The 72,089-nt window shown below is 38.3% G+C and overlaps 1 protein-coding gene across 1 annotated transcript; it reads left to right on the top strand.

Moving 5' to 3' along the window:
• The first annotated feature begins 44,243 nt into the window (after positions 1 to 44,243).
• LOC128606794 (FERM domain-containing protein 5-like) lies at positions 44,244 to 56,935 on the top strand. The gene is made up of 2 exons (XM_053623215.1): positions 44,244 to 45,378; positions 55,650 to 56,935. Exons 1-2 carry the CDS (start codon positions 44,976 to 44,978, stop codon positions 56,228 to 56,230), a joined length of 984 nt encoding a protein of 327 aa, XP_053479190.1. The 5' UTR covers positions 44,244 to 44,975; the 3' UTR covers positions 56,231 to 56,935.
• Positions 56,936 to 72,089: the final 15,154 nt, after the last annotated feature.

The following is a 72,089-nucleotide window of genomic DNA, read 5'->3' as shown; positions in this document are numbered from 1 at the left end:
TTATGTGTTTCTAACAATGTTTTATTAGTAATTTTTGTAGGAGAGGGCAATTACTGCGTGTTAAGGCCAACAAGTCTTCATAGTCATGGAGCACTCAGAGGGGTGTCTACATCATGCTAACAGGAAAGGACATCAACCATGACCTCAAAGAAGCAATTGCTGCTGTTAATCATTTTGGGTTATAAAGACATCTCCAAACAATCTTATAAAGCCATCTCCAACCAATTTGAAAATTAAAAAGTTTAAATTGAGAAGAATTCAAATGGAGAGCTTTCAAGACTGTTGCTAATCTTCCCAGGAGGGGGTGTCCCAGCAAATTCAGACCAAGGTCAGTTTTGTCCTGAACATAGCTTTTATATTTTATGCAAAGGTATGTAGCATATCATGACTTACAGCCATTTGAGTAAATTAGGCTCCGCCTCACCTTGGCATGTGGTGGCCATTAAAAAAAAAAAATGAAATATGATTTGAATGCCTTTGAAGGAATTTTTGGTTGGTCTGACCATGTTGTGATCCAAATAGTGTGACAGAATTTCTAGAAGAAGAATCAACAAAAGTGTGGAAAAAAATGGCAGAAAATCTAATATGGTAGAAATTAACACCATGGTGTCCCATAACATTAGCAAAAGTAAAGTTGAATTGTGTTTCCCTGACATTGCATTAAGGAGTTACAGTGCCCTCCGTTTAAAAATTCACAAAAATACTCTGCTCTCATGGATATCAAACAACTGCAAACACAACACAGGTTTATCAAAAAAATCTTTGTTAAATATAGGTGTGCAACAATTATTGGCACTCTTTTAGTCAATACTTTGTGCTACTTCCCTTTGCCCAGATAACGGAGTCTTCTCCTTGCACTCACACAAAGTACATTGTCCTTAACCATTATGGGACAACAAGCATACCTAATAATCTCTCCCTCTCTTTCCCACTTTCCCTTTCTCTTTCTGCCGATAATCACGATAATCCTAAGATACGAGTGATCCTGAACCTTTATGCTCCCCGGACCTGCCTGGTCCATCCTGATACCCTATTTCTGGCTGGAGTTCTCATCAACTGGATGTCACATGCTGATGCTGAGGATGGTCCCACATGGTGCAGCCATTGTGATTACTGAGGATGGTACCAATTAAAAACCATAAAGTTGGCTTTGGACCTCAATTCATATGAACAGTTATGCTATGATGGCTAGGACTACAATTGCTATGATAGCTTTAGGACTGCAGTTGCCACAAACAGTTTTCAGTGGATAAGTTCAGTGGATAATCTCAACAAAACAGACTCCATGTAAAACCTTTAATGAATTATCCTGGTTACACAATTGCACTATTTGACCATAAAGTATTAGCACATTTGTAGAAGGGATTTATTTATTTACAATTGCACTATCCGGTGTCATCCAGATGGGGATGGGTTCCCTTTTGAGTCTGGTTCCTCTCAAGGTTTCTTTCTCATAGCATCTCAGGGAGTTTTTCCTTGTAACCATCGCCTCTGGCTTGCTTTGGGACAATGTCCATTGTTAAAAGTGCTATACAAATAAAACTTAATTGAATTGAATTGAATAATGCCTGAGGTTGGAGAAAACATGGCAAGGGATCTGAGACCATTCCTCCATACAGAATCTCTCCAGATCCTTCAAATTTCGAGGTCCACACTGGTGGCCTCTCCTCTTCAGTTCACCCCAGAGGTTTTCTGTGGGTCTCAAGTCAGGGGACTGGGATGGCCATGGCAGGTCCTTGATTTTATGGTCAGTAAACCATTTTTGTGTTGATTTTCCTGTATGTTTTGGATCATTGTCTTGCTGGAAAATCCAACCACGGCCCATTTTAAGCTTTCTGGCAGACGCAGTCAGGTTTTCATTTAATATCTGTTGATATTTGATATAGTTTATGATGCCATGTATCCTAACAAAATGTCCAGGTCCTCTGGCAGAAAATCAGCCCCAAAACATTAAAGAGTCACCACCATATTTAACCGTGGGCATGAGATACTTTTCCATATGGTTATCTCTCTGTGTGTGCCAAAACCACCTCTGGTGTTTATTGCCAAAAAGCTCTATTTTGGTTTCATCTGACCATAGAACCCAATCTCATTTGAAGTTCCAATAGTGTCTGGCAACCTGAAGATGCTTGAGTTTGCTTTTGGATGAGAGTAGAGGCTTTTTTCTTGAAATCGTTTCAAAAAATTTCTGGTCAAATTGTATTTTTGGAGAATTTCTGACCCCAAGATGAAGCTAACTTCTGTAGTTCTCCAGCTGTGATCCTTGGAGATTTTTTGGCCACTCAAACCATCCTCTTCACAGTGCGTTGAGACAATATAGACACACATCCTCTTCGAGGTTGATTCATAACATTTCTAGTTGACTGGACTTCTTAATTATTGCCCTGATGTTGGAAATGGGCATTTTCAATGCTTGTGCTATTTTCTTATTGCCACTTCCCATTTTGTGAAGCTCAACAACGTTTTGCCACACATCACAGCTATATTCCTTGGTCTTACCCTTTGTTATGAAGTGAATTTGGCTTATTTGTTACCTCATATTTATAACCCTGTGAAACAGGCAGTCATGGTTGAACAAGTTCCTGTTCCAAGTCACCCAGGTGTACTAAAAATGTAAAATATCATTGGGAATATACTTCAAATTTATTTTTCTCACATGAATTCATAGGGGTGCCAATAATTGCTGAACACCTATATTTAACAAAGATTTTTTTGATAAACCTGTGTTGTGTTTGCAATTGTTTGATATCCATGAGAGCAGAGTATTTTTGTGATTTTTTTAAACGAAAGATCAAAAGGCTAAACAATGAAGACAATTTTTCACAGCCTTCTTTGCTCATATTTACCAAGGGTGCCAATATTAGTGGAGGGCACTGTATGTATGTCTAAATTCATCCTCCTGAGACTGTCCTCAATCACTGCCAAATTTAATAAAAAGCATATGAACCATTCTCTGGGCTGTCATAGACTCCCATGTGGAAGATGGTAATTAAAATCCATTTACAGCTAAGCAGAATGATGCAATGCACCAAATTTAAGCCAAACTGCCCTTTTGGTTACTGAGAAATAGCAATTTCAACTTAACACTGTCCCCTCTAAATGGGTATGCCAAACTTTGCACACATCAAAGCATGTACTGAACAGTTAATTTAAGTGTGGTTTAAATTGATCTAACCAGTAATGAATTATAGCCATTTGAGTTAACCAGCTACACCTTCTTGATTGGCAAGGGGTGGCCATATTGCTAACAAATCTCAAAATGTTTTTGATAATTACTGAGTTTCACAATCGCTTGTCTATTTTGACACCAATTTTGTTGGACAAAATTTCTAATACTAGTTCGCAAAAATGTTTAGCATATTATGCAAATGATGTTATATTGTAGTAAGCAGGGCTAAATTTTTTATGTTTTCAGGAACTGAATCAGAAAAAAGCTACACCTTTCTCAAGAAGCTACACCTTATTTTGTATGCAAAAACATGAATAGTGGCCAATTTCAGTGAGATTGCATCAGTCCTTGATCAGTCCTGGGGACCATTGTCACTCACCAGCTGTTCTGGTACACCAGTGCTTGGAAAAGGTCTCTCAGAATGGTCACAGTTTGGGCAGTGGTTGTGGAGGTCATACTAAACAGTTCTGGCCACTTTGAACATGCATTAACAACAAGCAGAAATGTAGTGCCCATGAAAGGACCTGCAAATTCAACATGGATCCTTTGCCACAGTAATGCAGGCCACTCCCAAGGATGTAGCGGTGCAGTCTTTGCCATTTTTTGCACATGCTGACATCCTGAACAATGCATGGTGAGCTGCTTGATCTTCTGATCTATACTGGGATACCCTATTAAGCTTCTAGCAAGTGACTTCATCTTTACCACTCCAAGATGTCCGAAGTGAAGCTCCTCCAAGATTCCAGTTTGCAACTTAGGAGGTACAACAACTCTTAATCCCCACATGATGCAACCCCCATCATGTTCAACTCTAGATGAACTATCTAGAGTTAGTTCATCACGGCGCTGAAGGAATTGCATGAACTGAATCTTATACCAGGCTCAAAGCTTCCCTATCAATCTGTGCATAGTTCTTCTCTGCAGCACTGAGGGAGCGTGATGCGAAAACTACGGGGCACTCTGTCCCATCACCCATTACATAGTGGTTTGTGTGGGTCAAAATGAGTCAGAACTGTATCTGACATCACCAGTTTCTTCGCTTCCTGAAAAGATTGTGTGCATTGTTTTGTCCATGTCCATTTCTTAACTGCTTGTAACTGTGCATGTAGACGATGGAGAACAGTAGCTAGATTTGGCAAAAACCTGTTGTAGTAATTGACAAATCCAAGGAGGGACCTCAACTGTGAAACAGCTTCCGGTGGTGGAACCTCTGCAACAGCTCTTAGCTTGTCATGACACTAGTGCAGACCATTCAAATCAATTTTGAGTCCACAATATGTGATGGTGTCCTTCAAAAACTCACACTTGTCACGTCCATACTCTTCCAATCTCTCTAAGACATTAAACTAAAGCGCTTTGCATCTGACTGGTAAATGAACTCACCCAATCACATCCTATATGAGATTATTCAGATATATACACAATACACGCAGAGCAGTTCAAGAACTAACTCCAGCCTAGAACTATGACAGTGGAAATGTCTAATAGTGTAGCTTTAAATATATTTAAGAGGAGCAGACTTCAAAGATTTAACATTGAGGCTTATTGTATTTGTTTACAAGGTGGAAAAGGTTAATGGTTGTTGTTTGCATGCAGTCTAACTGAATTAACTGAAATTATAAAATTTAGTTTATCAGAAGGTAAATTAATTTGTCATGGCTCACTCAATGTTCATAAATTCTGTCATAATTGACAAGTTCAAGTTTTCCCATGCCTACTTGTGTCTTTTATTGTGGCACATTAACGTTACCATCTCTAAAAAAATTAATAAATAAACCCCTAAACTTCAACCGTGCTCCAAAATTTTTGACTGTGCTCCTAAATTCTTGTAAATACTAGCACAAGTGCTCCTAAAAGAAATTGTTACTGTAGAGCACTGCCATCTATTGAAAATAGTTTTGGTTATGATGATCATGTTTCAGGAGGATAATGCATCTTGTCACAGAGCAAAGAGTGCTAAAGCTTTTCTTCAGGAAAGGCATATCAACTCAATGACATGGCCAGCAAACAGTCTAACTCTCAATCCAAATCTATATTACCTGCACTTGCATCCGTCTCTATCTCTAAATCGTGACACCAATACTGCACTGCCACTTTAAATTCCATTTTAAGTTGCAGCTATGGATGTTGTATAAGAAAAAGACAAGAAATAAACATGAGGGAGACCAAGGATAAGTAGTAAGTAAATTTATTGGGAATTTACAGGGCTGACTTTATTGAGAATTCACTGGGCTGGTGGGTAGGTAATCCGAGAGCAGTAGGGAGAAAACGGATGGTAAAATGGGGTGCGCCCAGGGGATGTGGAATAGCCAGCTGAGGTGTACGGGGGAGAGTACTCAGGACTGGCAGGTGAGAAAGGGGGAGAGTGATCAGAGCCCGGGTCAGAGAAGGCCACATCATCATCAGTCTGATAGCTGGAGGGAGGGTCAGGCAGAGGGTCTGTCTGTGTAAAGGCGTCAATACACACATTCGCAGGGCGGATTCTGTATCTGAGAGGTGGGGGGAACCCCGCATTTCCAGAGGGGGTGCAAAGAACATCGAGTAGCCTAGTGATGTCAGCAGTGAGATGCGCGAGCTGATAGCGAGTGTTCAGATCCAAATCCAGCCCCTCCAGTAAAGAAGATAAGGAAAAGTGGGCACCTAGGACACATAGAAGCGAATAAACTGTATTAGGCGGATATTGATGAATTGGATTCACACTTTAAGATTAACATTATGATTTATTATTCACAGAGAAATATAGGAGCTGAGGAGGGCAGGCTGAGAAACACACACAGTTGCCGAGGCACACACACACATACACAGACAAGGTCAGGCATGTAGACACAACACACACACACACACACACACACACACACACACACACAGAGGCCTATATAGAAGCACACACACACAGAAGGAATGAAGAATATTATAAGGATAATAAAAGGAGTATAAGGATAATAAGGATTATAAGGATATTATAAGGATATTATGAGGTATGGAGTACAGTGAAGGAGGTAAAATACTCGCAAGCATTATAAAACAGAAATGTAGAACAAATATGAAAGAAACTTACCCATAATGCGCGTGAAGGTGTGGAGAGTCCTCTTCTCACGAGAAACAAGCCAGGGGTGACACAGACGAAGGCCTTAATTTTTAAGAGAGAACCAAGACGGCCCGTTTATAAGGGTAGTTGAGCCAGTTGCACCTGTGTGATAACCGTCTATGGGAATGGCAAGGGCCGTCATGGACCACAATAGTGTTTAGTATAATGTCAAGGTCTTTACTGTAATGTTAAATATTTTGTGAGTTGGAGTATTTATGCTCATACTTCCCCACTCTGCATACTCATTCCACTGTTTCCTTTTACCCCCCCCCCCCCCCCCCCCACTGCATTCTTTTGTCAGCAAATGTCCTGTCAGCACTGTATATTTCATGCATGTATGTTGTACCATGGGTCAAGAAGAAATTTTTCATCTCATTCTGTACTGCACATTTTGTGCATTTGAGATGACAATAAAGATCTACTTAACTTGACATAAATAAACATAAATGGCAATGTTTTACCCTTCCTACCCACCAGAGACAGTATGACCTGGAAAACCTACAGTATGAGAAACCCACCCCACCTTAATATTGACAGGGAAGGTGTTTGGAGTTGACCGCCACACACACAACTGGGACTGGCAATATTAACCCTGTAGAACCTGGAAGTGCAGGGTGATGCATAGGTAGTAGCAGCAATGGTCCTGGAGTGCCATTAAGTATAAGCAGCGCCCATGAAGAGGAGATTGTAAGGACCAGGAGCCCATCTTAAGACAGAGGGCAAGGTGTCAGATCTTTGGTCTCTCTTTAAAGATCAAGTATTTCTTTAGATAGGGGTGCTCCTTGTGTCTTCCCTCCATGGCAGATGAAGGTTATCTGACACCATCTGATACAAATAATGCTGTAGGTTTTGTCCTAGCCATGACAAGGAATGCTTAGCACTTCATGGAACACTGCAAGGTTAACCCTTAGAGGGTGAATATAACTCTTCAGTGTCTGATAAGCTTTGTCATTGTGCAAAATGTAAAACATTGTGCATCTTTATCATACACATATGACAAAATAATTGACAAACTTTAGTCTTGACTTGGTAATGCAACCGGTTACTAATAATAGGCCTCATTTTCAATCTTTTGTCATAATTGAATGATTAATTTTAATTTTCTTAATTTATGGGTTTGTGTTATTATATGCTTTAATTAATGTACTTAATATAAAATGACTGTTTTTTGTGCAAAGCTTTCTCAATAGAATTTGAATTAGAAAATAGAATTCCTAGTCCTTGGCTTTGTGATGCTTTTCCAGGTTTGTACTGCAGCTTCTTTCAATTGGTGTTTGTTTTGGGGTGTTTCTGCCTTCAGTCTCCTCTTGAGGAGGTGAAATGCTCAATTGGGTCTTAACCCAAGTCTGATTGACTTGGCCAGTCTAAAACATTTCTTTTTTTTTTTCACCCTGATGAGGTCCTCTGTTGTGTTGGCAATGTATTTTGGGTCATTGTCTTGCTGCATGATGAATTAGATTAGATGAGTTTCTCTGTTCTTCACTGCTCTCACAATCTTTGTGTTCAACTGCCATTGTTTTACTTGGTTAACCTACTTGATGTATGGTTGTTAGTACACCTGTGGTATCTTTCTTTTTCAGGACATTCTAAATTGTTGTATTGGCTATGTCCAATGTTTATTTAGTGGCTCTGATTGATTTTCCCTCTTTTTGCAGCTTCAGAATGGCTTGCTTTTCTCCTATAGACATTCTCTCTGTTCTTCACATTGATTTATCCTTCTTTACAACAAATGCAGTCTTCACAGGTGAAGATTCAATATTTAGCGCTATTAATTGTTTAAACAATCAGTCACTAATTTATACACACTCAGGAGTAGAATAGAAAAGTTTTTTTTAGATCTTCAAATGAAATATAACATAAAACAAAGGCAACCTGAGTAAACACTGTTGTGGATAAAATCAACCTTTTTAGCCTAAGTCAAAAACTTCAGAGACAGAGAGTTTAGTAGATGTCAAAAGTGAATAAACTTTATTGAAAACCAACAAAGTATGACTGTCTGCAGAGAGTCCGCATTGTACATACACAAGCATGTCTTTATATACCTCCCTGACGTAGTAAAATTATCCCTAGGTGTGGCATTCAACTTTTCTTTCTAGAACAGACCAATCACCATTGCCTTAACTAATTATTCACATCCATATGATACCTTATATTTGTGGCGCATGCGTAGTCAGTTGTATATTCTTTAAAAGTTTTACCAGACCTGGGTTTGTTTACCATGTCACGTATTTCATCCTATAGCCTCATCTTGGTACTTTTCCCTTATCTTTTCTTTTGTCACTGATTTACAAGCTTAGGAGGCTTTGTTTAGAAACCCAATTCTGGAATGTGTCTAATTGCTTTTTTATTGCCACAAAATGAAGCTGCTTTAAACAAACACAAAACACTTAATGTACACACTTAGAATATCACGTGTTAGAAAGTGTTTTATAGTTTTAGATTATGCTTGTTGTGCAGAGAGGCACAGACTGATACAGAATTCCTCCAACTCAATCCACACTTAGAACACAACCCGATCAAACATTGTTCTATTGATTTAGATGATGCTTTAAGTACTATTTCTAAATGTAGGTTACATATTGAGTACACTTCATTAACATATCCAAAAGTTAGTTATACATATTGATTACACTTCATAGATATTTTCTATATATTTTTTATAACACACAATACAGTTTTTATTATTAATTAATTATAATAACTGCAACCAAATGCTTCCGATAACTGGAGATCAGTCTTTTCGCTGTGGTGGAATTTTGGCTCACTATTCTTTGCTGAACTGCTTTAGTTCAGCCCCACTGGAGGGTTTTCGAGCATGAACAGCCCATTTAATGTCCTGCCACAGCATCTCAAATGGTTCAAGTCAGGACTTTGACTAAGCCACTCCAAAACTTTAATTTAGCTTTTTTTTAATCCATTCAGAGGTGGACTTTGGATCATTGTCTTGCTATAGCAACTCAAACGCAACTGGTTTATGTATAAACCAGTTGCGATTCAGTTGTAACTTATAGACTGAAGACAGATATTCACATTTAGGTATTTCTTTTAGAGAGGAGAATTCATGTTTCCTACAATTATTGAAAGTTGCCCAGGCCCTGAAGCAGCAATGCATCCCCACACCATCACACTACCACCAACATGCTTGACCGTAGGTATGATGTTCTTTTTGTGAAATTCAGTGTTTGGTTTATGCCAGATATAACAGGACCCCTGTCTTACAAACAGTTCTACTTTCAACTCATCAATCCACAGAACATTCTCCAAAAAGGTTTGAGGATCATCAAGGTGTGTTTTAGCGAAATTCAGATGAGCCTGTTCTTCTGGGTTAGCACTCTTCCATGGTTGCGATTTTTGCCCAGTGTCTTTCTGATAGTGGAGTCATGAACAGTGACTTTTATTGATGCAAGAGAGGCCTGTAGTTCCTTTGATGTTTTCCTTGGCTCTTTTGCGACTTGCTGGATGAGTAGTTGCTGTGCTCTTGGAGGAATCTTGGAAGGTCAGACACTTCTGCGAAGGTTCATTGCTGTGCCGTGTATACTTGAAATACTGATGTATTTCAGTCACCTTCTTCCTCATCATTTCTGGAATTTCTTTCAACTTTGGCATAGTGTCTTACTGGGTAAGATATTTTAACCAACTTCATGCTGTTGAAAATGTTCTATTTAAGTGTTGATTTGATTGAACAGGGTTTGCAGTAATCAGACCTGGCTGTGTCTAGTCCAACTGAACGCCATTATGAATGCAGTTTCATATATCTGGGGAATTTGTGTCACGTCTCGAGACGTGGTATATATACAAACATAATCAGCGTCTTAATTGCTGACGGCTGACAGCACTTCAGATACACGTCAAATAACAGCCAATGACAGAACAGGGAGGAGACATAACAGAAACATAACAAAAGCACATGTCCAAATGTCACGGTTGTCAACAAAGGAAAAGCAGGTGCTCACGCACCTTGCTTGTGCATATGTACCCACATGCTCCACAGCGCGCTGCTTAAAGGGGAAACCGTGACATAACCCCCCCGCCAAAGGCGCTCCTCCCGGAGCGCCATGAAACATACATCTCAATTGGCGGTCCCGGCCCCCTGGGCAAAATGTCCCAAGCTGAACCAGGAGACCGCACGGCATTCTTAACGCAACAAAAAAGCAGAGCGACATTCTCGGCAGAGCAGGAAAGCAGATCGACGTTCTCGGCAGAGCACGAAAACAGAGCAAAATTCTCAACAGAGCAGGAAAGCGGAGCGACGTTCTCAGCAAAACAGGAAAGCAGAGCGACGTCCTCGGCAGAAAAGGAGAGCGGAGCGATGTCCTCAGCTGAACATTAAAGCACAGCGAGGTCCTCGGCGGAACAGGAAATCGAAGCGACGTCCTCGGCGGAGCAGGAAGGCAGAGTGACGTCCTTGGTGGAGCAGGAAAGCGGAGCAACGTCCTCGGCAGAGCAGGAAGGCAGAGCGACGTCCTCGGCGGATTAGGGAAACAGAGCGACGTACTCGGCAGTGCAGGAAAGCAGAGGGATGTCCTCGGCGGAGCAGGAATGCAGAATGATGTCCACATCGGAACAAGAACACAGAGCGACGTTCTCAGTGGAGCCTGCTGGCTGAACTTGGTAGGCTGTGTCAGTGGATTCGGGCGTGAGCATAACTTGGTTGATCATGTCAGCAGACTTGGACATGTGCAAAGCTTAATTGTCCGTTTCAGCAAACTCGGGTGTGAGCAGAACTTGGTTAAATGTATTTACAGACTCGGGCGTGAGCATAACTTGGTTGGTCTGGTCAGCAGACATAGATGTGAGCAGAGCTTGGTTGTCTGTTTTAGCAAACTTGAGTGTGAGCAGCACTTGGTCAAACATATTTACTGACTCTGGCGTGAGCATAACTCAGTTGGTCAGGTCAGCAGACTCGGACGTGATCTGCTCACATCTGAGTCTGCTGACCTGACCAACCGAGTTATGCTTGGCTGTCCGTGTCAACAGACACCTGGGACAATAACTGGGCATTACAGTGGACCTCTGGAGCTGAGACCCCCTCATGGGTCTCAGGTTGGAGCTCGGAGGTCACCACGTGGACCTCTAGCTGGAGCTCGGTGGGTGAGCCCACCTCATGGGTCTCAGGCTGGGGCTCTGAGGTTGCCAGGTTAACCTCAGGCTGTAGCTCTGGTGCTGAGACGTCCTAGTAGGTGACGTTGATGACGTTGGAAAAAAAAACTTATCAGGACTGTTGGATGAGGAAAGGGACAAGGAAGTTCGAATTGACCCAGCCAAGAACAACCCAACTGAACAGTAAGTGGTGTTTTTGCCTTTTTACATTTTGTGTGATGTAATAGACAGGACATGTACAGAGGTAGTAGCCTACAGTTCATGTACATTATCATGACATATCCATCTTATGAAGATGTATCCTTTTCTTTACTGGTAAAGATATACACTCACAGAGCACTTTATTAGGTACATCTGTACGCCTACTTATTCATGAAATTATCTAATAAGCCAATCTTGTGGCAACAGTGCAATGATTAAATCATGCAGATACGGGACCACAGCTTCAGGTAATCTTCACATCAACCAATCAGAATGGGGAAAAATGTGATCTTGGTGATTTTGACTGTGGCATGATTGTTGGTTCCAGACAGGCTGGTATGATTATTTATATAACTGCTGATCTACCGGTATTTTCAGTCTCTACTCACTAGAGTTTACTTAACATTGTGCAATAAAGGAAAAACTTCCAGTGAGTGGCAGTTCTGCTTACAGAACAGCCATGTTGATGAGAGAGGTCAACAGAGAATTGTCAGACTGGTTAGAGTTGACAGAAAGCCTACAGTAACTTAGATAACCATTCTGTACAATTGTGGTGAGCAGAAAAGAATCTCAGAATGCACAACACATCAAACCCTGAGGCAGATGAGATGAAGCAGGTAGAGTCAGAATTTGGCACCAACAGCATGAAACTATGGCCCCACTCTACGTTGTGTCAACAGTCCAGGCTGGTGGAGGTGGTGTAATGGTTTGGGGAATGTTTTCTTGGTACACTTTGGGCCTTTTAATCAATTATCGCTTGAATGCCATAGCCTATTTGAGTATTGTTGCTCGCCATGCATCCCTTCATGGCCGCAATTTACCCATCTTACCCATCTGACTACTTCCAGAATGATAGTGCACAATGTCAGAAAGCAAAAGTCATCTCAAACCGGTTTCATGAGCATGACAATTCAGTTCATTGTTCTTCACAGTCCTTCCCAGGCACTGGCTCTGAATCCAGTAGAACACCTTTGGTGTGGTAGAATGTGAAATTTGCAGTATCAAAGTACACCTGAAAAATCTGCAAAAAAAATTTGCGTGATACAATCCTGCCAATATTTGCCTGAATCTCAAAGGAATGTTTCCAACATGTTGTGGAATCCATGCAGTGAAAAAATGAGGCTGTTTTGAAAGCAAAGGGAGGTCCTATGCAGTATTAGTATAGTGTTCCTAGTAAAGTGTTCAGTGAGTGTAATTGTATTAAAGTGATTACATATGTCCGAATATTTGGAAATTTTTCTGTTGTAAACTCTACCTAACATGTGGAAGTTTATATAAATATAACATGGCACCAACATCTCTCCTTTTTTGTTAGGACAGATTCACATATAGTTCCCTCTGAAAGTATTAGAACAGCAAAGCCAATACATTTATTTGCTATACGCTGAAGACATTTGGGTTTGAGATCAAAAGATGAACGAGGTGATGGATCATAATTTCAACTTTAATTTTCTCATGTTTACATCTAGACGTGTTAACTTAGAACAGAACTTTTGTGGCTCATCTCTGTGTTTCTTTGTGAATTCCTATGTGGCCTACCTATTCTTACTGCTGATGAGTTATTTGTCCTTGTGGTATGGGCTCTATATTTGGGCTCTCAAAGTTTTCTTAGAATGGTAGATTGTGACACCTTCACCCCTGACCTTTGGAGATGGTTGGTTATGTCACTGTATGTTGTTTTGGGGGTTTTCTTTACAGCTCTCACAATGTTTCTGTCATCAACTGCTGTTGTTTTGTTAGTACACTAGTGGTTTCTTTCTTTTTCATGACATGCCAAATTGCTGCATTGGCTATGCTCAAGGCTTGTGCAGTGGCTCTGATTTTCTCTCTTTTTTCAGCTTAAAAATGGCTTGATTTTCTCTCAGAGACAGCTCTCTGTTCTGCAAAAGGTTGTCCTTTTGAACAACAAATGCAGTCTTCACATGCAAAACCCAGGGCTCAAACCAAGAGTAAACATTCAGAGCTATTCATTGTTTAAACAATATATCTAACAGGGCACACCTGGGCAGCAAGAAAAACCTGTCAGTTACATGTTCCAATATGTTTTATTACTTGAAAAATAGGTCGGTTCAACAAAAGGTGCCAGCTTTCGTTATGTAACAAATCTAGATGTGAATGCTGAAATCCTGCTCTATTGTCTCATATGTATCTTTTGATCTCAAACCCAGGTGTCTTTAGTGTATAGCATAAACCGAAGAATTGGCCTTGCTGTTGTACTTTCAAATAGGGCTGTATTCATCTCACTTGGTAACATTTAGAAATGTGTGTGCTAGAATACTGATTTTTTCCCCCTTGTTGTGCCACCTCTTCTTACCTCTTTAGATATTGTTGGCAAACCATTTTCTTACATGTACAGGTATACAAAAGTTTTCAATAATTATTAGCTGATGTCCATGTGTGCATTGTTGGTGGCAACATTTTTATGAAAATGTAACTGAATGGTTTCTGATGTTTGTTATCTGAAGGCAACTGTAACACCCTAGTATGTTCAGAGGGGAACTACATAGGTAACATTTGTCACAACAAACTTTGATGTTGGCTTGACAAAGCCAGTCTGAAAGTTTAAGATAGTTGACAGTTTGAAATCTGAAGGTAATGTGCAGTTTTAAGTAAGAAAGAGCGACAGATTATGTAGGGTGCCAGTACTTGGAGTTAGATAAATAGGGTGCCAGTACCTCTAGACTTGGATAAATAAGGTGCCAATGCTTGTAGTGTTACATAGATAGATAGCTAGGGTGCCAATACTTTGAGTTAGAGAACTAGGGTACCAATACTTCTAGAGTTGGTTAGATAGGGTGCCAATGCTGGTAGCATTATATAAATAGATAGGGTTAGAATTGGCCGGATAGAGAGGGTGCCAATACTTTTAGAGTTAGATTATTAGGGTAACAATACTTTTAGAGTTGGTTAGATAGGGTGCCAATGCTTGTAGCATTAGACAAATAGATAGGGTTAGAATTGGGTGAATAGATAGGGTGACAATACTTGTAGAGTTGGACAGATTGGGCAATACTTGTGTAAGAGAGAGAGAGAGGGATGAAGTAAAAGTCACTGTTACAGGTACATTGACAGAGTGCAAGGGAGAGAAGAAGGGCTTCAGGCTGTGTGCACACAGGTGTGTATGAGTTTTCACAGTCAGAATTTGAAATTTTGAACATTCCGAGCCAGGCTCTGAACATTCTGTCAGTGTAAGTGAATGGGAGTTTTTGCGATTTCTGATTAATCGCTATGACAAAACCATAAATCTGATCTGATCTGAACAGCCTGAAGGACTGTGCTGAGTTTGGTGGAAGTAGCTTGAAAGTTCAAGGAGTTGTAACAGTCAGAAATTTTTAATGCAAGTCAATGGGAGTCAATGTTGGCCACATTGAGCTTCCGTAATGGGGATTCTGTAACTCCAATCACTTAGAAATGTCATAGCAACAAGCAACCACAGCAAGCCAAACACTTGACATGTCATTCATGTCTCCATCACTGATGGTGTGGTAGTTAGGGGGGGGTCAACATTTTCCTATTATTTTCGATGGAATAATGCAATTTTGAGGACATTTCTGAAAAAAATTCTGAAACGCGATGTCTACATGCTGGGTCTACTCCCTAAGACATACGAGAGGATATGTGATATGAGCATGTCAGCCGAACGAGGTCCAAGCTGTGTCACATGTTTTATTCCCCATTCATTCTCTATGGGTCAAAGAAGTGCGATTTCTTTTTGTCCGCGGTTCGAACATTGTAATTGAGCTTCTGCAACAGGAATTCCGTAATTCCAAAAACTTAGAAAAGTCATAGCAACTCGAGTCAGAACAGGATGAAGGCCGAGTTTGGTGTATGTAGCTTGAAAGCTCTGGGAGGAGTAGCATTCAGAAATTTGGGGTCTCATAATAATAATAATAATAATAATAATAATAATAATAATAATAATAGCTTATAAAGCAGAAAAGTATGTTGGCTTTATTTCTTTTTTTTGTGAGTCATTTTATGTGCTATGCAGCCTCAAATCTTAATTCATAAACACACACACACACACACACACACCTCAGCTTTTGCTGTTTGACTATTGACTCAGCACACTCATCACTTGTTCCTCTTCTACTTTATCCTCTTGCAACTGCTTAATGAAAAACAAAATACTTTTTCATTAATCACGCTTATTCCTTGCTCTCCCTGACTCATTGCACATTTCCCATGTAGCTGGACCAGACATTGTGGGACTCCTTGATTGCCTCCATATTGAGCATGGCCTGGAGCACCTCCCAAACCACCTTTTTGTGTTTGGGCAAATGACAGGGGCAGCTGCAAACAACAAGCTCCCAGAGAAGCCTTTGTAAGGAAAATTAGCTGTTTAGATTAAGTTGTTGCAATCTCCACCATTATATGTAATGAAAGTTTAAATATTTAGATTAAGTTAACTGTATTCTCCACGAAAACATAGGAAAGACTAGCAGATCAGCCCGGAAGGGAACATTTTGCTAATTTAATACTTCTGATCAACTATTCATCTAGCGATAAGTTGAAATTAGTGTATTTATTAATTATGCATTAGCTATTACTTCATGGCACGCTGTCCAAGGTATACCCCGCCTTGTGCCCCATGGTCCCTGGGGATAACTCTGTCCCACATTTGGTGTTCTGTTCTTCTTCTGTGAGATGTCTGACATCCCTTTGGTGTCATATGATTTTAACCCTTTCTGGCTAGTCCAACCCTAGAATGTTTCCTCTAATCAAATGTTGTCTTAGGGCAGGATGAAATCCATATTCTCTACCTATGACGCTAATCAGTCCATTGTCTCTGCGGACGGGTGGTTCCACACTTTTCATGATGTGTGAATTAAATTTCGTCCCAAACAGTAACAGTGGGGGAAATAAATATTGGAAGCGTCAACATGTTTTTCAGTAAAAATATTTGCAATGAGGCTATTCACATGAAATTTTCACCGGACATCAGTATTAACTCAAGAAATCCGGAAATGTAAAGAATTCACATTATTATAGCCTGAATCCACCAAGTCCTGATATGTCCACCTTGGATACATAGAGGCATGTTGTACATCTGTGTTTAATTAGAGGAGGTCTGCAGGGTTCCAGGGAACTGGTCCAATGCCATTACCTACATCATGGTACATTGGAAATGCCTGTTACTGAATATGCCCAGGCTCCTTATAAAGCCAGCACAACTGTTGGGGCCTTACTTCTGCACTCCTCCTTGTCTCTGGGGAACTGACCTGTGTGAGAGGAGGGACAGAAACAAGAGAGGGTTGAATAGAATGGAATTGGAAGATGGGTAAGGAGGAAACCAGGTCTGGAGGACAGGTTTCAGGGAAAACATTCCCATTTTCAAGAGCAGGGATAGAGAATGGTTAGAGATGTGGGGCTACCTGCCCCAGATATGGTGCCAAGTGGTCCTCCACTAGGACTCCATGATGATATATCTTTCTCACTCCTGGGTATCTTCTCGGCACTGTCTCCTCTCCTCCTTTATCCTTTCACAGCTGCTAACTAAAACATAAAGCATTTGTTCATTAGTCACACAGGTGACTCCTTCCTGCATTTTCTCAGACTCCACTCTCCAACTGGTACTTGACCACAGATCTGCCGCCACATCAACATTCAGTGGGAACTGAATAATATAAGGTATCACAAGTCAAAAAGTATTGACTAACAATATTTTTTTTCTTTGTCAATAGGTTTGGTGATGAACCACACACAAGCCATGCATGTGCTGCTGTTTACCATCTGCTGAAACAAATCAGCCTGCTCTGTCATGGAAGAAGGAGGACAATGCTGATGTGGCTCCACCACTGATGTGGTTCATGCCTGCATGCCCACCTGCGGTTCAGCTGAGTGCACTACACAGGTACAGTCCTAAAGGCCTGTTCAAGCTGTTCTTCCCCCCAGATGATTTTGACACACTGTACCATAAAACAAATGAGCAGAATGGCAGGAACAATGTTAGAGGGTGCAAGTAGAAATAGACATACATTGTATCTGAAGAGTTCTACAGAAACATCTGGCTCCCTTTTTTATTTGGTGTTGGTGAACCTGGACAACAACACAGATCACTGGTGACATAATTCATTGTACTCCTTTCAATTTCCAGCAAAAGTTAGGGCAAAGGACAGATACAGAACCGTTTTGGAACATTCAAGTCCTGCAAATAAAGATTGACAACAAGACATGGAACAAAAAACACAAGAAACTGTTCAGTCTGAGCCTCTCATATACACTGTTCATCATGCCTGCAAAGTTTTCCTTCAGCTATGGAGAAATCTAGCATTTGGATCAGGGAATGGGTGCAAACAATGTAAAAACAGGTGGTAGTTAAATTATTCATACTGGCAGAGTCATGGATTGGATGCTGTGGATTTGCAGTCTACACAGGAAAGAACTACTTTGTAAAAGAACATGTATTGACATGTGACGCCACTCATGGATCAATACCACTTATGATATGGAAAGCATGTACACATTGACAATTTGTATACCAGCCCAAAGCTTTTCAAGGACCTGTACATTCAAAACATTGGTGCTTGTGTAAAATACAGGGACTGTCCATCTGTTACAACAAATGCTCTGACTAGGAAGTCATGCAGAGGAACCGTCAGGTGGATTAGGGATGGTCTTCTGGTTGAAGTGGGTGAACACAGAAATTCTACTGTATTGTTTTGTATATGATTTTCAGTAGAAGTTGCCTATAACATGTTTGTGTTATTGTTTTTAATGTTCTACATAAGACTTCCAATAAATGTTACAAATATCTGTGTTTTTGCCTTGCATATTTTGTTTCTCTTTCACATTGTTTCAGAGGTACTATGCCATCAAAAGCCTTCGTTTTGGAAATGTGAAGGGGGTTGCCATCAAGTGATTACGTGCTTGGTGAAGACTTTGTGTGTATTCATTAAATGCATGCATTTGGTGATGATTGAAGGATGTTCACATTCTTTCACCTGCAAGTTTGGACATGAAGGGCGTACCTTGGGCAATCAGCAGGACTTTAGGGATTCCCATCTCTGGGTGGCATATTCCACAATCACTAGGATGTATTCATGTCCTCGGTCTGATTTCGGCACGACCCTAGCAGATCCATTCCAGTCCACTCTAAACTTTTTTCTAGGAGGTGAGACACAGAAAGTAGGTGGAAACCTCAAAAGGGTTGTGTTTATTGAAAAGATGTGTTAAAACAGTACCAGTTGCATGCAAGTAAAGGGTGGAGTGTTGAAGGAAGGTAGTTGCCTCAGCAGGAGTGTCGGGTTCAGACTGAAGTTGAGGGTGGAAGGTGATGGTGACAGAGTTATGAGTGCAGCACAGTATTGCAGCTGCGCCTGGGTTGTGGAGCACGATGATGGGTTGGTTAGCCCTGACAAATGCCAAGGTCCATGGCTCAGGAAGGTGGCGCTGGTAGCAGCTTGTCATTGCTGGATTATAGGACTGATACAGAGAAAAAAAGTGCATGCATGTTATGTTGAAATCTACTCCCCTCTCTGTGAGAATGCCATCAGCACCATCATGCTAATTTGCCATATGTGTAATATTGGGGATTGCTGAATGGTTGTAGCATTTTATTACATAGTTGTTGTTGTTTTTTTCAATGCAAACCGTGTATCTGATAATAAATGGAATATAAGTGAAGTATGAATGAACCAGCTGGCACAATTTACAATTATACTTTCAATAGATTAATTATTCCAGAAGCTGGGGAAAAACAACAAAACAGAATAAGAAGATTAAGCCTGTTGCATATCTTCTGATGTCACCGTTTGCTACTCTTTCAAGGTTGAGCAGAAACCCTACCTTCTCCCAAGATTCCTCCCATATGACTTATAAATACACAAGTTTACATACAGTGCATCCGGAAAGTATTCACAGCGCTTCACTTTTTCCACATTTTGTTATTTTACAGCCTTATTCCAAAATGGATTAAATTCATTATTTTCCTCAAAAGTCTACAAACAATACCCTATAATGACAACGTGAAAGAAGTTTGTTTGAAATCTTTGCAAATTTATTGAAAAAAAAAAAAGCACATGTACATAAGTATTCACAGCCTTTGCTCAATACTTTGTTGAAGCACCTTTGGCACCAATTACAGCCTCAAGTCTTTTTGAGTATGATGCTACAAGCTTGGCACACCTATTTTTGGGCAGTTTCTCCCATTATTCTTTGCAGGACCTCTCAAGCTCCATCAGGTTGGATGGGGAGTGTCGGTGCACAGCCATTTTCAGATCTCTCCAGTGATGTTCAATTGGTTTCAAGTCTGGGCTCTGGCTGGGCCACTCAAGGACATTCACAGAGTAGTCCTGTAGCCACTCCTTTGTTATCTTGGCTGTGTGCTTAGGGTCGTTGTCCTGTTGGAAGATGAACCTTCACCCCAGTCTGAGGTCCAGAGTGCTCTGGAGCAGGTTTTCATCAAGGATGTCTCTGTACATTGCTGCATTCATCTTTCCCTCGATCCTGACTAGTCTCCCAGTTCCTGCTGCTGAAAAACATCCCCACAGCATGATGCTGCCACCGCCATGCTTTGCTGTAGGGATGGTGTTGGCCAGGTGATGAGTGGTGCCTGGTTTCCTCCAGACATGACGCTTGCCATTCAGGCCAAAGAGTTCAATCTTTGTTCAATCGTTGGTCTGAGAGTCCTTCAGGTGCCTTTTGGCAAACTCAAGACGGGCTGTGACGTGCCTTTTACAGAGGAGTGGCTTCCGTCTGGCCACTCTACCATTCAGGCCTGATTGGTGGAGTGCTGCAGAGATGGTTGTTCTTCTGGAAGGTTCTCTTCTCTCCATAGAGACACGCTGGAGCTCTGTCAGAGTGACCATCGGGTTTTTGGTCACCTCCCTGACTAAGGCCCTTCTCCCCCGATCGCTCAGTTTGGCCGGGCGACCAGCTCTAGGAAGAGTCCTGGTGGTTCCAGACTTCTTCCATTTACGGATGATGGAGGCCACTGTGCTCATTGGGACCTTCAATGCTGCAGAAATGTTTCTATAACCTTCCCCAGATCTGTGCCTCGATACAGTCCTGTCTCTGAGGTTTACAGACAATTCCTTGGACTTCATGGCTTGGTTTGTGCTCTGACATGCATTGTTAACTGTGGGACCTTATATAGACAGGTGTTTGCCTTTCCAAATCATGTCCAATCAACTGAATTTACCACAGGTGGACTCCAATCAAGTTGTAGAAACATCTCAAGGATGATCAGTGGAAACAGGATGCACCTGAGCTCAATTTTGAGTGTCATGGCAAAGGCTGTGAATACTTATGTAAATGTGCTTTTTTTTTTTTTTTTTTTAAATAAATTTGCAAAGATTTCAAAAAAACTTCTTTCACGTTGTCATCATGGGGTATTGTTTGTAGAATTTTGAGGAAAATAATTAATTGAATCCATTTTGGAATAAGGCTGTAACATAACAAAATGTGGAAAAAGTGAAGCGCTGTGAATACTTTCCAGATGCACTGTACATACAGTGAGGGAAATAAGTATTGAACATGTCAATTTTTTTTTCACTAAATATATTTCCAATGAGGCTATTCACATGAAATTTTCACCAGACATCAGTATTAACTCAAGAAATCCGGAAATATAAAGTCCATAAATAAAGTAATGTGTAATAAATGAATGACAAATGAAAAAAGTATTGAACATGCTAAGAAAAAGCAGTTCTCCAAGGCAAGGTAAGGCAAGGAGCCAGCTGAAATCCATAAATAATTATACCTCCTATCTGTGCAAATTAATATCAGCTGGGTTAGTAAATTGATGGTCTATAAAAAGGCTTTTCATTACCAAGGTGTCACACAAGAAACATTTCATGATAGGTCAAAGCAAAGAGCTCTTCCAATACCTTCACAACCTTATTGTTACAAAACATATTGATGGAATCGGATACAGATGTATTTCAAAACTTCTGAATCCTCCAGTAAACACCATTGGGCACCATTATCCGCAAGTGGAAGCAACATCACTCAGTCATCAACCGGCCATGCACAGGAGCTCCTCATACGATTTCTGACCAGGGAGTCAGAAGAATAGTCAGAAGAGTAGCCCAAGAGCCAAGGACCACTCGGAAAGAGGCAGTTGCTGGCAGTTGGAGGCAGTAAGTGCCATCGTCACAGAAAACAATACGCAATGCACTCCACCGCCATGGCCTCTATGCACGCTCACCCTACAAGACTCCATTACTAAAGAAAAGGCGTGTCGAAGCTCGTTTAAAGTTTGCTACAACTCATTTGGACAAGCCTATGAAATACCTGGAGAGTATTCTGTAGTCTGGTCAGACGAGAGCAAAATTGAACTTTTTGGTGGTCATACTACACACCAAGTTTGGATAAGAAATGGCACTGCACATCACCCTTAAAACACTATACCAACAGTGAAGTTTGGAGGTGGAAGCATCATGGTGTGGGGTTGTTTTTCATCGCATGGTACTGGCAGACTTCATATAATTGAACGAACAATGAATGGAGCCCTTTACCAGGAGATTCTTGAGAAGAATCTGCTGCCATCCACCAGGATGATGAAGGTGAGACATGGGTGGACCTTCCACCAGGACAACGATCCAAAGCATACAGCAAAGGAAACTCTCAACTGGTTTCAGAGAGAAAAAAAAATCAAGCTGTCAGAATGGCCCAGTCACCTTTCTTGAATCCAATTAAACAAGATTTTGTTACAACCTGCTATCTCTGGAATAGGAAGTTGTTTCTGTGTGCTGTGCCATATTTTTGCGTGCAGGTCCGAACTCCCTCCCAGAGTTTCCAGCCTGCCCTAGCCTGCCTTGCTCCAGCCTCCCCGGATGAGATCGCTGAATGACGACCCTATTTAAAGAGGAAGAGGCATGCGAATGGTGTGAGATGTTGGAGGTGGTTATGCATGCTTTGGTGGTTAGAGATTGTGTTTGTTCCGTTGCTTGTATTCTGTTGTTTTCTCCTTGTAGGAGCTGAGTGTTTCCTGAGGTGGGGGGGTTCTTTGCTACACCTTTAGGCTTTACTTAATTAAGGGTTGTCATTATTGCTGTGTTTATTTGCAGTGAATTTGGTGGGTATGACTCTGAGTAGTGGGGTGCTTTTCCCTTTTTTATAGCTGGTGCTGTCGTACTAGCCTGCCCTTCATACAGGAAGCCTCAGTCCTCCTATGATTGTTAACTTTCACTTGTGACTATTTTATTTGACCAATGCCTGACTGCGTTGGCTGCTTCTTTTAAAATAGTTCTTGGCCAGTCTTTTTAACTTGGAAAAAAAAATGTATTTTTATATGGAAACCCATGCCTCTTACCTGTTTTAAGAGGAACATACTTGTGTGTCTTTATTTGGGTTATTTTCCCTGTTTTCTTGGGGTGGCGTAGTTGGTATATTAACAAAATGAATGAGCCACATTGCTACATGTGGCGTAGTTGGCAGGATTTCCACAGAATATTTGGCAGAGGTGGGGGGGACCATATTTTTTTTGTTGTTGTGTGTTGGTCTTTTCTTTCTTTTTGTAGGAGCCAAGCAGCAGCGTGTGCTCTGGAGATTGCAGTTGCTGGTCTGACTCCCTTATGTTCCATGGGTAGGTGTATTCCATCATAGATGGAGGGAGAATTACAGGAACTTAGAGAGCTGGTGGCTCAACTTAGGGCTGATAATGAGAGATTGTGACAGGAAAGAGCATCTGAAGCATCAGGGGCTAGTGTTGCTGAACCTAGTGCCTCTGTTCTAGTTGATGCCCCCATATTGCCACCAGTGACCGGCACTGCTACTCCAGTAACCGATGGGTTTGTACTTGTGCCTAGAGATAGGAGGTGCCCAAAATTTAGTGGCAGGTCAGGGATGAGTTTTAATGAATGAGTTGAGAAAACTACAGCATGTATGAGAACCTATTATTTATCCCCTACAGACCAGGCCTTCTTTCTTGTTGATCACTTTGAGGAAGAGGTGCAAGAGGAGATGTGATATCGTTCAGCTGAGGAGTGTGGGGACCCTGAGAAAATTACTGGAGCACTGCGTGAGTTGTGTGGGTGCACATTGTCATATGTGGCCTTGCAGGAAGTTTTCTTCTCCCAGAGGCAGCAAGAGGGGGAAATGCTCTTGGAGTATTCCCTCGTCTTGATGAGCCTCCTGGAGGAGGTTAAGCAACAGTCACCAAATGTAATGGTGAATGCTGAAACCATGCTTCTTGATTACTTTGTTGAAGACATGAATGATAGTAATTTGAGATGAGAGTTTAAACAGCTGGTGCATTGACTGCCTAATTCCCCTTTACTGGAGGTATGGGGTGAAGCCCTTCAATGGGAGCTGGAAGGTAGGACAGGGTGTGACGTTGGGCTATCGACTGTGTGCGTGGGTGGTGTGCTGTTCACTTTCAGTGCGGTGTGCCGTCAAGGCTCCCATCTGTGTAGCATGGCAGTTTAACGTAGCCCCGGGTCAGCCTAGAGATGGTGATGGAGCTGCGGGAAAAACGAGACGAGCCACAGCAGGACAATATTCTTATGTCCGCCATCTTCTATGGGCAGTGGAGAATGTAAGGGACTAATGCCAGTACTTTGTGGTCCATTGTCGGGGCGATGATGCAAAAGTAGGGGGTAGAATGTAGTGGGGTGTGTTGTGGTTAAAATGTCACCCTTATTAACTACATGGCCAATGGGATCTCTCCCTACCACAGTAATGGTCATTAAGGCCTCTCAGAATGCATCATGTTCGAAAACCCGCCCCTTCCTTTCGTTGCTACAGGCTACAGAGGTATGTGTTTTTAGCTTTGTTGCTTAGCTGTGTGATGCTAGCATTGTTTATTTACCATGCGCTTTATTTGTTTAGTGTGATGTTGGGCTACTGAGACTGTGTGTGGGTGTGATGTGCTGCTCACAATCAGTGCGCTGTGCCGTCAAGGCTCCCAACTGTGTAGCATGGTAATTTAATGTAGCTCCGGTCGGAGTGCCAGCTGTTGTCGTCACAACTATTAAAGACGCTATCATGACTTTCGTATGTACCATCGTGAGTATCATGTCATCGGATCACGGTAGGTAAATCATTTAGTTCTGTCGTTTGAGCTAAACTATCTTGCATGCTTTCCAAATTGAGGTTGTAACACCTGTTTGTTCTTAGGGTCCTCGATTTTGCATGTGTTAAGGCGGGCTGAGTGAGATGTGATCATTTCAGTATAGCACCTCCCCTTCACTCACGGAGCCACGTTGTTTCTTGGTTCTGCTGCTTTGTTGCTTGGTTGTTTTGATTTGTCTTTATTTTATGTTCTGTTGTTATTTTGCTTCGTGTTGGGTACGGTCACTGAGATTGGTTTTCTGTCATTCAACTGTGTTTTAGCAGTCTTTCAGTTAAGCTGATACTGCTATGTGCTAGTAGTGGTTTTGGTCAGCTTTGGTAAACTTGCTACTTGTAATCAGTTTGAGTGTGGGGTTATCTGTTTTTGTAACCGTAAGCTTGTCTTTGTTTTGTTTTATTCTTTTGTTTGTCTGTTTTGTGTATATTGTAATTGATTTCGTGTCTTGTTTTCTCCTTGTAGGAGCTGAGTGTTTCCTGAGGTTGGGGGGGGTTCTTTGCTGCACCTTTAGGCTTTACTTAATTAAGGGTCGTCATTATTGCTGTGTTTATTTGCAGTGAATTTGGTGGGTATGATTGAGTAGTGGGGTGCTTTTCCCTTTTTATAGCTGATGCTGTCATACTAGCCTGCCCTTCATACAGGAAGCCTCAGTCCTCCTATGATAACTTTCACTTGTGACTGTTTTATTTAACCAATGCTTGACTGCATTGGCTGCTTCTTTTAAAATAGTTCTCGGCCAGTCTTTTTAACTTTAAAATAAAATGTATTTTTATATGGAAACCCATGCCTCTTGTCTGTTCTAAGTGGAACATACTTGCGTGTCCTTATTTGGGTTATTTTCCCCGTCTTCTCGGGGTGGCGTAGTTGGAACGAAACAAAGATAAGAGCCACATTGCTACATTTACATACTCGTATGCAACAGATTATCTTTTATGCATGTTCAAACTTTTTAATGCAAATCTAGTCACAAGTTTACCCATGTACTAAATATGTTTTATAATTGATTGTTGTTTCTCATAGACTGCCTAAAAATGTGAACCCATCACATGTTATGGGTTTTCTGACATTGTAACAATAAAATGTATAAGGTACACCAGATTTTGGTCATTACTGTCCTTGTGCATAATGTTGACAAAATGCTTTATTGAAGAATATATATTATATGCCATCATACCCAGGGACTTGCAGAAGGATTGAGAGTTTGACAAATTCTTTTGTTGAGAAAATAGGTAAAACAGTTAATGATGCGGAAAAATAGAACTGGTTTGCAGCACAGGATGCACATACCTTAGAAAAAAGTATTTTTGATAAGGATTTGATTTAAGCGTACAGTCAGCATTATCATTCCTGTATCAAAATGAAGTTCATTGAGCTCAACAAATCCAATTTATTGTACTTTTGGTATTTAAAACTCTGTATAAGACTGTTTGCCCAAAAATTAATAAACCTTTACTTAAAATTTAAGTTGGTGAAATTGTTAGACGTTCATGTTTAAAAAAGACAGTTTGAGAAAGGCTATGAGCAAATATTTATGGATGAATATTTTACCATTTCCAAGCAGATACCTAGAAACCCCCAGTGTATATACAGTCCCTGAACACTTTACTAGGAACACTGTACTAATACTGGGTAGGGCCTCTCTTTGCTCTCAAAGCAAGCTCAATTCTTTGTAGCATAGATTCCACAAGATGTTGGAAACATTTCTTTGAGATTCTGGTCCATGTTGACATAATTTGCATCACACAATTCCTGTAGATTTCTCTGGTGCACTTTCATGCTGCTACATTCCGAAGATGTTCCATTGGATTCAGATCCGGTGATTTGGAAGGCCACTGAAGAGCACTGAACTGATCTTCATGTTCATGAAACCAGTTTGAGAACTTTTGCTTTGACATTATCATGCTGGAAGTAGCCATGAAGGGATGCACAAGGTCAGCAACACTATGCTCAAATTGGCTGTGGCACTCAAATGAGGATTGATTCGTAACCGGCCCAAAGTGTGCCAAAAAAAATTCCCCCACACCTCCACCAGCCTGGACTGTTGACAGAGGGCTGGTTGGGTCCATGGATTCATGCTGTTGGTATAAAATTTCTGACTTTACTATATGTTTGCCTCAGCAGATATTGAGATTCATCAGACCAGGATACATTTTTCTAGTGCTCAACTGTCCAGTTTTGGTGAGCCTGTGTCCACTGCAGCCTCAGCTTTCTGTTCTTGGCTGACAGAAGTGGAACCCGACATGGCTACTGTTGTAATTCATCCGCCTATGTTGTGCATTTTGAGATGTTTTTCTACTCATCACAATTGTACAGAGTGGTTATCTGAGTTACTCTTGCCTTTCTATCAGCTCAAAGCAGTCTCGCCATTCTCCATTCCCCTCTAACATCAAGAAGATATTTTCAACCACAAAACTGCCACTCACTGGATGTTTTTCGTTTATTGCACCATTTTGAGTAAACTTTAGAGACTGTCAGGAGATCAGCACTTATATCAATATACATACCAGCCTGTCTGGCACCAACAATCATGCCACAGTCAAAATCATTGAGCTCACATCATGAGTCCCCATTCTAGTGCTAGTTAAAGTAGTAAACGACCTACTACTGGCCTCTGACCAGGGTTGTCTCTCCTTGCTTGTGTCACTTAACCTTAGTGCAGCTTTTGATACTGTTGATCATATTCTCCTTGATAGACTAGAAATGTTGTTGGCACTAAGGGAATGGTCCTCTCCTGGTTCAGGTCTTATTTGACTGATCGTTATCAGTTTGTATATGTAAATGGCGACTTCTCCACACAGAGGCTAAATTTGGTGTTCCACAAGGCTCCATTTTAGGCCCACTGTTTTTTACTTTATATATGCTACCTCTAGGTCAAATTATTCATAAAGATGGAATTAACTTCCACTGTTATGCTGATGATACACGGCTATATGTTTCAGCAAAGCCAGATGACAGACAGCAGCTTAATAAAGTTGAGGAATGTGTAAAGGACATTAGAGAGTGGATGCTTATTAACTTCCTCTTACTTAATTCTGACAAGACAGAAGTACTTGTTCTAGGACCATGTGTAGCTAGAAGTAAGCTTTCTGATCACATAGTCACTCTGGATGGTCTTTCCATTTTGTCATGTGCAGCAGGAAAAGACCTTGGTGTGATTACTGACTCCAGTCTTTCATTTGATGCTCAAGTGTCATGTAACCAGAGAAGGAACTCTGAACTACAGTTCTCAGCAGCCACTGCATCACAGTCACATGACCACCTGCACCTGAATCACGTTCCTGGTAATTGAGCACTCATGAATATAGCCACAGTTTGCACTGCACTCTATGCAGAAAGACTGACTGCACGTTAGTTTTTCTTTGCCTTTGTCTCTGTAGCCGGGTTTTTGTTCTATATTTTATGTTTCATCTTTGCCACAGTGTTTTGCCTCTAAGTTATAGTGTCTTTTGTATGTTTGTTTCTTTATTAAAATTTAGAAATTCTGCACTTGCATCCGTCTCAACTTCCTATCGTGACATCATGTAGATAGTATTACTGAGATAGCCTTCTTTCATCTCAGAAATATTGCTAAGATAAGAAATATAATGTCACTATATGATGCAAAAATATTAGTTCATGCTTTCGTCACCTCTAGACTAGATTATTGTAATGCCTTACTGTATGGCTGTTCCAGTAGGAGCATAAACAAGCTCCAGTTAGTCCAGAATGCAGCTGCTAGAGTCCTTACTAGAACCAGAAGATATGACCACATCATCCCAATCTTATGAACACTGCATTGGCTCCCTGTGAAATCCTGTATTGATTGTAAAATATTATTATTGACCTATAAAGCACTAAATGGTCTCGCACCACAGTATCTAAGCGAAATTTTGGTTTTCAATGATCCGCCACCCCTACTCAGATCAAAAGGTGCAGGCTATTCGTCGGTACCTCGAATATCGAAGGCTACAGCAGGGGGAAGAACTTTCTCTTACAAAGCCCCACAGTTATGGAATAGCCTTCCAATTAGTGTTCGGGACTCAGACAAAGTCTCAGTGTTTAAGTCTAGGCTTAAAACGTATTTGTTTACTCAAGCTTACCATAAGTAGACTTTCTTTTATGCAAAATACAGTCTTACCTAACAATCTCTCCCTCTCTTTACCTCCCTCTCCCAATCTCCTTCAGTCAAGTGTTGATAGTCCAAAAAAGAATCATTGTCCTTATTAAGCAATGCAAGAATGGCAGTATCATCTGCATTGCTTCAGTATCAGTATCAGTATCAGTATTCAGTATCATCATCATGCATATTTAAAGTAATGAGTGGTGGTGACTGGACTCTGACAGTCATTTGTAAAGAGAATTTAAAGAAGTGTACTAAGTACACACCCCTGAGGGGCGCCAGTGTTGAGAACAATAATGGGCGATAATGCATCGTCCACCTTTACCACTTGTGGTCTCTTAGAAAGGAAATTATAAATCCAGTGTACTAGTGGTGATGGGACTTGCAGACACTGTAGTTTCTTGATTACCTGATGACGCTGAATTGAGTTAAAGGTGGAGCTAAAGTCAATGAAAAGAAGTCTGGCATAGTTTCCAGGAATATCCAGGTGTTGAAGTAGACAGTGCAAGAGACAAGCCACTGTACTCTGTACCTCTCTTCTGTTTATGTATATTGAACTTGAAAAGGTAGAAAGGGGGTCTATGAATTAGTTAATGGGTATTTCTCTCTCTTTATATCGCTATTAAAGTAGTGCATTTCCTCCTAATTTGTTTATTAACTTTTATTGTATGCCTAAATGCAATAAAAGTTATTTGCCAGATTCAGATGCTCCTAAACAAATTATTATAAAGTATGAGTTGGTAACTTATCAACAAAGACTGTACTATCATTTCTAATATAATGCATTTAATATGGAAAAATATTTTCACAGAAATATTTCAGATAATTTTTGTTTACACTAAATGTCTAATATTCTGTTCTTTGGAAATATGCCTTAACTGTTCTTTTTCCCCCCGAACCTTTTGTCAAACTAACATCTTGTTTTTTTTTTGTTTTTTTCTTGGAGTAAAAGTCAGGTCCTCTCTCATTTCATCAGGTCCTCTTGTTGGTGAAATACACAGTAATCTTCTAGGGGTATTAGGATTTCTCGGAGCAGACATTGTAACAGATAGTTGCAGAATTTCTTCTGTGTTTTAACTACAATGTCTTAACCATTATTTAAACACTGAGACACACGACTCCCCTTAATTCGTTAACATAATCACATTTGTAAGCATTCTGGTCAGCAAAACCCCAAAAGAACACCTGTCTCTCTCTCTCTCTTTCACACGCACACGCACACATACACCCACACCCACACACATGGTCACCAGAGGTCATAAATGTACACGACTTGACTGTCAGCCCATGGGGACATGGGATGTCAAAGCATAGACAACAGCTTATGTATTTAGCGACAGTTCTTGTAAGTATCCTCGTTGGCGAACCATTTTCCGAAATCTTGTTTATAGTTTAAACGAAATGCACAATTCTTTTAAAACACCATCTTTTAAAAAGGTTTTTTTTTCACCCTTAAAGTACCCTGTTTAGAAAGTAGGCTATGTAATACATAGTTTTAATTTTCTTCAGACATATTGTCATTTCAGTCTCCACAACGAACAACACAGATGGTTTTGGCCTTTATTTCAGTAAAAGATAACAACGACATCATACAGCCTTGAAGGACTGTAGAAATGTTTTACACATCACAGTGTTTTTCTCAACAACGTAGCCAATAAATATTTCAATTATTTCACAAACCTCAGTTTGTTCATTTCTTGACAGCAGGGTTACACATACAAATCCTACACATATGGAGCTACACATGCATAACATGTCCACAATTCTAATACATCTACCACATTCAGACACCAGGTCTAGTATTTTCTGGTAGATTAGTTACACAAACTGATAATTACCACAAAAGCAATTTCAGAAACAAAGATTCACTTAAACCACAAATGTACACATTGGTAGGGGTTGTAAAACACTGAAACACACGACTCGTCCCTTAATTCATTAACATAAACACGTTGTAAGCATTCTGGTCAGCAAACCCCAGGAAACACATGACTCTATCTCCCTCTCTGTCTAACACACCCACACACACGCACGCACGCACATCCATCCACACATACACGCACATCCATCCACACATACACACACACACACACACACATACACACACACACACACTTCAGACACTGTCACCAGAACTCATCAATTTAAAATTTACACTATCTACAGAACTGTCAGCCAGGGAAACACGTGTGTAGGGCGGTGTGTATAGGCCTACAAGACATCTCCCGAAAAAACTTGTCTTCCAGTTTAAACAAAACACTCGATTCTTTTAAGCAACACTTTAAACATTTTACATCCTAAAGGGTTATGTTTAGAAGGCATATAATACCCACGATTGTTTTAAAACACCGTCTTTAAAACGTTTACCCCCTAAAGGGACCTATTTAGAAGGTAAGTAAGGTATGTATGTAAGGTATGTATTTTTTTTTTTTTTTTTTTTTTACATTTCTTCAGGCATATCAATGTTCTTAGTGTATTTATTTCAGTAAATTTTTATTCAAAGTCATGCCATTTTCTCAAAAATGTAATCAATAAATCTTTCATTTATTTCACAAACTTACATTCTGCTCATTTATGTTAACATTCAACCATCATGTATTTTCTAACAGCGGAGTTACACAAAACGAACCCCCACAACTTAATTAAATGCGTGGATGCAAGATAAAAATTCTAATTTATTGATTTAAATATTTAAAGTTGTAAACATTATTTTGATGAGTTGTGTTGACATAATAATGTTGATATTTGCATCAACTTACTATTGTGTGTAATTTCTGCATTAATTGATTTAAAACAAAATTTACGTTGTAGTACATTTACATTTATTCTTTTAACAGACGCTTTTATCCAAAGTGACTTACAATGAGAGAACACAAGCAAAGCGATCTATCTAGCAGAAAACCATACAAGTAGTGCTACCATACAAGATTTATAATTGAGTTCTAGAAGAAAGTATTAACTTAATGAAATTGGCTTGATAACTTCAAGTCACTAATTTCAAATCCCATACCCATTTAACATGCCTGGACAAATTCACAGTTAAGACTCTGTTGGAGGACCTGTAGACTGAACAAATACTATACAAAGGACATTTCAATGTGAGTATCATTTCACTTACAATTAAATTCTACTAAAGCAATGAATTTGGGACATATTCTCAATTGTGATATGACCAATAGTGGACTCGTGTATAGACTACACCTGCTAATACATTTGATGGACCATTTTGCACTACTACACCTAGCTAATGCTAGTCATATTTAGCAGTGTAATTTGAAAATGTACTCTTTAGTTTACTGTAGCAGTGGAAAAGAATGAAAAAGTTTCATTTGACAAATCTGCTCATCTAGAGAGGGCTTTTCATTTGTGTTATAGGAAAGAAAAGCATGATTACATTTCTGCTTATTCGTGTAAACATCAACTACATTGTGTAATCTAATTTCATGTATTGACACATTTAAAGAAATAAAAACAAATCTTTAGTCATTCACACATATAGCCTTCTAGCTCCACTGTAGTCAGATTTCTCTTTGAGCAGAATTAGCAGCCTTTGGACTGTGGATAGTTCTATGAGAGGGATAAAAGTACTAGAAGCAGAGTGTTTCTTTTTTGTCTATATTGCTCATTTCATTCAGTGCTTTCATGTCTATAAAACCTGCAAAGATGTTAGGTATGATATTTGTATTGTAAACTACACTGGTTTTTAATACTATTGTTATACAACTCGAAGTTAGTAATTTCTCCTGGTTTAAAAGGCTGTATTCTACTGGAGAAAATCTAATTGGAGCAACGTAATTTTAAAAATGATTGTCAACTTAAAAACTTGTGTTCATAATTATGGTAATTAAGTACGTAACACTTAAATTCCTTTTAAATAATGTGAAAAAACTAGTTGGAACAACTTAATTTTTATGAGTAATCAACTTAAAAACGTGTTTATTATACAAATTATTAAGTGTTATTTGAAAATACATTTGATTGTAGAGGAAAAGGTAATTTCTCTAACTCAGTGTAGTTTGTTGGTTGAAATTAATTTCATTAAAAGTTGTCATAACTTCATTAGAAGTTGTCATGTTTTTTTGTTGAGCCTAAACATTTGTTTTTAGAGTGTGCATGTATGCACGTGTAGAATGCACTTGAATGTATTGATCTATGTGAAAGAACGTGTGTGATTGTGTCTGTGTCTGTGTGTATGTGTGTGTTTGTGGGAACGCAACAGATTACAACAAACCTTTATTATATAAACCATTATCCATTTTTAACAATGACTATTAAGAAAATAATGGTTGGTGATGACCTACATCTGTTAAGATAATGACGGCTGCTAATGACATAAGTGTAGACCATATGTAATATTATCTTTGGTGTGATTCTCTCAACATAATATGATTACTTGATCTAAGTGCTGTTATCTTTGGTGTACATATCTCAACATAATATGATTACTTGATCTAAGTGCAGTCCATATGTATAGAACAAGGTACGGATCAAAGTGCTGTCCATATGTGTACATGTCTCAACATAATATGATTACTTGATCTAAGTGCAGTTATCTTTGGTGTACATATCTCAACATAATATGATTTTTTGATCTAAGTGTAGTCCATATGCCTAGACCGTATGTAATCTTATCTTTGGTGTACATGTCTCAACATAATATGATTTTTTTTTTTTAATCTAAGTGCAGTCCATATATGTACATGTCTCAACATAATATGATTTTTTGATCTAAGTGTAGTCCATATGCCTAGACCGTATGTAATCTTATCTTTGGTGAACATGTCTCAACATAATATGATTTTTTATCTAAGTGCAGTCCATATGTGTATATGTCTCAACATAATATGATTACTTGATATAAGTGCAGACCATAAGTGCAAAATTTATGTAACATAATCTTTGATATATAACTCTCAACATAATTAGGATTGAAGATGATGACCGTTAACGACAGATGTTAAGAATATGACAGTTGGCGATGACAATTAACGACAGCTAATTCGAAAATGACTGTTGGTGATGGCCATTAACGACAGCTAATTAGATAATGACGGTTGCTAATGACATTTGACCTGTCAACATAATTAGATTTGATGATGACCTTTGACCTGTACATAGAGAGTAATAATATGCATCATTTAAGACCTGTCAAAAAGTAAAGTTACATAATATGCAAACCAATTCTCTCTCTAACACCCTATGTTGTGAAAATCTGTGGTTATAGAGCTACTTATCAGTCAAGAGCAGTAAATGTATACCCATTGTGGCAAAATACTTATTCTGATTGAGTACCATCTGTAATAATTTTCAAATCGTTTTTTTTTTTCTTGTTGTTCTTTTGCTAAGGTGTTTAATCTTTTCAGTTCATAGCTTTAAAGTCTACATGGCTCTGTCAATGTATGTGTGATTACTGATTGTTACACTGGATATTTAATATACAATTATTTCTGCACAATCCCTCCTATTCCCTAACAGGAATGAGGTGACCAAACTAAAGTTTGAGGGAAAATCATTCCATATATATGCAAATCAGAAGGAGGTGAGGGCATAAATTAAGCAAATATTTGTATTTGTATATAACTATCCCCTGATACCAGCAATGAGCATTGGGATGATGTGAATGTGCACATTTGCTTTGGTTCTGTGACCATGCACAGGACAAAAAGATAATCTTAACATACTTTGCACCAACCCCAGAGGCCTGCAAGCACCTGTGGAAATGTGGAGTGGAAAATCAAGCCTTCTATAAGTAAATCTAAAATACCTTCTTAAAGTTAGTCTTACTTTATAAACTGAAAACATAATATTATACATTCACTGTACACTTTAATAGGACCATCTGTACACCTTCTCATTTATGCAGTTATCCAATCAGTCAATCATGTTACAGCAGCACAGTGCATAAAATCATGCAGATACAGGTCAACATCTAATTGGGGAAAAATGTGATCTCTGTTACTTTAACTGTGGCATGGTTGTTGGTGCCAGATGGCTGGTTTGAGTATTTCATAAACTGCTGATCTTCTGGGATTTTCATATACAGAAAAAAAAAAAAAAAAAAAAAACATCCTGTGAGTGGTGGGTCTGTAGACTGAATCACCTTGTTAATGAAAGAGATCAGAGGAGAATGACCAAACTGGTTTGAGCTGACAGGAAGTAGTAACTCAAATAAGCACTCTTTACAACCGTGGTGAGTAGAAATGTATTTCAGAATGCACAGCACAACAAACCTTGAGGTGGATGAACTACAATATGGACCAGCTTTCATTCAACTGGACAGTTGAAGACGGGAAAAATGTTATTGGAAAAATGTTATATATATATATATATAAACAATTACAAGGCGTTTCCACACACAGAACTGTCACTTTTGTAATGTTATTTGTTTCATGCACCATTCTGTGTGGCCATGTGGCCATATTTCAAAGTTGGGCATCCCTTTTTACATTAATATGTACATTAGTGAGGTCAGGCACTGATGTTGGGTGAGAAGGCTGGCACGCATTAAGAGTTCCAATTCATCACAAAAGTGATCACTGGCACTGAGGTCTGGGCTCTGTGCCAAGGTTATTATAGTTTTGCATTTTTCATTAGTTTTTATTTTTATTTTGTTTTGACTTCATGTTTTCAAATTCAATTTAGCTTTAATTAGTTTTTAAAGTGGGTTTTCTAGTTTAGTTTCTATTTTTTGAAAATACTTAGTTTTAGTTTAGTTTTTATTAGTTTTAGTGTTAGTTTTAGTCTTTTGCAATATGAGTTATTTGTCAAGGCCAGAAAAAGTATTATGTAATAAAACCTCAACAAAAACATCATAAAATTTTAGAAATATGTATTCAACAATAACACCATAAATGGTGCACTTATATAGCGCTTTACACTGTGTCTCATTCACCCATTCACACACACACACACACTCATACACCAATGGTAGCAGATCTGCCATGCAAGGCGCTAACTTGTCACCGGGAGCAACTTGGGGTTCAGTGTCTTGCCAAAGGACACTTCGGTATGTGGAGTCATGTGGGCCGGGAATGTAACCGCCAACCCTACGATTGGTGGACAACCCGCTCTACCACCTGAGCCACAGCCACCCCACACCAGTACATAAAGTGTACATGTGTGTACATATGGGCACAAATAAGCTGATTGAAATAAGTGTACATATGGGCACAAATAAGATGACACACCCATGAAAGATGCTGTTAATCCTCTCTTGCTCCAACCATCTACACATAGGGTCAGCTTCCTTGCATCCTTAATGATCTCTTTTAATTTCTAATTTGCTGTATCCATCTTAGCCCCAATATGGCTGTTGACTCTTGCAGTTCCAGGTGTTTTGAACTTTGGTTCGAGTAAAGTGGCGAAGTATTTGAAGGCAATCGACCCACACAGTTGTGCAGACATCCCAGTATCAATAAACATAGTAACCAATGCTTCCTCCCACTTGTGGTGTTCCTGCATATTTACTAACCAGCAGCTATCGGTTTCGCCGGTGAAAGCACTGCTGTAGTGTTCTCTGTCCTACGGTTGTCTCTGTCATGCTGCCTAGCTCTGTACCAGGGTTAGCTTCTGTTTCGGGGGAGGGGGGCTTGGCGTTGTCCTTTCTTTATAAGGTAAGCTAAGTTAGCCACCCTGTGCGCGCTTCTCAAATGTACTTTCAAATTCGTGGGATTTTTCCCTTTAATAAATTGTCCACATATTTCACCACCTTCCACTGCAAGGCACTTGCTTTTATCTGACACACAGTCATATTCAAAGTAATCCCAAATAGGACTCTGCCGCTTTCTTCCGACTTTCAGTACTGCCGTGATGCCAGGCGAGGAGCATGGACTATGCTGTGTTCAGTTTGACATGGAATGTCGTAATTTCGGGGTTGCCAGTTGGAAATGTCAACTCTGAAAGATATTTGCTCTATGAAAGACATTGACAAAGATGAAAACTAAGGACATTTACTCTATAATTGTATTTTATTTTAGTTAGTTTTGCAAACAGACAATACAGTTTTAGTTAGTTATCGTTTTTTTTGTAATTCCCCATTTTTATTTCGATTTCAGTTACCGACAATGTTTTTTCACACCTAGTTTTCGTTATTTCGTTCATTTTCGTTTACAATTATAACCTTGCTCTGTGCAGGACACTCAAGTTCTTCCACACCACCCTTGGCAAACCATGTCTTTATAGTCTTTGCTTTGTACGCAGGAGCATTGTCATGCTTGGACCAGGTTGGGGAGGCCCCTTAATTTCAGTGATGGGAAATCTTGAAGCTACAGCATACAAAGACATTCTAGACAATTGCATGCTTCCAACTTTGTGACAACGGTTTGAAGAAGGCCTACATATGTCAGATGTCAGATGAAGGTCAGATGTCCACATACGTTTGGCCATATATTGTGGCTAATGTATCTAGAAATTTATCTAGATGGTCAGCAAACCCAAATGCCAATCTTTTCATTTTTCTCAATTCAGGATACAGTGCTGTGAAAAAGTATTTGCCCCATCCTGTTTTCTTCTGTTTTTGTGTATATCTCATTCTAAACTGCTTCAGAAATGAAAACAAAATCTAAGATAAAATAAAGGCAACCTAAGTAAACACAAAATACAGTTTTTAAATGATAATGTTATTTATTGAAGCAAAAAAGTTATCTAATGCCAACTGGGCCTGTGTGAAAATGTATTTGCCCACATACTTACTACAAATCCAGTTCTAAAAAAGTTGGTACGCTGTGTAAAATGCAAATAAATGTAAATTAAAAACAGAATGCAATGATTGCAAATCTCATAAAACCATGTTATTCACAATAGAACATAGAAAACATACCAAATGTTTAAACTGAGGAAATGTACCATTTTAAGGAAAAAATAAGGTAATTTTGAATTTGGTGATCGCAACAGGTCTCAAAAAAGTTGGGACGGGGGCAACAAAAGGCTAGAAAAGTAAGTGTTACTAAAAAGAAACAGCTGGAGGAACATTTTGCAACTAATTAGCCCATGCAGTTATTTCCATTACAGAATCATGCCTGTTTTTAATGCAGTGCCGTCTGAGGGCCTGAAGATCATGGGCATGCAATATTGATTTTCACCCTTGTCCTTTGCACACAGAGATTTCTCCATATTCTTGGAATCTTTTGATGATATTATGTACTGTAGATGATGAGAAATTCATAGTCTTCACAATTGTATGTTGAGGAACATTGTTCTGAAATTGTTCCACAAATTGTAGATACAGGTTTTCGCAGATTGGTGAACCCCTGCCCATCTTTACTTCTGAAAGACTCTGCCTCTCTAAGATATTCTTTTTGTACCCAATCATGTTACTGACCTGTTGCCAATTAACCTCCAGCTGTTTCTTTTTAGGAACACTTACTTTTCCAGCCTTTTGTTGCTCCTGTCCCAACTCTTTTGAGACGTGTTGCGGCCATCAAATTCAAAATTACCTGATTTTTTTCTTAAAATGGTACATTTAAACACTTGATATGTTTTCTATGTTCTATTGTGAATAACATGGGTTTATGAGATTTGCAAACCATTGCATTCTGTTTTTATTTACATCTACTTACATTTTACATAGCATCCCAACTTTTTTTGGAATTGGGGTTGTAATTCCCCAATTCTATGAAACTGCATTCATAATGGGGCTCAGCTGGACTAGACGCAACCAGACTTGATTACTGCAAACCCTGTTCAATTTAATCAAGACTTTTTCAACAGTATGAATTTAGTTAAAAGGTCTTACCCATTAACACACTATGTCAAAATTGAAAGAAATTCCAGAAATGATGAGGACGAAGGTGATGGAAATACATCAGTCTGGGAAGGGTTACAAAGCTATTTCAAATGCTTTGGAAAAAAAACTCAGCACAGTAGTGAACCTTCCCAGAAGTGGCCGACCTTCCAAAATTCCTCCAAGAGCACAGCAATGACTCATCCAGGAAGTCACAAAAGGACAAGGACAATATCAAGGACAACAAGGAACTACAAGTCTGTCCTTGCATCAATAAAGGTCAATGTTCATGACTCCAATATCAGAAAGACACTGGGCAAAAATTGCATCCGTGGCGAGGCGAAAACCACTGCCAGCCCAGAAGAACATTAAGGCTTGTCTGAATTTTGCCAAAACACACCTTAATGATCCTCAAACCGTTTGGGAGAATGGTCTGTGGACTGATGAGTCGAAAGTTGAACTGTTTGGATGACAGGGGTCCTGTTACATCTGGCATAAACCAAACACAGAATTCCACGAGAAGAACATCATACCTACAGTCAAGCATGTGGTGGCAGTGTGATGGTGTGGGGATGCTTTGCTGCTTCAGGGCCTGGGCAACTTGCAATAATTGAGGAAGGCATGAATTCTGCTCTCTACCTAAAGGAGAATGTCCGATCTTCAGTCTGTAAGTTGAAACTTAAGAGCAACTGGATTATTCAAGACAGCATAGGAGTAAGTCCTAGTCCTAGAAGTAGTGAAAGACTCCAGTTATCAGAAGTGTTTGGTTGCAGTTATTGCTGCGAAAGGTGGCACAAACAGATTTTAAGTTTAACAGGGCAATTAGTTTTTCACATTGGTGATAGGTTTTGGATTTTTTGCTTCAATAAAAAAACTGTATTGTGTCTACTCAGGTTGCCTTTGTTTTATGTTGTATTTTGTTTGAAGATCTAAAACTATTTAGTATGAGATATAGACAAAAACAGAAGAAATCAATACTTTTTCATAGCACTTTGACAGAGACAACAGGAATATAAAGAAAATAAAATTAATACACAGTGAGCCCCACCAGGAAAAGCAGATTTAGCAAATGTTTAATTTAACGTTCCATTAAACAAACACATTTGACCCGACTAAATAAGCATTTATAAATGGACAAAATACACACACACACATTATTTATTTATTTATTTATTTATTTATTCATATAGGGCGCACGGTGGCTCAATGGTTAGCATGTTCACCTCACGCCGCCAGGGTCGGGGTTCGATTCCCGCGGCTCTGATGTGCAGAGTTCTCCCCGTGCTGCGGGGGTTTCCTCCGGGTACTCCAGTTTCCTCCCCCAGTCCAAAGACATGCATGGTATGGTGAGTGTGTATGTGATTGTGCCCTGTGATGGATTGGCACCCTGTCCAGGGTGTACCCCGCCTTGTGCCTGATGCTCCCTGGGATAGGCTCCAGGTTTCCCGTGACCCTGAATATATAACGAGCATGAGGTTGAGACAGAGGGGGAGCACAATCCTCTGCAGAACAAGAGGGGGGAGCGATATATTCCACAGAGCAAGAGGGACGCATAGTGCATAACAGAGGAAGGAACGACCTCATCAGAGGAGCAGGACGGTGGAGCAACATCCGAAGCTGATCATGAAAGCTGATCATGAAGGATGACCATGGAGACAGAGTGAGAAAGCGGAGCCTGTCGTAGTGACATCCGAGGTGGAGCAGGGATATAAAGCGATGCTCTCAACCGAACGCTTGAATTATTATTATTATTATTAGTATTATATTTTTATAATTATTTTTTTTTAATAAATAATACTAATCATTATACTTGTTCATTTATTTATTGAGGAAAATGATCCAATATTACATATCTGTGAGTGGCAAAAGGCAAAAGTATGTGAACTCTAGGATCAACAGTTAATTTGAAGGTGAAATTAGAGTGTTTTCAATCAATGGGATGACAATCAGGTGTGAGTGAGTGCCATGTTTCATATAAAGAAAGGGATCTATCAAAGTCTGATCTTCACAACACATGTTTGTGGAAGTGTATCATGGCACGAACAAAGGAGATTTCTGAGGACCTCAAAATACTTATGTGGATTTCTGAGGACAGAAAAAGAGTTGCTGATGTTCATCAGGCTGGAAAAGTTTACAAAACCATCTCTAAAGAGTTTGGACTCCACCAATCCACAGACAAACTGTGTACAAATGGAGGAAATTTAAGACCATTGTTACCCTCCCGAGGAGTGGTTGACCAACAAAGATCACTCCAAGAGCAAGGCATGTAATAGTCTTGGACACTAAGACACAAAGTAACCCAGGGAAACTTCTAAGCAACTAAAGGCCTCTATCACATTGGCTAATGTTAATGTTCATGAGTCCACTATCAGGAGAACACTGAACACTGGGTTGCAAGGAGAAAGCCACTGCTCTCCAAAAAGAGTATTGTTGCCCATCTACAGTTTTCTAAAGATCACGTGAACAATCCAAAAGGGTATTATAAAAATGTTTTGTGGACGGATGAGACCAAAATAGATCTTTTCGGTTTAAATGAGAAGTGTTATGTTTAGAGAAAGGAAAACACTGCATTCCATCATAAGAAACTTATCCCATCTGTGACACATGGTGGAAGTAGTACCATAGTTTGGGCCTGTTTTGATGCATCTGGGCCAGAACGGCTTGCCATTATTGATGGAACAATGAATTATGATTTATAAAAGAGAATTCTAAAGGAAAATGTCAAGACAATGACCCTAAGCGCACAAGTCATTCTATCAAAGCACCAGTGACGTGCGGCCTCCCCTGTGTCATCAGGAAATGTAAAAAACAAATAATGATTAAAAAGAAATAAATATTTGTCCACTGATCTGTGATAGAAATGTAATTATTGTATGATTCCAATCGTTCCAATGATTTTTATAGTCAATATCACTGAATTTGTGTATTTTCCTGTTCAAATACGAGGGAAAGACGCGAAGGAAGGCAGCGATGAGCTGAGCCTCCTCTCGGATTGCGCAATCCCTCACAAACTGGGTTGAGCTGCTCTTTTTTTTTTTTGCTCAACTTGAGCACGTGCAATTGATCTCTCTGTATGACACCAATGTAATGTTTGTACACACTTTTATTATATGTCCTCACATTCCATAGTCTTGGTCATGTATTTTAAGTATGTGTATAATTTATTAGTCTTGCAGATCTGACATAACGCCGCAGTGAAAAAGCAGGAGGGGAGGCAACCAGTACCTCTGCCTCACTGAAGGGGGCGTGTGTGAGCATACAGGCTTGTTCTGCTATTGTTCTTCTTCACGTATTACAGACAAATGGCATTGTGGGTAATATGCTAGCTAAAAAAAAGTCAAGTAGAGAAAGTTAAGTGCACCACATCAGTCCGTTTATTTTAATTTTTTGCCCTGACTGCGAAAATGGAAGATTATATATGTGTGTGTGTGTGTGTGTGTGTGTGTGTGTGTATAAGCTAAAACATTTATCTGCTATACAATCCGTGACAAAAATAAAAGACCTGCCGTTTTTTAATAATAAGTAAAAAAAATATATATATAAAACAAGATAAGAAAAAAATGAAGTTATTTTAAAGAATAAAACTACATTTGTCTTTTTGTTGTGGACTGTATATACTTTCATTTGTATTGAATGAGTATGAATTGTGGAATTGTGATGGCAAATTAAGAACACACGGAGAGTGCAGAGCAAATGCGCTCTCTCTGAGCCGCTATAAATTTAACCTTCTTCTTTGGCCAAATATGTACCTTACCTATGTGTGTGTAAAGAATGCTGATATGGGATATGAAACATAACCAGTAGTCAATGTGCAAGCAGCCAGTTGAATGGTGAATTTATGCTACTCTGGCGAATTCATATATTTGTAAATCTGACTTTGAAAGATTCAGTGCCTCCCCAGCCACAAACCTCACCGCATGTCACTGAAAAGAACAGTTAAAGAAGAATAAAGTTAATGTTTTGGAATGGCCAATTCAAAGTGCTGATCTTAATCCAATAGAAATGTTGTAGATGGACCTGAAGCAAGCAGGTCATGTGAGGAAACCCACCAATATCTCAGAGTTGAAGCACTTCTGTACTGAGTAATGGGCAGGTGTAGTGAAAGGTGCAATAGTGATTTTTTTTTCTTGTAAAAATAACATTTAAAAAAAATATACAGAGCATGATTTTAAAAATGTTTAAGGCATCGCCTCAGCACAAGTGTATTACGTGGCTGAGAAAACCTGTTTTGAAAATTATGAGTCATTATGGCCTGCTTATTTGTATCTATTTTTATAGACATGCCCCAATGCTCCTTCACTCCAACCGCACCACAGTCTATTAAAAAATAGTCAGCACCCAGCACAACCAGATAGTTTTACAGTGAGCAAAAAATCACTGTCTTTTTAAAAATCTTGCAGACAAATACAACCCACAATTAAAACAGAATATATATTGTTTAGCACTTTTATAATATAGAGTGCAATATGGAATTTATTACTGGTAAAGGCAATGAGGATGAACACAGATATAGATATATCTCTCCTGAATAGATATGTAAACTCACTCTGTATAAAGCTTTGAATTGTTTGAATTTCCAGCTTTACATCACAAATTAAGCAAATGTTTCCATTGCTTAGCGCATCCTTGTGTAAAATGGATGATGAGTCACAAATTTAATGTGAAATGCAATGTCAACTTGTGAAATTGTTGTTCTAGCTATAACAGGACCACAGATTTAAGAAAAATATATACTGCCACTCTCAGGAAATGGGCGTGCAGGTGGATGCAAGTGCAGTAAAAAAGCTTTTATTAAAGAGAGGCAGGCAGACAAATCCAAAACGTGATCAAAATCAAAAGGTCAGGCGATTTACAAACAATGATAACAAGGTTAAATCAGAAACATAAAACAAAAAAATAAAACAAGATCAAGACACAATGGAAACAGACACAGAAACAAAAGGCTCTGTAATGTTCAGGAGGCGAAACACTGATCCAATACTGCACAGGGAACAAAGATGCTCGAGGGATTTAAATACATAGATAAATCAGAGGAGGTAACAAAGAGCAGCTGAGAATGATTAGGACACAACCAATCATATGACATGGGTGGAGAAAGGACATAAACCAAAACAAAAACGCATGTGGTAACAAAAGTGATGTCAATGCGGAACCGCGCCCTGCATCTGTGAGCTTTCTCTGTGCTATGGGGGAATCTCTGACGTATCCCCCCAAGGGGTTGTTCTCCCAAAGTGGCTACAATAGCTCCCCATCCTGGTGGTCCTGGCCCTTTGGGCAAAAGTGAGGTGGAAACCAGGCTTGGGAGGCTGCGCCATCATCCTTAAACGTAGGCTGGTCTTGGGACGCAACGCCGTCGGCCTCTGGCAGGAGCAGGTCATGGGAGGTAGTGCCGTCAACCTCTGATAGGAGCAGGTCTTCGGAGAGGCCACGGCATCGGTTTCTGGAGGTCACCCCGACGACCACTGGCAGGAGCATATCAGGATGGCCTAAGGCTAGAGCTCTGCTCTGAGATGAGGTCACCACATTGACCTCAGACTGGAGCTTACCAGGGGAGACCAACTTGTTGGTCTCAGGCTGGAGCTCTGGAGGTGAGCTCACTTGCTCCTTTTTGACTCCAGCCTTCCTATCCTCAAAGAACACAGAAACAAACGGCTTTGTAATGTTCAGGCAGCAAAACACTGAAACAATACTGCGTAACCAATACATAATACACTGTGGAAAAACAACATAGCAACCAATATTTGAACTACATATTATGTAGTTGGTTGGCATTTATCAAATTATATTATAATATTTTAGTTGATATCCCAATATGTAAAAAATCAACTCAGAAGCACTTTCCTTAGACAGACTGAAATATCCTGTTTCTCTGGAAAGCTTGTGTGCTTTATATTTTATGCCTTTTAAAATGCAGTAATAATTTTCTTCAGTAGGTTCCTTCCAGTTTAAATATTTTAAATTGAATTTGAGGCATACAAATTAGTAACAAGAAGGACCAGACCTGCTGGTGTCAGAGTTCTACTTGTTACTGCGAATATGAAGCAGCAGTAGGTGCTCAAACATGCAGAATCCTAAAATAAACTAAGCTGTGTGCTTTTTTTTTTTTTTTTTTTAAAGAATTGTTACTAAATACTAAAAAAAGTTTGCTTCCAAACCACTTTGCTTCTAAACACACATGCGCGAACACAGACACACACACGGACACACACGGACACACAGGCAAACTGCAATCTGATCTATATCCTGGAAAAACAGGTGATTGTGTCATTCATACACTCTGCTTAAGTGCCAGTGTTCTACTGAATGCCAATATACACAGGCTTTTCCAGCACCTGCCTCTTTCCTGGATCAGTTCCTGAACATCTAGATCTGAGGATCAGTTTAACAGGTTTTTTTTTTTTTTTTTCCAAAATCTGTATACACATGACATGAACAAGTGTGAGACGTTGTGAAGTTAAGGCTAAGTGGGAGTGTGCTGACACCTTATCTTCCTGAAGTATAGACTACCCAGCAGTCTGAAAATAGCTGAAGACGCACTCTCCATTTAAGTCACTGGCTGTGAGGAAAGAGAGAGACCAGATCATGTTGTGTGAGCCCCTGTTTGGAAAATGTTTAGAACCTTCTTTGCCTCATCTCACTCACCTCTGGCACTACGCATGCAGTCAAGGCCTACAGGCACCAGTAACTGGGTTGGCACTCATATATATTCACTGGCAACCAGCAAACCTGCTTATTTTTTCTTTCTGTGGCATTATGGTCAAGTGCCTGATCCGCATCAGCACCAGGGTGAATGTGCACCTGCGCATGATCAACCACTGCTACCGGGATGTGAAAGTGCATGTGCTCAGCCTGGGGCCACGGCTGTTGGGGAAGGCCCTGGGGGTGCTGCCGCTTTACCCAGCCATTACCAGTCAGCAGGAGGCTGTGCAGGCATTTCCTCTGCCTGCCACACCACAGCCATGTGTACTGTCCAGCACAAGCTCAGGTGCAGTGTATGGTTTGTTTCTTTCAATTGTTTCATTACACTACACTGAGACTGTGTATTTAATAGCACATATTGTAAGCCTTTTCTGTGCCCTCAAGTGTGTGGCTCGAAATAAGAAATTTGTAAAATTGTTAAATACTCTAATGTTTGTATATTGAATGGTTGGAATGGGTAGCTGACCTAAGTAATTGTTTTTGTTTGGCTTGGTAATAAACATCATTGGATGTAACATGGTACAAAGTAACAACATACAGTAGTGTAATTACTTTTTCATGTAAGAGGGTAATGTAATCCATTACAGTTTAAATTCTTGCAATGCATGAGTAACAGTGACCGTGAACCATCTATTAAGTATTCTGAATTAAGGTAACCAGTAAATAGCTAGTTACATTTTTCACATTTCCTACAAAACTTTGTAACACTTTTCAAAGGTTTGGCAGAAATGAGGAAGCTGGAGGAAGGCTTGTAACAGCTCAAAAGGCTTTTTAATTTACATTTACTTTTCAGCCTCTTTATTCACACACACAAGCATGCGCATACTCTCTCTTTCCCGAGGCACTAGTCGCTCCCCTTTTTATTACCGCATCTCCTCACTGCAACACATTCATTACTAGAATTTCCCACAGGTGTACATTCCTCACCACTCACCTTCTCTGGCTCCGCCCCTCCATTCACAACCCATCTCATGGATCTTATCCCATATGGTGATCCTCAACTAATTTCTAAAATATCCATTTTGCCTTACTGCACTGTATCTGTTTGTTTATGTGTCTAACTTTGTACCCCACACATGATCACACATTGAAACATTGGCTACACACACACACACACACTATCCAGATGACTCGCATCTCTCTAAACATGTATATAAGACAATTAATAAATCCTAATGCAGAAGCGTAAATTGGTATCATGGACTGTACGTGGCTTCTGGACCCAGGCATAAAGGACTACAATAACTAACCATCTGGTAAAATTGGGGGCCGATATATGCTTTTTAAAGGAAACATCTCAAACTCAGAACTTGAACCTTTTTAATTAAAAAAAAAAATTCCACCTTATATTCTCTTCAACATAGAACAGCAAACAAAGGAGTTTCAATATTAATCAATAAAAATATTCCACTAATCCATAACACAACCATCACTGATGGAAGATTTGTTATTGTCAATGTATCCATTAATCACATAATATACACACTAGCTAGTATTTATGGGCCAATCAATGATAACCCATCCTTTATGCCTAATTTCTTTTCATTACTACATGACACAAATAATAATATTATTACTGGAGACTTCAATACTATCATCAACCCACAAATGGACCGATCAAATGTATCCGATACTTCAAGAAATTGGCATTCTACAGAAACAATAAAACAATACATGACTCATTATGGACTTGGCAATTATTAGAGAATGAATAACCCTTCACTTAGAGAATATACTTACTTCTCTTCTCACTAATCCTTTTCTAGAATTGACCTTCTTCTCATCAGTAAATCACTCACCCAACAGAGACGACAATTCACCCAATCATAATCAGTGACCGTGTCCCACAACGGATGGCGCTTCAATACCTCATTACTTCATGACCAAGATTTTTGATAGTTTCGTTAAGAAAGCGTGAATGACACTTAAGAAAGATGAATGACTCCCCAGATGTTTCAGCATCACTATTATGGGAAACAGGCAAAGGAGTAATTACAGGAAAGATAATATCATACTCATCATACAGGAAAAAGCAGAAACAACAATGGGAAAATAACTTAGAACAAAGAATTAAACAACTCACATATTTATTCCACTAACCCCAGTGAACAAATACAAAGCGAACTGAATCATCTCAAAATAGGACCTGACAGCATTATACACCAAAAAACACAATTCATTATCTAACAACTTAAACACCAACCATATCAATATAGCAACAAAACAAGTAAATACGTAGCAAATCAATTAAAGTGTAAAAAAGAAAAAAAATCAATAATTCGATCCATAATTAATCAGGCTATATAGTTCAGAATCCACATTAAATTTATAATGTATTCCAAACATTTTATAAAAAAATGATACTCCTCTGATCACAACTCAGATCAAACAGAAATAGAATTTTTTTCAAAGAAATAAAATTGCCAACAATACCAAAAGATCAGGCAAATGCATTAGATGCACCCCTCACCCCTGAAGAACTCTATAAAGCACTAGATAAAATGCCTAATAACAAATCACCTGGACCTGATGGACTACCAGCGGAATTTTATAAACAATTTTGGCAAATGTTATCCCCGTTATTTTAGAGTAGTCATAGAAATAAAAACTACATCCACAATACCCAAACATATGGATACAGCCGCTAAGTAAATTGGATGTTTCTATTCAGCACTCTACATAGATTCGGTTTTGGAGAGTCATTCATCCACTGGATAAAAATATTATATGCATCACCCAGGGCCACAGTAACCACAAATGGGGGTTCACACTACACCGGGGAACCAAACAAGGATGGCCACTCTCTCCTTTGTATTTGCAATTTTTATGGAACCACTCGCCGCAGCAATATGACAAAATAATAAAATCAAAGGAATACAAAATAACAATACACAACATAAAATTGGTCTTTATGCAGATTACTTGTTACTATGTTTACAGGACCCATACAATTCACTACAGGAAACCTTAAAAATTATTAATATTTTCTCCAAAATTTCAGATTACACAATACATCGACCATACTATCACTTTATGAAGATTCCTGGGACTCTACAGCTCATAACTCTACTCTCCCACTCCATGCTGGCAGCATTACTTATTTAGGTATCAACATTTCCCCCAGGCTGTCAGAGTTGTTTAACCTCAATTATACTCCTCTTTTAAAAGAGATAGAAGATGATTTTAAATGCTGGACTAATCTTCCACTCTCACTCATTGGTCACATTGCTACAGTTAAAATGAAAACTTTACCAAAAAATTAACTATCTGTTCTCAATGTTTCTGAAAGCGCCCACAGATAAATGGTTTAAATCACTGGACTCATTAATGTCTCATTTCTATTGGAAAAACAAGACCCTTAAAATATCTCTGGTAAAATTACAAAAGACAAAATCACAAGGTGGCCCAGATACACCAAACTTTCAATATTACTTTTTAGCAAACTGTCACAATTTCCCCTAGCGCTATGCACAAGTTCAAAGTGCAAGCGCACGCTTCTGGGTTTTCAGTGACCTTGACTTTGTTTACATTTTACACGTTCATCCATGATTTTTGTCCTGTCTCTGCCCCTGTATTTTCATTGGTTTTTTTTCCCCCCATATGTGTGTAATCATTGTTTCACCTCTGATTACATTTGTTATTTAAACCCCTCGTGTATCTATGTACATCATGAAGTATTGAGTGTTATCACTGTACCAAGCATTTGTACCCTGGTCCTCATTTTGGTTCCATAGTCTTTGAACTTGTTTCTTGTTTCTCATTAGGTGCTTTTGCCTTGCCTGTTTAATGCCCATTTGCAGATCGCCTGACTCATTGCCTGTTTTTTGACCACGCTATTGTCTCATGATTTGGATTCATCTGCCTGCCTCTCTTTAATAAAAGTTCTTATCTGCACTTGCATTCACCCTAACCTCCATTACGTGACACAAACCAGCTCCAATATTTAGTGAACTGGATTCAGAAACACAATAATAAATGTAATAAACCTCCCTCTTATATATATATATATATATAAAAAAAAAAAAAAAAAAAAAAAAAAAGACATTTAACCAGATTTATGGCGAACAGAGGGTACATCACACCACCAGGACTTTATGGAAAAATATTACTTTATTAGCAATTTCATTTAGAAAAATAGAGCCATTAAAATATTCAAGAAAGTTCAACAAGAACATTTACTCTGTATGTCCTCACAAAGCCAAACGTCAATACACAAATAACACGCTAACTCTGCACAGCACTGCACTCTGGTGGTTATTACATGGCACAATAGAAATCATGAGCAAACATTAATCAGTGTAAAAAAAAAAAAAAAAAAAAAAAAAAAAAAAAAATCAGCCCATCCCCAGTCCAGCGTACACTAAGTAACATGTTCATCTAAACTTTAAAACTCACGACCACAACATACACACACACACACACTCCACATAAAGTTAAAACATAAAACACTTCCCCGCTTCCAGGAAACAAGACCCCACCCCAGGGTCTAGGGAAAGGAATCATCCACCAGATCAGTGCTCCAGAATACACTTTTCTTCACTTTGTTTCTGGTGAGGAGTCCTCTTTGTGCACACAGTCCTTTTCAAATGCTCTTGGAACATATAATTAGCACTCCTAAATACCCCCCATCCTTATCTAACTATACAAATACAATCTAACTAACTATCTTCGTTGCCGGACAAACCCTAATGGTCTCGAACAACACAAAGTGTCCCACCTTCCCCTGAGCGCCAAATAGCCAGTCACGTTCCTCCTCAAGTCCCCTCCTCTCACCTATAATCTCTCAATTATCCTCCACTCCAGGTGAGTTTAATCATTCCTGCCTTCAGGAAGAGAACATGCTGTGGAAAGGTTCAGATAGGCGGGGCCAATGCCAAACAAAGAGAAACCCCCAGTGTTCATCACACTATCCTATAAACCCCCAGTGTTCATCATAATAATAACTCGGGGATAGAATTAAAAGAAAATCAGTGCAAAAATTCCTCAGTCGCAGACCTTGCCTTCATACCAAACTCAATTAAGAAAATTAACTACTTTAAAAATATCACAATCGCTTCAACTCTGACAGCCTGGTGGAAAGTAAACAGAATTAATAAATCACCACTAACTCCCTGCAGTTACACCCTAATATGACACAATCCCAATTTTCAACTGTACAATAATCCTGTCCACTTTCCATTATGACAGCACAAAGTCACTCACCTCCATCATTTATTCCAAAATAACCAGTTCATATCATTTAATACACTCGTCCAAAAATACAGTCTAGGGAGGGGACAGTTTCTCCAGTATCAACAAATAAAGTCCATAATTAAATAGATTAAAGATTAATATAACCAATAACCCACCCTTCTCAGTTAATGGAAGAGATAATGAAAATAACAAATTTAAAAATATATATATATTCCAACTCTATAAAAGTATATCAAATACTGATGTAGCCATGGCACTATCAATAATCAATAATTTGGCTCTCTCCTCCAACCCCGAATTCTGGAAAGAAATCTGTAATAATACTTTCTCTATAACAATACAAATTTACAACAGTACAAGATTATTCATAGGACCCACATCTCCCCCCCAAATTTTTTTTTAATGGGTTTAAGTGACACAGACACCTGTTCACAATGTACTTTGGGTAGCACTGATGATTACTTCCACGCCACATGGACTTGTCGGCCAGTTTACTCTTATTGAATAGCAGTGACTAATACACTGTCCACTATCATGGGTGTAGAATCCCTCCATCGCCATCACTTTGTTTACTCGGTAACACCATAGAAGTTGATAATCTTCCAACCAAATATAAAAATCCACTCCTCATCCCTCTAACTATTGCCAATAAAATAATTCTGTTAAACTGGAAATTAAAAAAAATCTATACATATCAATCATTGGATCAACCTTCTTTTAGAATACGTCACATTAGAAAAAATAACATCCACCCACAAGAACAATATATTTAAATTTGATCACATCTGGAACCCATTTTAAATTTATTTTAATGTAAATCAAACACCTGGAACCGGACCCATGCACTCTCCCAATCGTATCCCTTCAAACTCATAAGAAAGAAGGGGAAAGGATAAAAATATTTGAAAATATTCATTCATTTCTGTTTTTATCCATATATATGCATATACTTCAATTAATCAATATGCATCAAACTTCTATTAATCAATACCAGTAGCACTTACAGTTCTGGGGAAAAAACTTCAGAGTGTCCCCTTTCCAAACAGACCAAAACCATGCATGTACTCCAAATGGTTCAAGAACAGCTTTAATTTTACTTTGGGTATGCCTTGGATAGGCGTTTTAGGCTAATTTTACTGAAACTCTAAGAGGTTAGGTGATTAACAGCTTTGGACATGACAGTCAAGCCTCATCAATGCACATGCACTTTCCAGCATGTATCTGAAGCTCTTGACAATTCTGTAGCAAAGCCCTATTTTGTTCTGTCGTAATTTGTTGCAAATGACTCTAAGTGGGAAGTTCATTGCAGTTTTTCCAGTATGTTGCTTATTTTGAAGTCTAAACTATAGCTGCTTGTACTATTAGAAGTAGCAGACCAATGTGAGTAGAATAAATTATGCCATAAACCAAGGCATCCAACACAAGCTAATTTTAACAATAATTTACTATATAGTGTATCGCTATGGTTCAACAAGTCCCTCCTTTTTAAGCAAACTCCACTGACAGAATGAGCAGAGCATAAAAGAACACTTCTCCTTTCAGATGTACTGCAGGTGTCAGAGCTAGATGAAAATAATAGGCAGCATTTTTTCCTCAAAAAATAGGTTGTGTTGAGTGTAAATTTACTGTTGTTTAAGAGTATATTCACAGTTTGAACACTGCATTAGCTACTTATACTTACATTACTTTGATTAACATGATATTTTAGCTAATGTCAGTTAACAAATTATAGCTCAGTCAATTCTTTTCGTGACAATTGTAAAATCAATATACTTCCGCAAATTGCAAACTGCAATTTAGCATTTTACATATTAATTAATAATGATGTAGGTACAACTTTGAGATAATGTTTGATGCACCATCTTAAGTTATATCAGGTAACAGCTCTCAATGTTTATGCTACTCGCATGAAGCACATGAAGCCATCGCTCCTGAAGAATCTCCCATAGCAGAACACTGCCTGTTATGATGTGCTGATACTGGAGAATCCATTCATAAATGTTAAATAAATGTATTTCTACAGTAAGCTTCACCATATCAGTGATTCTATGTTTATCTTTGTCAGATAACAGCAAATTTTAACCCATTTTTATTAAATTTAGATTAGGGTGTCCAATCTTATCTGCAAAAGGCTGGTTGTAGGGTTTCATTTCAGCCAAAGAGTAGCCACATCTGTTCCCAAAAGGTGAGCTTTGGTCTTCAATCAATCAACTTCAATCTGGCTCCTGCTTGGTTGCGAATAAGATTGGACACCACTGGCTTAGATTATGTGCAGCTTCCACCATACAAATCAATGTAAATGAGGTGTTACAACAGATATGATAATGTTATGAAGTGCATTTCTTTAAACCTGTGATTTACTTTGCCTATGCTGAAAAAAAAATGGAATATGTGTTTGGTCAAATTTAGGAAAAAATATTCCGTTTAATTTACATATAAAATATAATATTTCTCATCAAAATGTGATTTCGTTGCTTATACTAAACTAAATTTAAACACGTTTCTAATTACTAGATTGAATAATGTACAGGGAGTGTGATCAATTCACATTATTCATGGTATTACCATAAACCAATTACATTATGAAATCTCGTGAGAATGTTGGCACTGATGAGAATAAATAATTATAGTATTAAATTAACACACTTAAACATGTGCAGTGGTAATGTGACTGTGTCATGTATCAGAGAAGGAACTCTGGACTTCAGTTCCCAGCAGCCACTGCACCTTACTACATCAGTCACGTGACCACATGCACCTGAATCACTTTCTTGTTAATGAGCACTCGTGTGTATATAGCCACAGTTTGCACTGGTTTGTTTGTCTAATGTTTGTCTTATGATACCCTTGCGATACCCTTGCGACAGTGGTTTGCCTTAGTCATAGTGTGTTTTTGTATTTTGTTTGTTTCTTTATTAAATGTTTAAAATTCTGCACCTGCATCTGTCTCAGCTTTGAATCGTGACAGACTGTTGCAGCACACCAGTTCAATCCTTAGTTCAGGTGAGAGCATGGTGTTAAATTTTATTCAGGGCTTTAAAAATAAATGATCTAATCATCTTTTATGTACAAAAGCAAAATGTATTAATGTAACTGAATTAGGTATTTGAATTAAGTAAATTGAATCTGCTTTTTTGTTAGTGTGCTGTCAGAGCTATGACCTATCTTGGAACACTGGGCGCAAGGCAGCAATACACCTTGGGTGGGATGCCAACCCATCGCAGGGCACCATGCACACATACATTCACACACCCATTCACAGCTGTGCTATTATAGAAAATGAATTAACACCTGACAAATCAGATTCAAGCACTGTGATGCTTATTCGGTGTTCAACCTCACTGTGTTATGTATATATGCAAATCCATTAAAAACTGATGTGATTGAAATGAAATGCTCAGCAAGTTCAGGTATGGATAAAATGTTTTGGTCATTTCAATCAGTCAGTTCAAATGTCAGTCTGTTTCTTGTGTTGTTAAAAAAAAAAACTGTCTTAGCAATGTTTAAATGAGTTGTTTTTATTTGTGATAATTGAACCAGCTAAATGGTGCAATGGGGTGCATAGAAACAACAGGGACATGGTCTTACATTATAGCATGTTTTTGTTGTTAAGTAAATTGTAAATATATACATTGATTACTTTGAATTCTTCACATATTTTTGTCACATAACCAGCTCTACTAAATGAAATATTTTTTAAATGCACTGTTTCCTTCATTAGTTTCATAATGCCTCACAATCAGCAAATAATACCCTGCCTGTATCTCTTGATATATGTGTAAAAATATATAACTAATGATATATAATAAATATTGAGAACAAGGTGTCCTGGTGCAGTAGGGAGTATTGCTGCCTCACAGCTCCAGGGTCTCCGCTCCGATCCTGAGCATGGGTTAATGTCTGTGTAGAGTTTCTATGCATGTTCTCCCTGTGTCCTTGTGGTATTCCACATTATCCACCACATACCTTGCTGATAAAGCCCCTTCCACTCTCACCATTATTGATCTTTGATATTATTCTATCTGATCTTAATCTAATTAAAATTTATTATTAATCCATCTTTTCACATCAAATATGATGTGAAAAGATGGATTAATAATAAATTTGAATAATAAACCACTTTCTCTATATCCATAATGGCAGCTACCACTGTGTCCTGTTTCCTTATTCATAGCCTTCAAACAGACAAATGAATGTAGTACCATCTATACAAATGCTATTTACTTCCTGGTTAAATTACTCCAGCCAGCTGTCCCAAACCTCATCTGGTTATGATCATAGTGATATAAAATAGAGAGACCACATTCACATAATTACATCCTTTCATGTAGAGTCTGCTGCTATTACCAAAATGGGAATCATCTGCACTTGTGACGTGCCTGATAGCCAGTTAGCTCCAGATCACAATTACCAATGCACCATATTTTAACTGTTAAAAATGGAGCTTCAGTAGCTTTCAATCTTTAACAGAGTTTATTGTGACTGAAAAAGAGGCGATGCAATCTGCCATTTTAGCTGACTTTGGAGATCTATTTCTTTGCTAAAAATGACACCTCAGGTGCTGCCACAAAGCTGTCTATGTTTCAATAAATCATTTTCAAAGTCCCCAGTTCATAGACTTTGTTTATTCAATCAGTAAAATATTTTGGAGACCTGAACCACAGGAGTCTGGGAGCCTACCATGACCAACCTCAGTTCACTCTCCTTGGCTTGCCCTCTGGCCTCAGCCACATTGTAAACAAATGCTCATGGACCACTACTCAGCAGTAGCTACCATTACTAGTGGTAGTTTGAATGTATATAGTCACATAGAGCCAAAAAATATGTATATGCTTTTGACTTAGTGTGTACAGTGCTAGCTGTCTATTCTATGCATCCTGACAGGTTTTGTTTCCTGTCTTAGACAGCATATTAATAACTCAATGAGAGAAGAAACTGTATAATAGACAAGTGCATCCATCATACACTTTAGTACTATATGAAGGTTTGGGTGAAAGGGCATAGTGTGATCAGGCACAGGCAGATTTGAAACCATATGACCTTATTAAGGGTTTGATATCATATGCAGGTGATATGATCAGTTTCCGCTCTTAATACCCACCTGTTATTTGTTTGCTATGACAGACAGTTGCTTATTTTTTACGGTTGAACCTTGAGGCTATGTCCTCACATGGTAAAACTGAATGACGAGTATGTACACGTTCATTTTTCAACCATTGTAGAATTTCCAGTATGGATTTACAAGCAAAACATCTAAAATGCAAAACAAACAAGATATTGAAAATTGTTTAAACACTATCACAGACTATCACAGATTTTATTAAGCTTAGTTTATCCCTTTTTTCCTTTCTTTTTCTTTCCCAGGCCTAGAATCACTGAGGGACAATGCACCCTCCACACTCATGCGTTCCATCTCACACAGTGATTCATTCATACCTCATTCCCACAGCCAGGTGAATGAGTGCAGCAACATTGCAGAAGTAATCACTAAGGACATCTTCAGCCCATTGGACAGCGTTCTGCCTACACCAGTGACCGAGCTCAGTCTGGAGCCAGCTGCTCTCACCACAGGGCATGCTAATGGCACTCCCTGCAGTACTGAGGAGGAGATGGAGGCTGAGCAGAGCACAGTGGCAGTGAGAGAGCCAGGTGAACCAGGAACAACAGCAAGATCTGCGGTGGTGGTGTCTGTCATTACAGAGGTGGAAGAATTGAACAAGTTTGTCCTAAGTGTCCTCTGTTTGCTCCACATAACCATCAGACTCCTTTTTGTTTTGCTTCTCCTCCTCATCATTTTCACAGAGTCTGATTTGGATGTGGCCTTTTTGCATGACATCCGTCAAACACCTAAGTTTGAGCAGTTTCATTATGAATACTTTTGTCCCCTCCGACGATGGTTTGCCTGTAAGCTGCACTGGGTGGGGGGCCTGTTCATTAGAAACTAAGAATAAAGTGCAGAAAAGAGTTAATCAAGTGAAATATGCATGGCAGAGAGAGAGAGAGAGAGAGAGAGAGAGAGAGAGAAAGGGGCATAGAGTGTAAATGTGACAACAAAACGCAGCTCCTGATCTGGCAAAGTGCCAAGAGCTCGCTGCCTTCTTCATCCCTTTAGGCCCTCTATTTTTATGCTTTGACATTGTTTATACATCTGTTATATATTTTTAATACTTTTTCTTTTATCATTATTTTTGAGATTTTTTTTTTTCATTATTTTCCTTTTTTGGAACAAAAAAATCCAGAAGAACAAGTCAAGCCAAAGTCATGTCAAAGTTTATTTATAGAACACTTTTAAAAACAATGTGTTTACCAAAGTGCTGTACAAACGTCACGTACAAACAGTAAACACATAATATAATAAATAAACATAACAAAACATAAAACAAGAACAGAATCAGAAAAATAGCTCTGAGTTAAATGTCAAGGAGTAAAAATGAGTTTTAAGACTAGAAACAGAAAGTGTCTGGGCCTGCATAACATGTAAAGGCAAAGTATTCCAAAGTTTTGGGGCTGCAAATGCAAAAGCATGGTCACCCCTGCTCTTCAGCCTTGCTCGAATGACGACCAATAGTAACTGCTCAGCGGACCTAAGTGCTCTTGATGGACCATGTGACTGTATTAAATCAGACTAAATAAGTACTAAAACTAAAATATTAAAATCAATTCTGAAATGAACAGGAAGCCAGTGAAGGGATGCCAATATTGGTGTAATATGTTCTCTTTTGCAGGTTCCTGTTAATAGATGAGCAATAGCATCTGTACCATCTGCTACCATCACGTGTTAGGGAGGCTTGGCTAATATCTACATAAAGCTCAGTGCAGTAGTCAAGGCGAGTCAAAAATAAAAACATGTATAACCCTTTCAAAATCATTAAAACGCAGAAAAGACTTGACTTTGGATAACTGCCTCAACAGAAAAAAAAAACTAGATTTAATTACTGAATTAATCTGCTTATCCAGTTTAAAGTCACTGTTCATAACAGCACCCAGGTTTTACAGTGGGCTTCACATATGGTTTTATGACACCCAAATCCAGATAAGGGGCCCCACGGACACCTCTGGGTTTGAATAGCATGACTTCTGTTTTCCCTTCATTAAACTTAAAAAAAAAAAAAAATGTAAGGCCATCCAGTCTTTAATGTCCTCAAGACAATGGTGCTATGGCGTCAACATCTTTCTTTTTCAAAGCCAGATAGAGCTGTGTATCATCTGCATAACAATGAAACAAGATGCCATATTTCCTAAAAAATTATCCTAGGAGAAGCATGTATAAGGTGAACAAGACAGGAATGTAGCCCTGAGGGAAGGGAGCCCTGAGGGACGCCAAATGAGAGAAATGCAGAGGTCCCCAAGGCGGACAGAAAAACTTATAAACAGATAAGACCTAAACCATTCCAACACAGTACCTTTAATGCCAACACAATGCTCCAAACGAGAAATTAAGATGCTATGGTCTACAGTGTCAAATGCAGCCATTAGGTCTAGGAGCATAATCACCTGATTCAGTGGCTAGTAACAGTTCATTAAAAACTTTTAGCAAGGCTGTTTCTGTGCTATGAAGGGATTTAAAACAAGATTGGAATATGTCTTGAAGACCATGTAGATCTAAAAAAAGATTTGTATTTGCAATTGTATAGATACAACTTTCTCCAATATCTTAAAGAGGAACAGAAGTTTTGAGATGGGTCTGAAATTAGCAAGAACTGAGGTATCCAAATGAGATTTTTTGATCAATTGTTCCACTATTGCATGTTTAAAATTCCTAGGTACAACACCTGAGGCAAAACTACTATTTATAATTATTTTAATTCTGGTACTTATTTTAAAAATTGTTTTAAAAATGAGGAAGAACAACATCTATGCAACAGGCAGATGATTTCATTTTACCAATAATATCTCTCAAGAAAGAAAGAGGCACAGGCTCAAACTGGTTAAAAACAGCAGAGCATGAAGTGGTGAGAGATGGATCAAGAAATAACTTTATTTAGTTTATTTATCATGTTTGCCTCACACCTCCAAATTCCGCTCCCACCCTGGAGTTTGCATGTTCTCGTCGGGCTTTGGGGTTTCCTCCAGGTACTCCAGTTTCCTCTACCAGTCAAAATACATTCACTGAAGGCTGATTGGCATTTCAAAAAAAAGGAAAATTATGAAGAAATTGATTTGAATATTTTTGATAGACAAGCAATTCTACAACAGAATTCATTCTCAACTCATCCCTCATTTGGGTGTTAAATAAGTCATATCACAATTTTTAAAATGTTTTTAAATGTTAATTATTTTGTTTATTGGGTTTAATAAAATAAGTTAACATGCTTTACTGTTCAAGAAATGCATTATTTGTCAAATACTATATATTATTGCAGTACTTCTATTCCCAGGCTGCCTGAAAGGCTCCGAATTCTCCAAAGTCCCTCCTTCCAAAAAGCCCAGTTGCGTTGTGACTGGTCAAAAGCATCAAGCATTTGTCGGAAATGTAACGTCCCTTGGGTTAGCTTTAGCCTCCAAAGCTTATAAAGCAGTTCTAAGCTTTTAAGCAACATGTCATCAGTTTTACCGTATCAGTGTGAGCCCGCGCCAGATTCAGAAAATGCGGATGATCAAGCAGAACCAACTTTGCAAACATGACACTGAGCAGAACATTTCACAGTGGTAAGTTTTTATTTTGTAAATCTGCTGTTGAGACGTGATGATAGTTGGGGGTAAGGGGAGATCCATGCATCAATAAGTAAATGGCAAAACATTTGCAGGATTCAGCCTCTTCAAAAGCACAAAGAATTTCTTTGATGCTGAACCTAATCCTACAGGAGCCCTAAGCAGCCCTGCGTTATAATTTTCTTTGCCTTTATCCTAACCACAAAGAGTGTCAAATCACTCTGCTTGATATGTTCAGTGACCATGGCGCTAATAAAAAGTACCAACGTGAAGTGCCACTATGTGACAAAGCACAGATCTTTTGAGCAAACATATCCCCAGCAGTCTGAGGTGAGGGCACGCAAAATAAGCAAACTCAAAGCCCAGTATAATCAGTCCACCAGAGTCTTCCCCCATGCATTCACTGCCCAACAGGCACTTTTGATATTTTTTTGGGGAGATGCAATCTTGTTTTGCTTGAAATGAGAACACTTATGATAGGCTTACATTTAATTATGAATAGGCTGCATATTTATTTTACCTCTTGTTTAATGTATGTAGGTACCTCCCAAAATACAGCTAAAAAATAACGTGCTTACTACATATTTGGGTAAATTCAATGGCATTTCCCATAATCCTTTGTATTGGGGTGAATTGTAATTTGTTTACAGTGGAATAGTCTAAGCCAATACGTTTCCTGTTCAACTGCATTTTTAGCCAATCGGAGATCGCCTTTGTGATTGGAGAAAAGGGGAGTGGAGAAATGAGAGGACAGGTGAAGAGGACTTGGAAGGAATGACATGCGGGAGCAGCGCGGGAAAAGAAAACTGAGTTTTAATGCCGAGGTGACGATGTTTGTAGACTAAAGTACTGTTACAGTAGTGGCACAAATATTATTTTGTTCAGCTAAGAGTCGCGTGCAACTAGCAGTTCGGTAACTTTGTGAACCGTAGGTTTAAGAAAAGTGCAGCTAGGTTATCTGCGTTTGTTGTTTTTCACTAGCTTGAAAAGGGCTAAGTACAAACTGTAACCCCGTGAACGTTTAAGCTAATGTCATGAGAGATGGACAGCTGTAACCTCCAGCCATGGAACTGAAGGACTGTGGAGAACTGTGCTAAGTAGCACGGTAACTACGCCTGTATAAGGAGGGACTCTACCGCCGAACCTGCATTGCTGAATCGACTATTACCTGCTGGAACATCGCTTGCAGCGGATTCATTCCCTCAGCTCGTTGTTTCCAATTCAGCTAATTCTTCTCTTCGAGATGCGTGTGTAATTGAGAGTTTTGAGTAGCAGTTCATTAAAGGAGCCAATGAGTTTTTTTTGTATGTGCACCAACTCACAGGCCCCAACAGAAAACCCAAGCGCTTGGTAAAGTTTTGAACATTTTAAAAAAAGGTTGAAGTTGTTAAATCCGAAACTATATTGTTAATTGTGTTAAGCTAAAACCATCTGAGGCATTGGTTAACTCTGGTATGTTCTTTTGTGAGCAAGAAATGAGTATTTGAGTTTACTTGTCGAAATGTGTCTACTATACATTCATACAGTTTGAGTTTTTGAGACTAAAGCATAAGGGGATATTTTATGGTTAAGAAAAAAGGAAAGATTTGAATACAGCACAGAAAAAAACAGAATATAGGAAAATAAATTTATTTTTTGTTATACATATTACCTGGCTGCTTTGAACTTTTTAATTTTAATAAGGTTTGTATATATTTGACATACTTGATATTTGTTTCTGGGGAATACCCATATAGCTCATAGTGTGTGAGTGAGGTAATTCTTCAGTGGAGGCACCGCGCTGTTATTTCTTGATTAAATCTTTTCTATACATTTATGCCTGGGATAATATTGTCTACTGGTAAATAGAGGTTAAGCAAATTCACCACCAACTGCTAAATACTCAGGATCCTGTTAATTAAAACCTTTTAAAGAAGTAACCTCATCTAATATTACACTTCCAGCACCAGGAAGGGGTTACATGTGTCTGCATTGAAAATGTGCAATAAATATTGTTGAAATATTATTGAAGTAGTACTGTGTTTGTAGTACTTTGTTTATGAGCTATAAATATACAATGACATATGCCTCCAAATCATAGCGCACAGACATTTTAAGTGTGGAACATTGGGGGGTTAAAATGTTAGTCACTGGACCTCTTTGAATTCTAATTGTGCACCCTTGTTATAAAGAGATGGTCCTCTCACTGAGCTGTACCAGTTCCAGCACTGTGAATCTTTCTCTCATGTGAGTCCAGTAAGAGTAGGGATGGGGGTCTTTGGCTTGTTCAATGCTGGGGGGATCTCTATGCTCATCTGAGGGGGAGGTGGAAACAAGTAGTCTGACTCCTCTGTGGTGTGCTCTTTCCTTGATCTTGAAGTTTTGTTCAAAGAGCCCATTGATGAAATGTGCAATTTTAAGGAAAACATTGCATTCCAGCATAAGAACGTTATCCCATCTGTGAAACATTGCGGTGGTAGTATCATGGTTTGGGCCTGTTTTGCTGCATCTAGCCATCATTTGACTTGCCATCATTGATGGAACAATGAATTCTGAATTATACCAGCAAATTCTAAAGGAAAATGTCAGGAACTGAATCTCAAGAGAAAGTGGGTCATGCAACAAGACAACAATCCTAAACACACAAGTCGTTCTACCATAGAATGGTTGAAGAAGAATAAAGGTAATGTTTTGGAAAGTCCAAGTCAAAGTCCTGACCTTAATCTAATAGAAATGTTGTGGAAAGTCCTGAAGCAATTTCATGTGAGGAGTTGAAGCTGTTCTGTACTGAGGAATGGGCTGAATTCCTCCAAACCGAAGTGCAGGACTGATGAACTATTACTGGAAATGTTTAGTTGCAGTTATTTTGGCACAAGAGGGTCACACCAGATACTGAAAGAAAAGGTTCATATACTTTTGCCATTCACAGATATGTAATACTACTTGATCATTTTCTGCTATAAATAAATGATCGAGTATAATATTTTTGTCTCCTTTGTTTAATTGGGTTCTCTTATCTACTTTTAGGACTTGTGTGGATTGGTGGAGTCCAAACTACTTAGAGATGGTTTTGTAAACTTTTCCTCCCTGATGAGCATCAACAACTCTTTCTGAAGTCCTATTTCTGAAGTCCTCAGAAATCTCTTTTGTTCATGCCATGATACACTTCCACATACATGTGTTGTGAAGGTCAGACATTGATAGATCCCTGTTCTTTAAATAAAACAGGGTGCTCACTCACACCTGATCATCATCCCATTGATTGAAATCATCTGAATCTAATTCCACCTTCAAATTAAACTGCTAATCCTAGAGGTTCACATACTTTTGCCACTCACAAATATGTAATATTGGATCATTTTCCTCAATAAATAAGTAATCAAGTATAATATTTTTGTCTCATTTGTTTAATTTGGATCTCTTGGTCTACTTTTAGAAAATCTAATGATGTTTTGGGTCATATTTATTCAGATGTATAGAAAATTTCTTTCAGAAACTTTCAAGCACCACTGTACATTTGAGAATATGTGTTGCAAGGTAACGTTTGGGTGCTTCTTTAAATATATTTCAGTCAAGTTCAATCAAAGATAAATAAAATGTTATTAGCGTTGGTCATAAGTAATATTTTTATTACGGAAAGATTTTTTGTTAGCGGAAAGATTTCTTGTTCTCTGCTGTTTGTTGTGTTCACAGACCTGTTGACTATTTTATTTGTTTATTGACACATTGTATGCAAAAAAAATGTTAATTAAACTTTTATGTTACTTGATGGTGTAATTCTTGTATAAATCAAAATTTCAGTGTTTTCTCACAACTGTAGTAATTAACATTTGACCAGAATTATGCTAATTTGTCTGGTAAACTGCAAAAATATTGCAGTAACCATTATTTACATAGTTCCTAATTTCACCGGCTCAAATGTAATTGGGCAAGTTAACATGATTATAAATATAAGGATTATTTTTAATACTTGGATGAAAATCCTTTGCAGTCAATGACTGCCTGAAGTCTGGAACCCACTGACATCACCAAATGCTGAGTTTCCTCCCTTGAGATGGTTTGCCAGGCCTTTACTGCAGCTGCATTCACATGCTGCTTGTTTGTGGGTTTTTCTGCCTTCAGTTTTGTCTTCAGTAAGTGAAAAGCATGCTTCATGGGTTGAGGTCAGGTGACTGACTCCATTTATGCCATTTATGAACATTCCATTTGTTTGCCTTAAGAAGTTCTTAGGTTGCTTTCATGGTATGTTTTGGGTCATTTTCCATTTGTACTGTGAAGTGCACTCATAAATTTTGCATCATTTGACTGCATCTGAGCAGAAAATATAGTGCTATGTACTTCATCCTGCCAGAAATTATGTATACTTATTTTATACTAGGAATTCATCTAGCTACTTCTGCCAGCAGTTCCATTGGTAGTCATGCATGCCCATGCCATAATTCTTCCTCCACCATGCTTGACAGATGATGTGGTATGTTTTGGATCACGAGCCCTTCCTTTCCTACTCCATACTCTTCTCTTCATATCATTCTGGTACAAATTAATCTTGGGTTCATCTGTCCAAAGAATCTTGTTTCAGAACTAGGCAGGCTCTTTTAGATGTTTTCTTGCAAAGTCTAATCTGGGCTTTCGGTTCTTGAGCGCTTCCAGTGGTTTGCATCTTGAGGTAAACCCTTTTTATTTACATTCATGAAGGCATCTTTTGATTATAGACTTGTATGCCAATAATACGCCTACCTCCTTGAGTGTGTTCTTGACTTTTTGACTTGGCTAGATGGTTTTTCTTCACCAAGGAAAAAAATTCTGTGATCATACATGTGATCATACTTTAGTTGTCTTCCATGGTCTTCCAGGCCTTTTGGTGTTGATTCACCAGTGCATTCCTTCTTTTTATGAATGTCCCCTCCTAAAGTTTCTGCTGTTTTGTTTTTTTCTGCCTAATGATGGCCTCCTTCACATGCATCTACAGCTATTTTGACCACATTTTGGCCAAACAGCTACCAAATGAGAATGCAACACTTTCAATCAACTCCAGACCTTATTTATCATGAACTAACAAGGAAACAGGCCACACCTGGCCATGAAACTGCTTATCAGTCAATTGTCCATTTACTTGCTGCTTACAGCTATCCACAGACCAGTCCTCCTTTAATATGGTGCCTTTGTCTTAATTGAATGACTAGTTTTCGTTAAATTTGTGCATGCAATTGAAATACAGTGTGTATTGAAATGATGGTATTATTTATCCCTGACCAGAGGGCTGTACCACAAAGCAAGTGCAAGAAACTTGGAGTTTCAGTATGGTAGCTGGCTTCACTTTCACAATTTTCATCACAAACTGGGCTAATTGAGTTAATAATAACTCATTAAGTTGAGTCTTGTCTTTCCTATTGGAGTCCTGCAATCATTTAAAAAGTGTGAATCTCACACTGGCTCAAATGCTTGTTAAAAATAACTGGAGATGAATCGGGTTAATGTGAATATTTTATGGCAGAACAATAAATTGTAATAATGAATTGAAGAAAATGAATTCAAGAATATATATAAAGATGAATTGAAGAATATATAATAATGGTAAAAAGCAATACTGGCGCTGTTGCCAAGGCATGCGAAGGCGCATGGCAAAAAATGAGTAATAGACAATTTTATTTTAATTCAAATGACACTTGGTATACAGTAAGAGCCTTCTTCCAAAACTTGGACCTCCAACTGTAGGCATATCATGGTGACAGCAAAGTATTAAAAAATCTGATTTATTAAGTATTAAAAAATTGAGCACTTAAAGATCTCCCACTAATGTGCATATTTTTATGTAAGGGTGCTATATGAAATAACTAGACATGGAGTATAAACCCCTGTAAATTCAATTAAAATATCAAACTGTAACTTGAGCAGCTGAAGTACAGAAAAATGGAATAGTATTGCCATGTTGAAATTTGCTTTAATGTGCTTCTCAAATAATTTTGCTTGAGCAGCTTAAATGTATAGGCAGTGGTAGTCTCAAAGCCTATTAATTGAAGTACAATGCAGAATGGACATGAACATTTTAAGACAATTATTTTTAAAGCAAACGGTATACAGTATTGTTGTCTACTGACAACAATACTGTATACAATCAGGGACTGATCACAGGTAATGTTAACAGGAAACAAAAGGGGCTAAAGGGGCTCTATATGTAGGTTCTGTTAAAGCCCAGTTTGTTGCTACAAGCTATTTCAAGAAATGTGCTCATTTATAGTTTACTTGAACACTGATACTATGCATCAGCTTCCTTTTAATATAGTCAGATTCATGCGCTAATAGTGATTGTGTGCAGTCTAATGCAGCGATTACATCAGGGAAATCCTAATAGGATATAGACATATAAAATATATACAGTCCCATTTGAAAGTACTGGAATGGCAAGGCCAATTCTTTTGTTTTTGCTATACACTAAGGACATTTGGGTTTGATCAGGATTGAAAGATATCAAAAGGATTGAAAAACATTGAGGATTGAAAGACATCAAAAGATGAATATGAGACAATAAATGAGAATTTCAGCTTTCATTTCCTGTTATTTACATTGGGCTCATACCATCTCAAATGGTCAAATAATTGCAAAGTGGGTTGCTTGACCTTTTTTTTTTTTTTTTTAGGTTATTACCTCAATATATTGGCATTGTAAAATCACCCGTCTTTTTTTTTTTTTTTTTTAAACTAGGTTTAACTACAATGGCCATCTTTTTATTACAGTAACATCTACAACAACAATAACATCAATAATTCCAACAACAATACAACAATAAAATCAACAATTTCAACAACAATAACAAATATAGCTGCATGCAGCAATTATTGGGGTTCAAGCCGCTTAGGGCCCTTAAAGACTTTAAAAGATATTACTTAATATTGTGCAATCCTATAAACACCTAAATCAAAGAACAACGAAGATAATTTTAAGAAATATTAGCCTTCCTTAAGCTTGGCTAATAGCTGCTGAACATTGCTCGACCAATGGTGGCCATGTTTTTCAAGATTCAAAATTGTCCTTGGATATGCTGATTGGACCTTGGACAAGGACATATATTAGTGATTAGAATGCCATCTAGTGGTTATAATGGTGATTTTATGTCTTAGATTAGAAATTTATATGAATGACAAGAAATAAAATGCTTATTCCAGGTCTCCTCTTTATAATACCATTTTCAGGTTTCACACACATTTTGTTGTGGATATAGATACTTAGAATAAATGATGGGTAAGAAAATGCTTACTTCAAGTCTCCTCTTTATAACATCATTTCCTGAACAGACTGTAATCATAATGTGATATAATTGCAAACCCTGATACCTCAAAAATGATCAAATGAAGTGATAAACCTTGACAAAACAATTGTCAACAATTGATTGGTAATGTTATTATTTTATGATGTCTAAATAGGATTTCAAAAGAAAAACTATGTTGTTGAGAAGAATGAGCCAAAGAGTGGTCCTTTGCTCCCATCTAGTGGTAATAATGGCAATTTCAGTTAATTTACCATAAGAATAGTAATTTTTTCACTTTTTAACTGTTATAGAGAGTACTATTACGATCTACATAAAATTTTGTGTGCTTGCTCAGAGTCAAATGTCACATGAGCTTACGTACTTTCCAGAAGATCTAAGCATTCCTTAATGAGTTATAGGCTTTTGGGTACACTTGCTCAAGCCCACATTTTAAGGCCTTTAACACTTGTGTAAAAAGGTATTATGTATTCTTTAACAAGCCTGTAGCCACCTAGGTCAGAGATGGAAAAGACAATTTACAGCCAATACAGGTAATTTACAATGGAAATATATGGTTGTAAAGTTTTTTTTTAACAGTTGTAGCACCACCTGTTTTCTGATCTCCATAAAAATTTGCATGCTTCTTTAGAATTATATTCTACACATGCTAACCTAGTCTCGTGAAGTTTTCGTGTAGGATTTATAGGCTTTTGAGTGTATTTTGCCACACCCATATTCTAAATGACCCTGTTATAGCTATCCAAAGGGTAAAGTTCAATTCAATTCAACAATTTTTAAAATAATTATTAATCAAGCGTGTACACAGAATTGTACCATAGTGGTTTTATTGAGGTTAAGCAAAAATCCTAGGACTAGTTTGCAAAACTATGTTTTTGAAATAATCTCAAATATTTAACGAAGGATTTGATTAACAGCAGTGGTCCTGAAAAAATGTTGTTTAAAATGATGAGCTCTAATGTAGGATACAATGAATGTGTATATCTGAAACAGCGGATAATACACAATCATTTACACACCATTTACACAGCCATTTTCAAGGTTTTTTTTATACTATAATAGCGCCACCAAGTGGCTTTGAAACAAGGATGGTAATTGATAGTCTGGCTGAGAAATGGTATATCTGAAATCTGAACTGTTTATTCGATATCTAACCATCCAATTGTTTAGGGTGGATCCATTTATATATGTACTGAATCTGATTTGCTAGATAATAGTGGTAAACATTTGGAGCTTCCAACCATACTTGTGTTTTTGGTTTCTGTAGTGTGGCCAGTTAAATTTTCTGTGTTTTGTTTTTCCAATAGAATTTGAGTGGAGTGAAATTGAGTCTGAACAGATCTGACAGCCTCTGGGAAACACTGATGCCTCTGATGACGTGATGTGCTCTGCACATAATTCGATAGGTGGTGTATGGGCTGCCACATTCCAGCTATTACTATTTAGTGGAAGAATGGAAGATTTGTTCCAGTTGATAGAGTAGTAAGAGATATTAGAAAATGATTCAATAAGCTTAATTGTTTCTTTTAGTGATGAGTGAAGATTTTGTAGAAATAACAGCATATCATCTGCATAAATGCTGATCTTATGATGTGTTTTAGGAGTTGAATACCACATGAAAACCTTCTATGTGGATGTTCTGGTGGATGGCTGCAGCTAAGGGTTCAATGAAAATGGTGAATAGAGAAGGAGAGATTGTGCATCCTTGCTTGGTCCCCCTGTGCAATGTGAAGCTGTATGAGGTTTTTCACCGTGATAACTGTGGCTGAAGGAGCAGTGTACAAAATCTTGACATAATTAATAAACAATTCTCCAAAGAATTGTAAAGAATTTGTAATGTTGTAAAGAGACATTTCCAGTTTACTCTGTCAAAGGCCTTTTCTGCATCCAAAGTGGCTATGATGGTACCTGCCTGTTGTAATGATGAATAACACATTAAAATAAATAGTCTGCATGTGTTACTGGATGCATGCCTACCTTTGATAATGCCGGGTTGATCTGAGTGACGGAATTACTTTTTCTATTCTGTGAGCCTTAGTGATGAATTTATATCTACACTGATGAGAGAAATGGGAGGGTAACTAGATGGCAGGGGTTGGATCTTCGTTGGACTTTAAGTGGAGTGAAATTGCGGCTGTGTTCATACTCGCTGGAAATCTTGAATTTAGTTTTTTTTTTTTCTTCAAGTATCAATTTATTAAAGAGCAGAGATAGAATAGACCAGAAATGTTTATAACTCAGCAGGGAAGCCATCGGTTCCTGGTGCTTTGTTGTTTGGCATACACTTGAGGGCATTGGAAAGTTCCTCCTGTGTAATTGGTAAATCCAGTATGTCAGTTTTTTTTTTTTTTTTTTAAGTTGTGGTAAATCAATGCTGTTGAGAAATGAGCTGATATCCTCTTGACTTGGGTCCTGCTCTGATGAAAAGTGTAAAAATTTCTGAAGAATTTATTTACTTCTTCAGGTAAGTTTATAGGTTCCCTTGCTAGTCTTTAATGATTTAGATTGTTGTTTTTTCTTTTTGTTTAAATTTGCCAGTATTTACCAGATTTATTATTATGGTGAAAATTTTCTTGTTAAAGTCTGTGTATGAGGAATTGAGTTTTCTTATGTATAATTTGATTTAGTTGGAGTTTATATTTTCTAAATTCATTTTGGGTTTCCTCAGATGGGTTTCTTGCATTAATAATTTTGAGATGTTTGATTTTGTGTTCTAACTCTTCTTGTTCTTTTTCCTTTCTAATTTCATAGGCAGAGAATGGAATTATCTGACCTCTTAATACTGCCTTTCCTGTTTCCCATAGAACAGATGGTGATGACTGGAGAATCATTTATTTCTAGGAAGGATGCCCAGTCTTTTCTAAAATAACAGACAAACTCAGGGTCTTTAAGGAGGGATCTATTTAAACCCATCTAAAGATAGGTTTGTCAATAGGTTTTATTCCATGTAATACATACCAGGGCATGGTCACTTATAATGATGGGGTGGATCTTTGAGTCTGAAATATTCAGTATAATTGAATTTCTGATGAGAAAAAAGTCAATGCATAAATATGAGTCGTGAAAATGTGTATTCTCTAGCAGTTGGATGCTGCAATCGCCAATTATCGCCAATACCAAAATTGCTCATGAACTGTTTGAAATGTTAAGTCAGTCTAAGGGTGAGTTGATAGCTGTGTTGAAGTCACCTCCTATTATGACTGGGCAACAGGGTTGCGATTCATGCGCTGAAAACGCTACATAGCGAGTGACAATGCTCTGGGATGAAGGGAAAGTGGTTTATCTAACAAACGTATGAAATCAATTGTGTGACGTACACCAACATGACATTTTTCACATATTTTTGACATCATGTGATGCTATGACATTTTTCATGTTTCTGACGTAAAATATGATTGTTTACATTCACATCTATAATATGATAATAAAGTATGAAGTGATGGAAAGAAGTGAGAATTGAAGAGTAGAAAGTCAGTATTCATAAAATGTGCCCTGATACTGCTTGTTCTGATTCATCCTGTGTGCATACACATGGGTGCGCTTCAATCGCTGAAAATGCTATACAGCAAGATTCAAGCCTCTGGGAGCCACGGAAAGTGATTTTTATAACAAACGCATATAATCAATTGCGTGACGTGCTCCGACGTAACATTTTTCACATAGTTATGACATCATATGATACTGTGACATTTTTCACATATATATAACATATGATACTATGACACTTTTCACATATTCATGACATCAAATAGGATCAAATATATTATCAAATATATTATGTCTAAATATGTGAAAAATATCATATTGGAGTAGGTCAGCCAATTGATTATATGAGTTTGTTAGAAAAACCACTTTCCTTTACTCCTAGCGCCTTCTGAAGCGCTGTATAGCGTTTTCAGCGTATAAAGACCACAAGTGTGTATGGGGACACAGGATAAACGGGAACTAATTTTCTTATTGAACATATGATGAAAAGTGACTTTCTAGACATAAAATGTCACTTTTTTCACCTTATCATACTTTATCATCAACTTTTACATTTTAATGTAAACAATCATATTTCGTATTATTTTATTTCAGAAACATTTCATAGTACTATATTATGTGTAAATATGTGAAAAATATCATATTGGAGTAGGTCGGGCAATTGATTAGATGAGTTTGTTAGAAAAAGCACTTTCCTTTGCTTCTAGCGCCTTCTGAAGCGCTGTATAGCGTTTTCAGCGAATAAAGAGCACAAGTGTGTATGGGGACACAGGATAAATGGGAACTAGTTTTGTTATTGTACTTTTGATGAAAAGTGACTTTCTAGACATAAAATGTCAATTTTTTCACCTTATCACACTTTATCATCAAATTTTACATTTTAATGTAAACAATGATATTTCGTAATATTTTAGGTCAGAAACATTTCATAGTACTATATTATGTGTAAATATGTGAAAAATATCATATTGGAATAGGTCGGACAATGGATTATATGAGTTTGTTAGAAAAACCACTTTCCTTTGCTCCTAGCGCCTTCTGAAGCGCTGTATAGCGTTTTGAGCATTTAAAGAGCACAAGTGTGTATGGGGACACAGGATGAATGGGAACTAGTTTTGTTATTGTACTTTTGATGAAAAGTGACTTTCTAGACATAAAATGTCACTTTTTTCACCTTATCACACTTTATCATCAACTTTTACATTTTAATGTAAACAATGATATTTCGTAATATTTTAGGTCAGAAACATTTCATAGTACTATATTATGTGTAAATATGTGAAAAATATCATATTGGAGTAGGTCGGGCAATTGATTATATGAGTTTGTTAGAAAAACCACTTTCCTTTGCTCCTAGCGCCTTCTGAAGCGCTGTATAGCGTTTTGAGCGTATAAAGAGCACAAGTGTGTATGGGGACACAGGATAAATGGGAACTAGTTTTGTTATTGTACTTTTGATGAAAAGTGACTTTCAAGACATAAAATGTCACTTTTTTCACCTTATCACATTTAATCATCAACTTTTACATTTTAATGTAAACAATGATATTTCGTAATATTTTAGGTCAGAAACATTTCATAGTACTATATTATGTGTAAATATGTGAAAAATATCATATTGGAGTAGGTCGGGCAATTGATTATATGAGTTTGTTAGAAAAACCACTTTCCTTTGCTCCTAGCGCCTTCTGAAGCGCTGTATAGCGTTTTGAGCGTATAAAGAGCACAAGTGTGTATGGAGACAGAGGATGAATGGGAACTAGTTTTGTTATTGTACTTTTGATGAAAAGTGACTTTCTAGACATAAAATGTCACTTCTTTCACCTTATCACACTTTATCATGAACTTTTACATTTTAATGTAAACAATGATATTTCGTAATATTTTAGGTCAGAAACATTTCATAGTACTATATTATGTGTAAATATGTGAAAAATATATTGGAGTAGGTCGGGCAATTGATTATATGAGTTTGTTAGAAAAACCACTTTCCTTTGCTCCTAGCGCCTTCTGAAGCGCTGTATAGCGTTTTGAGCGTATAAAGAGCACAAGTGTGTATGGGGACACAGGATAAATGGGAACTAGTTTTGTTATTGTACTTTTGATGAAAAGTGACTTTCAAGACATAAAATGTCACTTTTTTCACCTTATCACATTTAATCATCAACTTTTACATATTAATGTAAACAATGATATTTCGTAATATTTTAGGTCAGAAACATTTCATAGTACTATATTATGTCTAAATATGTGAAAAATATCATATTGGAGTAGGTCGGGCAATTGATTATATGAGTTTGTTAGAAAAACCACTTTCCTTTGCTCCTAGCGCCTTCTGAAGCGCTGTATAGCGTTTTGATCGTATAAAGAGCACAAGTGTGTATGGGGACACAGGATGAATGGGAACTAGTTTTGTTATTGTA

Source organism: Ictalurus furcatus, chromosome 4, assembly GCF_023375685.1.
Source record: "Ictalurus furcatus strain D&B chromosome 4, Billie_1.0, whole genome shotgun sequence".
NCBI lineage: Eukaryota > Metazoa > Chordata > Actinopteri > Siluriformes > Ictaluridae > Ictalurus > Ictalurus furcatus.
The sequence above is the reverse complement of the archived record's forward strand: the minus strand, read 5'-3'. Positions and strand labels throughout refer to the sequence as shown.

Bases quoted from the DNA above. Each gene is read 5' to 3' on its own strand.
- LOC128606794 (XM_053623215.1), top strand. From the start codon at position 44,976: ATGTTGTGTGAGCCCCTGTTTGGAAAATGTTTAGAACCTTCTTTGCCT. The intron at 45,379-55,649 runs GTGCAGTGTATG...TTTCTTTCCCAG, and splicing joins ACTGTCCAGCACAAGCTCAG to GCCTAGAATCACTGAGGGAC.